This window comes from Macadamia integrifolia, chromosome 1, assembly GCF_013358625.1.
Source record: "Macadamia integrifolia cultivar HAES 741 chromosome 1, SCU_Mint_v3, whole genome shotgun sequence".
NCBI lineage: Eukaryota > Viridiplantae > Streptophyta > Magnoliopsida > Proteales > Proteaceae > Macadamia > Macadamia integrifolia.
Window position 1 is genome coordinate 23,627,891 of NC_056557.1, and position 54,832 is coordinate 23,682,722.

General features: G+C 39.0%; 2 protein-coding genes and 2 pseudogenes across 2 annotated transcripts in view; 1 reads left to right on the top strand and 3 right to left on the bottom strand.

Annotated features, from left to right (window-relative positions):
* Positions 1–1,633: 1,633 nt before the first annotated feature.
* LOC122082389 (long chain acyl-CoA synthetase 6, peroxisomal-like) lies at positions 1,634–31,366 on the top strand. Its single transcript, XM_042649922.1, has 24 exons — positions 1,634–2,008; positions 3,442–3,502; positions 3,582–3,659; positions 3,926–3,997; positions 4,079–4,160; positions 4,368–4,473; positions 4,568–4,644; positions 7,890–7,934; positions 8,011–8,097; positions 8,873–8,962; positions 9,087–9,166; positions 9,281–9,374; positions 9,901–9,989; positions 10,089–10,177; positions 10,803–10,932; positions 11,096–11,214; positions 15,500–15,623; positions 15,715–15,801; positions 25,283–25,386; positions 25,518–25,603; positions 30,326–30,412; positions 30,526–30,612; positions 30,706–30,861; positions 31,124–31,366. Exons 1-23 carry the CDS (start codon positions 1,894–1,896, stop codon positions 30,802–30,804), a joined length of 2,088 nt encoding a protein of 695 aa, XP_042505856.1. The 5' UTR covers positions 1,634–1,893; the 3' UTR covers positions 30,805–30,861; positions 31,124–31,366.
* Positions 31,367–41,787: 10,421 nt separating this feature from the next.
* LOC122072126 lies at positions 41,788–44,069 on the bottom strand (annotated as a pseudogene).
* A 3,144-nt stretch (positions 44,070–47,213) lies between these two features.
* On the bottom strand, positions 47,214–50,092 carry LOC122072134 (annotated as a pseudogene).
* A 3,365-nt stretch (positions 50,093–53,457) lies between these two features.
* The window catches only part of LOC122076883 (desiccation-related protein PCC13-62-like), a 3,189-nt gene continuing 1,814 nt past the window's right edge, over positions 53,458–54,832 (bottom strand). Inside the window, exon 3 of the mRNA XM_042642495.1 lies at positions 53,458–54,200. Within this exon, the coding sequence (XP_042498429.1) occupies positions 53,802–54,200 (399 nt within the window). The 3' untranslated portion in view covers positions 53,458–53,801. The remainder of the gene's footprint in view (positions 54,201–54,832) is intronic.

Here is a 54,832-nt window from a genome sequence, read left to right on the forward strand (position 1 = left end):
TTGGACCGAACTGGATTATATATGGTTACAATTCAGAACTAAAGAAAAGAACCAAGTTGGGACTTGATTACTTTTCTATTTCAGCATAAGAACCAATGGTTAGAACCAAAACCAAAGCAAATTTGGGTAACAATTTATTATAGTATATTAATATAATATAATACTAATATATTATAGTAAATTAATACATTTAACATAATATATTATAATTTCAGTTTTAGATTTTATAATACTATTATATTATAGTAGATATAGTATATATATATATATATATTACAAATTGAGTACAGGAATTGAGGTGGGATTTGGTTCGATTCTGGATCACATTTCGAATACTTAGTTTGACCGATTTACATCCTTGTAGACCAGAACCATGTACAAGGGATTAAGATGGAACAGATAGAGGTTCAAACGCAAGACATTTTGTTTCTTACATACCTATAATTGACACTTGACAGCGCCCATTGAGCCAAAAGAAAAGCCTTTCAATGTATGAGATTGTTTTGTCAACCTTATCCTCAATACCACTTGCTTACATAATCCTTTCATTTTTTATTTTCTCATATCGACTTTATTTACTACAAGACTTTTTCAAGAATTCTTGTGAATGGTGACGCACAAGATCGCCTGTGGGGACAAAAGTCCGATCGAAATAACCATATAACCATCCCTATTTGACAGGCTACACAGGTTGGTCCCACACTATTTCTTTAGTGTAGAAAGACTATCCACGTGGAATTCTTTAATGGTTTTTCCTATTACTGTACGAAATTTTATCCATATTTTAAGGTTTGGCGCACAAATTGTGTTCGTACTTCATACATGATTATCGCTTTAACTTTCAAATGGGGGAGAGAGAATGGATGTGTAATACCATTTCTACCCTTATACTGTTTGAAAAGTCTAAAATACCAGCCATGTATATCATGTATCATGGATTGATATTGATATCTGGGAATGGAAATTCTACCAGTCTAGCGTAGTGAATGCCCAATATATGGCTCGGCCTGAAAATACCTAACTGTGGTGGGGTAATTGAGTGTTTTCGCACCCAATTCTATATAAGCAAAAAAAAATGGTTTCTATCTTACTAATGAGAGAACACGTAAATTGCCATCGATAAGGAAAGACGCAGTGGTCATGTACTTATGGTATGCTTCTTGTGTCTAGTTGCAAGGGTGTACTTCGGGATAGAGAATTCATTCGTTTATATATATATATATATATTTATATGAAAAAGGTTCTCATCACCTATGGTGATCTAAGAATATCTTCCTTCACAATGTAAGAAAAAGTTACCATATATTGTTGGGTAAGCCTAGACACATGAAGGGGTGGCTCCTGACGGTGAAAGATGCCTATGCCGTAGTTCCAAAAAAAAAAAAAAAGCTTTCACCCATGGAGGATTCTTGGTTCACCGTGGGTGAAGGAACTGCATCCTAATTTTATCATTGCCAAATTTGACAAGGGAAGGTAAAGATTATGGAGGTATGGAAACCTCAGAATTGAAAAGGCAAACAAGAAACTTATGACTTCTTCTCGTGTTTTTGTTTTTTTTTTGGGTTTTTAATTTGGTAAGAGATACATCTTCTTCTTGTTTCGGTAAACAAAACAAGCAACAATGACGTCTCTGTGATTCAACTTCTCATAACAAAACAATACCCCATCATCTTTATCTATACCACTCCTCTGTTTCTCCGTTTTTATGAAATATCAAAGCTTATCTTATCACGCAACCGTCATTGGGAAGCGTTCCCATTATCATTCCTTTATTTATTTTCTTTGTTCTTCTTTTTTTCAGATTTAGAGTTTCTGGACTCCAAATACCAATCTCCCTCACAGTCTCTGTTCTACCCAGATAAACAATTCGAAGCACTTCTTCGTGAATATTCCATGGATTCAACGGCTCAACGTCGCCTGAAAGCAATTCAGGATCACCTTCAATCCACGTCTGGGCAATCAGAGTCGCAGTTATCTCGGAACGCCACCGCCGGGGAGTTCGGCCTTGGTATATCTCCCAGACACGAACTATACAATCTCTCTCTCTCTCTCTCTCTCTCTCTCTCTCTGTTTGTGTGTGCTGTTATTTGATTTTCACTTGCATTATTGTTGTCAAAGTTCCATCCAAGCGGAATCATTTCTCTTTCTCCTTTTTTTTAGATGTCCCTTTGTGGGTTGGGGAGGGAATGCGTGAAAATCAATAGGATGGAAAGAAACAAGTTCTGTTGTAGTTGTAGATATTGGGTCTCCATTGAAAGTGGGAAAGCTAAAATCTATAATTTAGTGGTTTTGTTGTTATCATCGTTTTCTGACTTTTGAATCTTGACTGTTATTCTGGCGCTACTCAATGACACTAAGGCAACTATGTTCTTTTTTCCTCTCCACTACACTGTGCTTCCCTTTTTGGTTCGCTGACTGGAGCTCTTAATATGGTTGGCGTCTTACGCCCCTTGTTGGGTCCAAACGTGTGAACCGATCTGGATTTTGTTGAGAATTACCTGTTCAAAACTATGTATATACTTGAGAATTTGAAGGGTAACTGATCATCTGTGATGCTAATATTGTTTCTGGTGTCGAGAAGGCTCCTGTGTTTGTTTCGGTCTTCTAGCTTGCTTATCCAGTCATCATATTTGTTTGTGGCATTAGCCAAAGGATAAATCAGTTCTAAAGAATTTCCCCTGGGCGCCTATCTGTATGCAGCTAATAGAAAAAAAAAAGGGTGTGCATGTGGCTTCCGCCACTGTGGGGTCTGGGAAAGGTCATAATGCATTGCAGCTAATATAGCTGTTTAAATTTTTCTACCACACCAATTATGCTTGTTGATATTTTATTAAGTATCAATTTGGTGAAGTAATATAGCTGACAACACAACAAAGATGAGCTGAAGATTGTAGGGGCAAAGTAATAGGAAGCGATCTTCCTCTGTTTTTCACTCCTGTTTCAACTCCTTCCAAGGATCTTATCTTATCACGCGCTTGAGAAACTTAGAGAGTAGTAAGTTGCTCCCAGACTTCTTAGCAATGATCTCATGTTATTGCCATGATGGTTGACTGTGTTGATATTTTCATATCATCATATAACAGTCACTTATAGATTGCCAGTCGGCCACCAGTTTGTGGTAGAATAATGCCACATCTTAATTCTTCTTTGTACTCTTCTATAGAAAAAGTCACTAAACATCTATCGATTGTCTTTAATTTCTTCGAGCTATTGGAACCGCAAACACGTAATGCAGTGGGGTGTGGTTCAGTAGAGAAGCTTAACAGTACACCCACTTTTGGGTTTAAGGTTCTGTACACTTTAACTAAGAATCTCTTGTCTTCCTGACTACTTGATATGGTCAAATCCTATAAGTTTTTGTTTTATTTTACTTTTTTTTTGAGTTTGGAATTTAGATCTAATTGCTGAGTTATAACATGATATACTGGTTATTTTGAGCAGCGCAGGGGTACAGTGTGGTTCTTCCTGAAAAATTGCAATCAGGAAAGTGGAATGTATACAGGTAGGGTTGGTTCCTTCCTGGCTCCTCTTTGAAATAATAAAGACATGACTGTTGGTTAAGTACCATATGTGCATGGCAGGTCGGCACGCTCTCCATTTAAGCTTGTGAGTCGATTTGATGATCGTCCTGAAGTTGGAACTTTGCACGATAACTTTGAGTGAGAATTTCTTGTATTATTCTCCATTAATTCATTTACTCCTGTTGTTCATTTCTGGGTTCCATACTGCTATTATTGTAATGTATATGATAATTATTCGGGTGCCGTATGTTTGGTGGTATCTAATTAATTATCTATGTAAGTAGGCGTATTTTTATGCATGAATTGCTTATTGCATCTAAACTTTTCTTAGAGATATATGCAACCTAGTACTTCATTTTCTGTTTTATCTGAATGACAGAATTTTATTTAAATTATTAATTTAGGTATGCAGTTGAGAATTTCCGAGATCGCAAGTATTTGGGTACCCGAATCCGGGTGGATGGAACAGTTGGAGAGTAAGTAGTTTCTCAAAACTGATCTTGCAGTGTTCCATTGAAGTTTTCTTACCAAGTTGTGTTCATTCTCCACACCTGAAGGTACAAATGGATGACATTTGGAGAAGCAGGTACTGCTCGGTCAGCAATAGGTTCTGGTCTAATATATCATGGGATACCTAAGGTGAGTTATTTTTCATCTCTGCTCCTTTGAATATTACTTTGAAAATTTTCTTACCTGTGAACTTTAACATGCTTATGGCCATGCCTAACCATACATCTAAAACCAAAAGTTGTGCTTATTTTTTTTTCCCTCCCTTAAGTCTTCGTCTTTCTTTTTGCTGGGGTATTCTTTGTTTTTTGTGCATTAACCTTTTTCCCTCCCAAACAGGGATCATGCATTGGACTATACTTTATAAACAGACCAGAGTGGCTTATTGTTGATCATGCTTGCTCAGCATATTCATACATCTCAGTTCCTTTATATGATACCCTAGGTATGTTCTTAGCTGTTTGAAATACTTGTAAGGATCTTATCCTATGTTGGCCAAGCCAGTGAACATTACAATTAGTGTTTTGTTGTTTCTGCAGGTCCAGATGCTGTTAAATTTATTGCAAATCATGCTCTTATACAAGCTATTTTTTGCGTCCCACAGACATTGAACATTGTGAGTTCTGAACTTGGGTCTTTCAAATTCACATTTTAAAGACTAGAGAGATGATCGGCACGATGATTACTTTTGAACTGTTATTTTTACCCGAAAACATAGTCTCTTAGGAGTTGACTTAAATTTGGATATTCAAAACTAAGCATGAGTATTAGTGCAGAGTAGACATCAAACTCATGTGCATGTAGTGACTTTTTCGGTAAAGTTAACATCATAATAATATATATTCCATAACATTAATTATGATGAGGTTCACTGGGTGAAATTCTGTTGTAGAATTATATCATACTGGAGGCTGGAACTTCTCTACACAGCAGTGTAAACTATGTGATGGGATACTTCATTTTACTGACTCAGATTTTGGAGAGTTATCTTTGTTTATTGGTACCTACTCTATGGGGGTTTTTTTTTTTTTTGGGGGGGGGGGGGAAAGATGAGGACCAGGAGGCTCAAAACCCAACACCTCCTGGTAGGATGGGCTTTACTGCACCACTTTTAACCAACTGCACTAGGCAGTTGTGGTTGTTTAATTTTTTTGTTGGTGATAACTGGCAACGGATTAAGGTTGTAGAGTGGGTTAGTTTGAGAAAGAGGGATTAACCGAGAAAGGATTTATATGACTAGCTGTGTGTAACATTGATCACATTGTAAGGAAAAGGGATTATGCTAGTCTTGGAGCCCAGCAACCAATAATAGGATTCGTAACAGCTAAAGACAGTTGCCGATAAATAATCAGAAAACCAGATCTGGTCTTCACCTGTTCTTGAACCTCCATCAACCTGACCAACTTTTTCTCCTTTGGGCTTTGACCTGCCATCAAAATCCAAGAACCCATCCACCCCATGAAGATAACCAGATTTTACTCGTTTCTGACTTTATCTTAATTCTTAACTTCTGTTTCTGAATTCCTGACTGCTTGTCTCCATCATTCCTCTTTTTATTGATAACAGAAATTTCATCAAAAATATAAGAGGAAATATCACTCCCCTCCCCTGTACTATGGCGAAATATCATGTTTCCCCTAGACCTTTTAAAAAATATCACTCCCCTCCCCCTAGTCTGAAAGATTCTATCTTCCTTCCCTCTCCATGAGAAATGACTGTTAAATCATGAAATTTGAATACTAATTTTAATATTTATGAAGTAAAAATTGAGGAAGGGGGTGTTCAGAACCTGATTCCTCACTCTCAACTCATCTTCTTCTTCTTCTTCAAGGTTGAAAACCTAGACTCTATTTCTTTCTGCGCAGCAATCGATTGGAACCCTAGACTTGCGCTGAAGCTCTGCCTGCTTGAATCCTGCTGAAGCCCTCTCAGTTTGGGAAATATTACAAGAGCTTTGCACAGTTTGGGTTCTAAAGATATTCAGACCCAGTTCTTGTTGGAGGATTGTACCTGGGAAGGAGCTCCGCTTTGGATTCCGATGAAGTGTGAACGAGTATCGACGGATTTTTGATTATTTATCAGGATGATAGCTATAGCGCTGGATGTGTTCCCTTTGTGTTCGATCGATGTTTATAGGGAAGTTCGAGAATTAGTCAAATTAGTCGCCAATCAAGCTTTCAAGGCAAAATTTTATGTCGAACAGATGATGAACGGGCAGCGAAAGGTGTTCTTGCCATTTTAGATCAGTTCGAGAGCAAGGTCATTCCTAGTTGAATCGATGTTAGACGGGTTCTTGAAGACCTTGAGATTCGAAGCTGGAACCAATGTAATAAGGAGATCAAGTTCTTGGACGAAGAGATTGATTCGGAAAGCTCCAAGGGGCAGGAGAGGGAGGTTGTGCTGCTGTGCAGTCTAATGGGTTTCATGTGTTTCAGTCGAGTTGTCATGTTCGATGTTGTGGATTGTAGAAGTACTAATCGTTCGGATTTCAGATGCAATGGGGAGGTGCTCAGTTGCCTGAATCTGGAGGATTTGATGCCCAATCTCTTTCGAGCTCATGGCCGATCCAGTGACCACATCTACAGGTCATACTTATGATCGATCTTCAATCCTTAAATGGCTCAAATCTGGAAACTTCACCTGTCCTAAAACAGGGGAGAATCTAACGACCACCAAACTGATCCCTAATTCAACTCTCCTGAAGCTTATCCAGAAGATCTGTTCCAATAATGGAATTCCAATTGCTGAACTTGGCAGTTGGAGTCGTGACATAACAAGAACAGTTCTTGCCGGCAGTAATGCAGCTGCAGAAGCCATGAATCAGCTCGCCAACTATCCTTGTAGTCGGAACAAGGGAAGAGAAGAGCAAAGCCGCTTATGAGATCCGTTTGCTCTCAAAATTCAGTATTTTCAAAAGGGCTTGCTTCGCAGAAGCCAATACGATCCGTCCTCTACTGGTTTTGCTTTCTTCCAGTGACCCATCAATCCAAGAGAATGCAATCGCAGCTTGATTGAATATATCCAAGTATTCCAAGTGCAAAACAGAGATTGTCAAGAATGGTGGGTTTGATTCTGGATGTTCTAAGCAGGGGATTGAAGATGGATTGTCACCAAATCGCAGCTGCTACTCTGTTTTATCTTTCTTCAGTGGAAGAGTACAAGATCTTGATAGGAGAAATACCAGAGGCGATCCCCTCCTTGGTGAACCTGATTAGGGAGGGGAATCCAAGAGGGAAAAAGAATGTTGTGGTTTTGATTTTTGGGCTTCTTCTCTACACGGGGAGCCATGGAATGGTGATTGAAGCAGGGATAGTCCCATCGCTGGTTGATCATAGTCCCATCGCTGTTGATCTTCTCATATCTGCTGAAAGAGAAGATCTTGTTACTGATTCTCTAGCAGTTCTAGCAAGGTTAGCCGAGAAACCCAATAGGACGATTGTGATCCTGGGGAACTAATTTTATAAAGGGTAAAATCGGTATTCAACATATGCGGGGTAGTTTGGGTATTAAGAAATTTAATTTCATAATTCAACAGTCATTTCTCACGGAGAGGGACAGAAGATAGAATCATTCAGTTTAGGGGGAGGGGAGTGATATTTCCTCAAAATATAAAAGGGGACTCTAAGAACTCTCTTTTCTGATGATAAGACTGGGGAAGAAGCTCAAATAACAAATGATTCCTATTTTTTGAGAATCTATAAAACCACTCATTTATCGTTCTAACTTTTCTGATTGTTTTAATTTTTGTCTTTCTACTAGATTTCTCACTTCTCATTTCTCTAACTACCACATCTGTATTTCGTTTGTAACTCTAAACTTGTTCTCTGGGCATTTCTCACTTTTATGTCATGTAATTTGCAGTTGCTGAGCTTCTTGTCTGAGATTCCATCAGTATGTCTGATAGTGGTATGGATGTATACCTGACGATCCTCTCGCTGAACCCTTGAACGATATAAGTACTAGTTTTGTCTCTATAACGCAGGTAGTTGGAGGAATAGATGGGAACATGCCATCGCTTCCCTCAACAACTGGAGTTGAAGTTATATCGTATTCAAAACTACTTACGCAGGTAATTGTATAGTCATGGATTTCAGCAACACCTTTGAGAAAATGGATTAAATATACAAAGAGTAGGAACTAGATTCTGTCTTTTGTAGCTTAATTGTCGTAGGGATATTATTATGTATTTATGTGGTTATTGGATTTGTGACAAGTATTGATTTTCAACTTCCATGCCTATCTATATAATTGTTCTATATGAATCTCAGTATCTGAATCACTTATGCTCTGTCTGGTTACAAGTAAGGTAAAATGAAAGGAAGTAGAAATTGATTTAAAATGCAAAACAGGAGCTTTTTAAATCACTGTTGTGCTTAAAATCTTTCCAAGTATGGCAATTGGACTTCTCAAAGATTCCTTAACCCTGCCATATTTTCATATTCAAATCCAAGTAATTGGTTTGGAAAGTATTCACCCCAAAGCAAAAGAAAATTTGTTTGGAAAGTGAAGTAAAGTTTAATTAGTTGCATGGTCATTGTTTGTAATGATTAGGAAAATTTCCATTTTCGTTCTCTTCATTTTAATTTACTTGCAATTTGAAGAAGACATTTTTTTTTTTTTTTTAAATATTTTAATTTAATGCTCGCTTAGCAATTAACCTTCAGTCTTTTCCTTAAGGCCTGCCTCAAGGGTAAGCCTTGCAGACCATTTAAAACAACTTGTCTCACGACATTTCTTTCCAGACAATGTTACTGCAAGTAACAATATGTGCATGTTGGGGAAGTTTTATAGCTCCTGCATACTTGTCTAATTGTTATACCATCAAACAAATGGTTGCATTTCAGGGCCGCAGTAATCTTCAGCCTTTTTCTCGTCCAAAACCTGAGGATATTGCAACCATCTGCTATACGAGTGGAACAACTGGGACACCAAAGGTATCATTTGTTAAGGTTTTTATTTTTTATTTTAATTTTTCTATGATTGACTTGCAAAAAAGTTGATTTTCCATTTCTAGCATGGCTTCAACTTTATTAAATATGGCTTTGTTGCTTTATGAAGGGGGCTATGTTAAGTCATGGGAATTTCATAGCAAATGTTGCTGGTGCCATTCTTGGTATCGAATTCAACACTACAGACGTGTGAGTTTTGTTTAATTTTCTCTATTTTGTAGTGTGCGACCATTGTCCCATTACATGCTAGCTATTTATTCCCTGTTGTGTGGCCTTTTCTAAAGTTGTCCATTGTTTTAACAGTTACATCTCCTATCTTCCTTTGGCACACATTTTTGAGCGAGCTAACCAAGTTATGATTGTATACTGTGGAGTTGCTGTTGGTTTTTACCAAGGGGTATGTGAATCCTCTGGGTACCATTTCTTCGATAGTAATGATCTACCTTTTGATGGTGCTATATGCATATTTCCCATTGTTGCTTTTAGAGAGGAGCATTCAGTTTTTCAAGTGTTTTGTATATCTAAGTTCTAGTGATAGTACCTCAACATACACTGGTAGATAGAACTTAGAAGATATTGGAACAACTGTCTTTTTTTGGGGTGATACTCTTTGGTTCATTGAGGCACACAAATTGTAACATATCAGAATCCCCCGCCCCCACCTCCCCCACACCCCCCCCCCCCCCCAAAAAAAAAATCCACTTGGTTGATGTACAATTGAATTGCTAGTTCAATCAAGTAAGTGAATGGCAGCATGTCTCTAGAATTCTTGCTCAATCCTTTCATTGATCCATACCAGCTTTATGTAATATATTTGCCTTTGGAATCCCAATGCTTTGCAATTGTTAACATTTCTTCGCCCATTCCCCCATTTATTACTGGATATTTACCTTGCATGCTGAATATTGGTTTTTCATTTGTAGGATAATTTGAAACTCATAGATGATATGGCGGCTCTGAGACCGACAGTTTTCTGTAGCGTTCCTCGACTGTACAACAGAATTTATTCTGGGTAACTCTTCACTACTATAATGAATTTTTCATGTTTTCGAATATGTCCATTCAGTTCTCATTCAGTCAAGGAGATAAGTCACTAGCTTTATTTTTGCAGCATTATAAATGCTGTGAAGGCTTCCGGTTCTCTAAGAGAAAGGCTATTTAATGCTGCTTACAATTCCAAGAAGCAAGCGATAGCAAGTGGTACATGAATCAATAGCTGGGATCTCTTCTAAATTAATTCATTTTTTTTGGGGGGGTCTCCTGAGAGGATTTTCTTTACTTATAATAAAAAATTGTCTTTTCTTTAGTTAAAGTTTTTAAACTGTAAACATCTCAGAGACGTTTTCCTACAGATAGCAGTTAGAACTAATTCTTCTTATATTCCTTTTCCTTGCTTCAATTGGTGCCTGATTGCTGCCTTTCATATGGAGCATGAACAACTAGGCCTTTAGGTTAGAGACTTTGTTTTTATGAATTTTTCATATAACATTGTTAATGAATAATTGTTTTTCCCATTTCATCCTTTTTATTGGGTTCTGATTTGTCACTTTTTTATGTAGGATTAGTAGGGAATACAAATATTTCCTGCTCAGCTTTTTCATTGAATTCTCTTTCTTGAAAGTTGAAACACACAATTTCATTGCTTCCTTTTGCTTGATTGTATATATGCTTTGTTCTGTATCTTATCCATCAATGAGATTGGAGTACTTTTGAGTGTATTGCATCAGGGTGGGTGGATAGGTTGATAGATGACTGATTTTTGTGATGTCTGTTGATGTGTATTGGGTGTCTATTCATTTTATTCCTTTATGTGTCATTGTTTCAGGAAGGATTCCATCACCCATATGGGACAGATTGGTATTCAATAAAATAAAGGTGAAATTAGGAGGACGAGTCCGGCTTCTCGTTTCTGGTGCCTCACCATTGTCCCCTGATGTCATGGACTTTTTGAGGGTGTAAGTTCTATTTTTCCCCTCATGCTTAAGATGTGCTTGTTTATATCTTTATTTATTTATTTATTTTTAATTTTAATTTTATTTTATATTTTATCTTTTATACTTGGTCTAGTCATTCATTTGATTACAAATTTACAACGAGTGCATGAATTTTTTTAAACAGATGCTTTGGCTGTCGAGTATCTGAAGGATATGGGATGACTGAGAGTTCTTGTACTATATCTTTTATGGAGGAGGGTGACATCTTATCTGGTCATGTTGGCGCACCTAACCCAGCTTGTGGTAAGCATTTTTTATTGTCTAGTGAGAACGAAAATTGATAACCTAGTGGTGGAGAATCCTGAGGGAAGAAGGGGAAATCAGAGTAGAGAGGGGGAAAAAGGAGAATCACACACTTCACTAGTGCACAAACTCAACATATTCATTCAATAATCAAAATCACTCTAAGTCTTCAATCGATTACAACCAATATATAGGAAAATAGGAATATGAAATTAGAAACTCAACCGAATTGGAAACTAGCCTAAACTAGGAAACAACTATAAAAAAGGAAACCAAAGCAAGGAAATAAATCCTACTCCTACGTTCAAGCTTGGAAAATAAAAGCATGAAATAAAATACTAAGTAAACTACTAATTTTATTTCCAACCCTTGTTGGACCAAAACCCCGGGCTGGACCGGTTCTTCGTGGCTCTTGGTTCCAAAGCCAGTCATGTTGGTCCAACCGGGTAAGGGCAGCCGTATCTGCATCAACTCTCCTCCTCTGAAAAGAACTCGACTCCGTCGAGTTAGGGAAAGGACCGAGGAGACCGTCTGAAGGAATACGCTGAATGAGAAACGATCCCACCATCTTCTTGAGCTTAATTTCAGGGAGATCTTTGGCAAGATGAAACTTCATAGTCTTGTTGGCATGCTTGAAGGCATAGGTATTAGCATAGCCACAATGATGTACCTTCTTATCAAACCACCAAGGTCGACCAAGAAGGATATGGCACACCTTCAGAGGGAGGACATCACATTGGACTGTATCCTTAAATCCACCAATAGAATATGTGACCAAGCACTTATCTGTGATTTTGAGATTAGTGTTGTTCACCCAAGCAACCTTGTAAGGATTAGGATGTGGTTCTATATTCAATCCCAGCTTATGAACAACGTCTTCAAAGACAACATTAGTGCAACTGCCTCCATCAATGACCAAGGTTAGCAACTGGTCATTGCACTTGACACGAGTCTGAAAAATACTACTGCGGCGTCAATCTTCATTTTCAGTGGCCTTCTGAATGGTCAACACATGACGAATGACATAAAAAGGATGTTGGTCTTCGTCACTAAGAGTGTCATTGACTTCACCTGTTGCATGCTCTTCTCTTAAATCAATTGTGTCAGAACCAAGTTGCTCTTCGGGAATATATGGTATAAGAGAATCTTTATCAATAAAAACAACCAAACGGCTGGGACATTGGGCACTGATATGTCCAAATCCATGGCATGAGTAGCACCGAACTGTAAATTTTGAAGAATCAGAAGGTTTATCTGAACCACGCCGAGGGGATGAGTATGAGCGAGTAGACCGTGAAGATGACATTTCAGAAACATGTCGAGGTGGAGAAAACGGCTGACTAGGTCGTGAAGAGGCCATAGATGTAGCACTAGCCTGTGGTTTGCTAGATGACCTCTCTTGGGTAGGAGACTGTTGCAGAACGGAACTAGTACCTCGAGAAAAAGTATCTACAAAATTTCTCCGGTTGTATGGGCATTTCAGACTTTCCTCAACCTGATATGATACTTGTACAGCATCTTCCATGATAGGTAATCGACTAGATGCAAGGGCAGTACTAAGTTGAGGGTGCAAACCATTGCGAAATTGTGCCACTAATACTTCTTCATCCCACTCAAAGTCAGAATGAGAGGCCAAATAATAAAATCTAGCAACATACTCTTCAACGGTCAAATTCTCTTGTTTCAACTGTGCAAACCTGAGATGCATGCGTTGCTTGTAATCAGAAGGCAAGAATCGCCGATTCATGACTTCATACATTTCAGCCCAAGTAGTGACCAAACCAATGCCTCGGGTTCGGTTCTGTTGTTGTTGCTGCTTGATCCACCAAACTCGGGCCGTGCCTTTCAGTTTGGCCTCTGCAAATAGGATCTTTCGAGCCTCAGTCAACCCGTACCATCTAAAGAATGTGTCTAAGCTGTTAATCCAGTCAAGGTACAATTCTGGATTATTGTCTCCATAAAAATCAAGGACATCCAATTTTGCTGCTCTTTCTGCTCTATCATCATGTCTACCAGTCCCATATGGTGGTGGTGGTGTATGATGTGGTGGTGGTGGTAGTGTTACTGACGGATCTTGTGGAGTGATATTGGAAGAATCCCTAGATTGAATGAGACTCTTTCCTTTATCTGCTACCACCAAACGATCAATAGAAACTTGCATAGATTCCACCATTGTTTTTAGGGACGTGACCATGTTAGTGAGAGCATCAAATTTTGTATCAATTTCTCCTTTATAAGAATTCAGCTGTTGAACAACTTCACTATTGGCTATCATGGTGATGATTAACAAAATAGCACTCAAAGAATAATGGTAGAATAGTAAATAACTGGAGGCTTAAAGGGCAGGGGCAGAATAGTAAATAACTTCTTTTTGGGGCAAAATTGTATTTTTTTTTTTGGAAGTTCAAATTAAACCGCAAAAGGGTGTGTCACGTCATGTGTGGGGCAGGGGTTTAATTGGAAATAAAAAAAATATGGGACAAAAAGGGGAATAATGGAGAAAGGGAGGGGTATTCTAGGAAATAGACAGATAATAAGAAAAAAAAAAGAATAAAATGGAAATCATGGGTTGAGGGTTTCACCGTAAACCTCCAATGGAGCTCTCTCCTTGGAGATGAAACCAGCAACGATGGTTATCAGCAGGTTTCTCTAGCAATAGACGATCGAAGCAACAACGGAACTTTTGGAGGAGGCGTGAATTGTGATGGAGTTTTAGGGAGATCGACTTGGAGATGAGATGCAACAGAAGGTCGTCGATCAAGGAAGGGTTTCGAACCAGAAACCAGGTACAGTTCTACCTCTCTCCTTGCTTCATCTTCTTCTGATTCTGTTCCGTCTTCTTCTCATCTTCTCTCTTTTTTTTTTTTTAGCTTCTCTCTTCTCTTCTCTTCTGCTTCTACTTCTTCTTCTTCTTCTTTTCTTCTCTGCTTCTTTTCTTCTGTTCTTCTTCTGTATTCTTTCTTCTGTTCTTCTTCTGGCTTCTATCTCTCTCTCTTCTAGACTTTCCTTCTTCTTCGTCGACTTCTTTTTTTTTCTTTTGCTGCTGTCGGACCCTAGAAAAGGGACTAGACCACGAAAGTTAGAAGGAAGAGGGGGAGGGGCGGTGAAAACCGAGGGGTCGATTCTGTCCAATAGAATCGATTTTTTTTTTTGGTTCTCAGTCTCTGTTGGAACAGAACAGAGAATGGGAATGGAGAAAAGAGAGATGGAAGGAAGAAAGGGGATGGAGATCCTTCGGCTCTGATACCAAGTTGGTGGAGAATCCTGAGGGAAGAAGGGGAAAAAGGAGAATCACACACTTCACTAGTGCACAAACTCAACATATTCATTCAATAATCAAAATCACTCTAAGTCTTCAATCGATTACAACTAATATATAGGAAAATAGGAATATGAAATTAGAAACTCAACCGAATTGGAAACTAGCCTAAACTAGGAAACAACTATAAAAAAGGAAACCAAAGCAAGGAAATAATTCCTACTCCTACGTTCAAGTTTGGAAAATAAAAACATGAAATAAAATACTAAGTAAACTATTAATTTTATTTCCAACCCTTGTTGGACCAAAACCCCGGGCTAGACCGGTTCTTCGTGGCTCTTGACTTCCAAAGCCGGTCATGCTGGTCTAACCAGGTAAGGGCAGCCGTATCTGCATCACCTAGTGAAACAATAAAATCGGAACATTGAGGAATTAGCTTATAATGATTTTACTTGACGTTTAGTTCTCATAGATGCACAAACTTGGCTTGTTTTAGGAACTTCATGATTATCCAAAAATGGATTTGTCACCATAGCTTGGGCGTATAGCAATAATTGGCTAAGAAATTTTTAGTATGCTAATAATGTGCTTAGCCAATATGAGACAGCAGCACTGGGCTGTGGACATTTGACCATATGCATGGGGAGAGTGGATAGAATCTTCTTTTTTCAAATTTTAGAATAGTATTTTGTTAAGAAGTAATTAGGTAGAGCTGTAACATGTTTGATTGACATGGAAACTGAGCCTATACTATGTGCTGTGTCCCTTCTAGTAGTCCAAGGTATAACCTGACCCAGGTGATGTAGATGACTAGAACATGAGAATCCTTTCATCCTGTATCATTATGAAGTAGGGATCTTAAAAAGTTTGAGATATGTGGATAGTCAATGGAATGCATAAGAGTTTTGCTGAAAATTGAACTAAGAATCTGGGTTTTTCAGTTTCTGATAACTAAAATTTTCTGCTCTGCCATTGTTTTCTCTTACTCTGTTGATGCTTTTCTTCTTTGTTTTTCACTTCTTTCAGAAGTAAAGCTCGTAGATGTTCCAGAGATGAACTATACTTCTGAGGATCAGCCCTATCCTCGCGGTGAGATCTGTATCAGGGGTCCCATTGTTTTCCAAGGATACTATAAAGACGAAGTGCAGACGTATTCTCTTTACACTGCAAATTCTTATTATTGCTATAATTTTTTTAAATTAACAACTGGATGTACCTAACGATTCCGTCATATTGGACAGGAAAGAAATAATTGATGAGGATTATTGGCTGCATACTGGAGATATAGGGTTGTGGTTACCTGGGGGGCGCCTGAAGATCATTGATAGGTGAGATCAGGAAACTTTCTTGTGATAATCATTGTAACTTGTAAGGTTATAAGATGAATTGGAATTTACAGGCTTGTCATATTAGGTTAGTAAATGACCATTTGACAAGCAATAATGAAAATTTCAGCCCCCATGTCTTTGGCTCGTCTATGGTTGCATTGCAAACCAAAAGGTGGCGTGCGTGCTACATTGTTAAAGTACATGAGGAGCATAACTAGCATAGAGAACATGTATGTGTAAGTATTTATGAGGACCATCTTGGTTTTGAGGCCTCAGAACCAGTAAACGGGTCCAGGGTCCATGCAACTCCATTGTTTAATTGGTCATTACTCTCTCTATACAACTTGGAGTCGAGATATCTTGGTCCCATTGGAAAGGCAACTGGCAAAGCTTTCAATGACATTAAATCATGAAGAACAATTTTTGATCTTCCAAAAATAACCTCAAAGGCAAGTGGCATAAATATCTCAATTTTTGGAAATGTTACTTCCAAATTCCAAATTCAAGCCAAGGTCAGTAATGAAGATTCATTACATCAATTTAGTTTGTGGGGATGCTTGTAGATAAATCTTAAATAAGTTCAATAACAACACCTTTCAGATCTCAATCTTCAATTAGAAATCCCAGAAGTCTGCTGCTTGTTCAAAGTTCAAACCCATTGATCTGTTGTGCTACTACACCTATTTGAACTGCATCAATCCACTTTTCTTGCATCTCGATCTGCCCCGTAGATCTCTGCAGTTCTATTTTCTATCATACATCAGGCTATCTTAGCTGCTAATATTGTTTGATCTTTAAACTATTAAAACCAGGTCTCCTTCGTGATTTCTTTTTTCCCACAACTGGACCACTATTTAACTGAAGTAAAGAAGGGTGTACCCAGTGCACAAGGCTCCCGCCGCTGCGGGGTCTAGGGAGGGTCATAATGTACAGACTTACTCCCGCTTTGCAAAGAGGCCACAACTTAAAATATTTGTTAAAAGAAACTTAAAAACTAAGTGAAATCTGATTTTTTTTTTTGGGGGGGTGAATAATGAATTATATTATGAAGGGGTAAAGGATGCAAGAACTCCCCAAGAAAGGCAGGGGAGAAGAAGAGAAATAATACAAAGCAAAGTCGAGGGAAACTGGGAAGGTACAAAGAAATGGGGAGCTCCTAGGAATCAACAAGATGCCTGTTCCTTGGGGATTCAATGCATCGGGAGGAGTCCACAAATAACTTGCTTCTATTGTCCAAGGAAATGGTGTTCCAAGTCAGCTGGAAGGATTCAGAGCTAGAGGTCCATCTCTTGAGGTTACACTCCATCCAAATATAGCAAATGATAGTGCCAAAGGCGAGCTTACCCACTATCTCACAGCTGGAGTTTCAGGAAAAGGTCATATCCACCCAATTCCATTCTCAATCAAAGGGCAGGATTCCTCTCCTCTAAGGCCGGCATTTGGTGAGAAGCCCCTTCCAAACAGAGAAGGGGCAAGTGAAGAAGAGGTGCTCCACATTTTCATGGGAATTCTAGTAGAGGCAGCAAATGGAGGAGGCTAGAATCTGCCCATGAATGAGGAAAGATTGCATAGAAAGGGATTGGGTAAGGGCCCACCAGACAGTGGCTGTGATGGGGAATGTGCGTCTTGAACCAAACAATTTGCACCAAAAAATGATGGGCCCAACCACGGATGAGGTCCCAAGCGAACTTGGAACAGAACTGGCCTGAGGAGGAAGCAGTCCAAACAACAAGATCGCCACTCCCTCTGGGTCTTTCTATTGATGGCCAACAGAGGGTCCCAGATGTCCAACAAGAGGGAGGCAAGAAAAGGAAAAGGGACCCAACTGTCAAAGCAAGGAATGTCTGAGACCATGGCCAGCGTGTCATAGCCAGAACTATTTCTAGATTTGTCACCAATGGAGTGGATGAGAATCCGATGGCGGTGCCAGTGGTCTAACCAAAGGCAAGTGTCATTTCCATCATTAGTAAGGCATTTAATGACCCAAAGGCAATTTGAATTTCAAGATCTTTCTCCAAACCCCAAGAAGCATCTGAAGAGGAGGGGGCAATCCAAATGGAGTCATTATGGAGATGCCTAGAATCAACCCAATCAACTGAAGAATGCTTGATGGTAGATTGGGGGAACCCAAAAATACCCAACCAATAGATGTAGGAGGACTTGAGCACTGATCTGATCAATTCAAGCCGACCAACATATGATAGTAGCTTGGCATTCCAAAATTGGAACATCTTGCACATAAGATCTAGGATTGGGAGCGATGGTAAGAGGACAGCTTGGTTGGGCTTATTAACTAAAGCAAATTACAAAATAAACTTGAGTCAAATTAAATAAAATCCAACCCACGAAAATAGTAGAGGAAAATGATTTGCACAAAGTAAGTTTTATGTGATGTAGCTCTTCATTCATTTTCTGGTTATTTTGAGGTTCCCATCACAAATCAAGCATGAGTGACCTTTTGTGCCAGTAGGATTTAAAGATCTACAATGTGTTGGTGTAGAATGGGTTCCTACCCTTTGTCTTAGAATAAAGGATCTTAGGTCCCCTTGATGCTTCCACGTCATGATGATTTCAGTCCATGGATGCAAAGATTACTGCCAGTGAAAACGGTTAGTTTTTGGGTCCTATCTGCCCATTATAGATTACTGTTGTAGGAAATAGTTATTTTGGGTTTGACACTTTTTTTATACTTGGAGGGCTGTCATACACAAAGACTTTTGGGGTGTCAGTCTGTCAGTCATGTGAAGTGTCTTGTTTTTCTAATTCTTAGGTTTGCCATGGTAAGTTATGAATCTATGAAGTTGACATCACACATGGTAGGACTTCTAGAAACTCTTAGCTTTGAGGAAGAGAAGAAAAATGTATTGAAAGAGGCTTCCAAGGGAAACTTGTATTGGGAGTGACTTATTAATTATGTGTCATCAATCTCATGGGACTCAAGGTAGGAGTTTCTTTGGTCCTTCCCAGATGTAGTAACTTTAAGTCTTTGCCATGAGAGATAAAAGGGCTTTAAGCATATTACCCTCTGCCTTCTTACGGGGTAGCATGGCAAGCCAAGGAGAAATGATCATATAGTTTTATCTACTAAAGAGATCAAAAGGGGCTGTAAATTTTTTCTGGAAAAATTACGCCACCCTCCCCTGGACTTTGCTCGAATTAAATCTTTACACCCATTGTAATGCAGGAGTAGATTACAAGTAACTAACTCCGCAGTTTATAACCCCAAACAATACAAATAGGAGTAAGAAACAAAGAAATAATACCATCAAATAAATCCCCAAGGATACAATACCCATATAGGAGCAAAACCAGCCCAAAACCTAACCCGATAGGAGAAAGAAAGACCTGTTATAGAGCTAGAGAGAGAGAGAGAGAGAGGTGCGGCCAGGGTTGTAGGAGTCCGATTGAGTTGCACTCTTGGACGTAGATAGTCCCTAGGGAGGGTACAAAAACCCCCAAAGTTGAGAGGATTCTAACGGCTGGTTGTGAAGTTACAAGCTTTCTTGATTTTCTGACCTAGGAGAAAAAATTGAGAAGAACCTTCAAGAACAGCAGCTAAATGCTTCCAACAGTGACTAGGTAAGGATCGTGGGACCCTTATGAGGCCTGGCCCTGATTGAAGACCTGGCTGAACAGAGTACAGAAGAGAGAGAGAGGAGATCGATCTCTCTCCTATTCCCACTAGGATTGCTGATCGGTTATGATTTCTGGAGACTTTTATCAAAATCTAAACTATACCTCTTGAATGTTACAGCAAATAAAAAAGAAGAATAAAACAGATAGGGGGTTGAGAAGGGTGAAAGAGAATAAAGGAAGTGGCTATCTCAGCCTGGGCTTCTCACCCACAGCTATCTCAGCTGCTCTAAGCATTTAGTTGCAAACTTTCTTTCATAAATGCAAATTTGTCCAATAATGAATACTCCTACTACAACTAGGAGCTAGTTTCCCAATAGGACTAGACACTCCTACTGCAACTAGGTATTCAAAATAGGACTAGGACTTGACTTTATGACTCCAATATGGAGTAGGACTAACTAACTAATAGTCCATATAGGACTTTACAGCCAACTAATGGCCTAATAGGCATTTATTGAATTAAATAGCAACTAATTAAACTAATGAATAAAATTCCGTTTTTCTACCTTTTACCCATATTTTAGGCCTATTAAAGTGGCCCATTTCAAAGAAAACCCATGGGATCAAAGGCCCAACACATACATAACACAATCCAAGGCTTATTTGCAATAAAATAAGCCCAAGTGACTTATCTACATCACATTGTTTCAGAAATTACACACCCCCTCCCTTGCATCTAACAATGGTAGTCTACAGTTCGTTTTAAAACAAAAAAGACCATTTTAACCTTTAAGTTCACTTGAGGATAATGGGATGGATGATCTTCAATGAGTGTATTGAGGATATTGGGATGGATGATCTTCGATGGTCTGGCTCTAAGTTAACTTGGCATAACCGCCGTAGTGGACATGATAGGGTGGCTTGTAAGCTTGACCGTCTCCTTATCAATGAGACTTGGCTTACCTCCTTCCCTGAATCCCATACTAGCTTTGACCTCCCTGGCATCTCTGATCACTCTCCCATTTCCCTCTTTGTTCAGGCCCACATCTCCTTTGGTCCCAAGCCTTTCAAGTACTTTGACATGTGGTCCCATCATGAGGGATTCCTTCCCTTGGTTAGAGACACCCCATTCCCACCCATGTCTCTTCCTCTCCTCTCATTGCTTTTGTAAAAAAGCTAAAGAATGTCAAAGCGGCCTTAAATTCTGGAACTCGGATACTTTTGGCAATATCTCTGATCAGATCTCTTCCTACCAAGCAAAACTTGACCTCATCTAGTCTAGGCTCCAGCTTGATCCTCTCAACTCCTCCCTAGCTGAGAAAGAAAAGATGGCTGCCCTTGATCTTTCTTCTCGCTTTGCCCAGGAAGAATCCTTTCTCCGTTAGAAATCTAGGATTAAATGGCTTGAGCTTGGAGACTCCAACTCGGCTTACTTCCACTGCTGTCTCAAAGCCCGCATCAATGCCAATTCCATTCTCAAGCTCATCTCCTGTTCTGGCACTGAGCTTCTCTCCCCCTCGGATATCAAAGCTGAAGCGGTCTCGTATTTTAATGACCTCTTCAACCCCCACCCCATCCCTTCATCGCCCCTCCCCCCAACATCCTTAACAAATTCATTCCTGATCACCTCATCCCATCCCTTCAAGCCATCCCCTCGGATGATAAGATCCTCTCCGTTGTCCTCCACCATAAAGTTAACAAAGCTCCTGGTCCAGATGGCTTCAACATGGGATTCTTTTCCACCTGCTAGCATATCATTCGGGATGATCTCATCTTTGCCATCCGTAGCTTCTTCCTCAACCCCTCCCAAATCTCTGGCATCAACCACTCCTTCCTCTGCCTCATTCCCAAGAAGGATGATGCCCAATACATGTCTAATTTCAGACCCATCTCCCTCTGCAATCTTCTCTACAAATTCATTGCTAAGATCCTCGCCAATAGGATCCAAAAGGTTATTGATTCCCTTGTTAGTCCAAACCAATCTGCCTTCATTGCTGGTAGAAGCATCTCTGACAACATCATCCTTTGCCAAGAGATAGTCAGAGGCTTCAACCGCAAATCCTACTCCCCCTCTTCCCTCATGAAGATTGACATCCACATGGAGTTCGATTCTATCCATTGGGATTTCATCTTCAATGTCCTCCAAATGTCCTTCCCGTCGTCCTTTGTTCATTGCGTTCGCTCTTGTATTTCCACCCACCGCTTCTCTGTCCTCACCAATGGTAGTCTGGCGGGCTATTTCTCCTCCGCGGTGGGCATTTGGAAGGGATGCCCCCTCTCTCCTTTCCTCTTTTTCTTGGCTCTCGAAGTCCTCTCCTACTCGATCCAATCCTCCACTGACCAGCACCTTATCTCCCCCATCCCCAAATGTAGAGCGCTTTTGCTAACCCACTTGACTTTTGCTGATGATCTCATGATCTTCTTTAAAACTGATCCCGCCTTTATCACCAACATTATGACCTCCTTTCACCTTTTTGAGTCCCCTCTCTGGCCTAAAAATCAACTTCCTCAAATCCAACCTCATTCTCTCGAGTGTCTTTGATGCGCGCCAAGCTCAGCTTTTGGCCATCTTTGGTTTCTCTCTGGGATCCCTCCCTGTCTGATACCTTGGCCTCCCCCTCATTTCCTCTCGTCTCTCCTCTCACCATTGCTCCCCCAGCATTGATTCCATTAGGAAAAGGCTTCACCCACCCCTGGAAGGTAAGTTGCTTTCCTATAGTGGTCGCCTCGTCCTTATTCAATCAGTCCTCCAATTCCTTTACCTTTATTGGTCGGGTATCTTCCTTCTCCCTACTTCCACTTGCAAGGCCATTGACTCCCTCCTCTGTGCCTTCCTTTGGAAAGGATCTGAAGCCACCAGATTCCTCCACCCCATGAGCTGGTCTAAAGCTTTCTGTCCCAAAGTTGAAGGTGGCCTAGGTCTCCGTAAAATTAAGGACGTTAATTCCACTGCTATCCTCAAGCTCATCTGGAAGATTGTTTCCAAGCAGCACAACATTTGGGTCTCATGGATTTACTGTCCCTCTTAAAAATGAATCCATTTGGAGTGTCACCCCTTCTCCTGATGCTTCTTGGAGCTGGCATGGTATCCTCAAGTCCAGGCCCCTGGCACTTTCTGCCACTTCTTGCACTATTGGTAACGGCTCCTACTTCGCTCTGGTTTGACCCCTAGCACCCTTCTGGCATCCTGATGCCCTTGGTCTCCCCTAGGATCATCTCTTCCTCTGGTTCTATTCACTCTGCTACGGTGGCCTCCATCCTTTCGCACAATGGCTGGTCCCCCCTCCTCTCCCTTCCCCCTTGGCGGACCTTTGGTCCTCCCTCCCTCCCTCCCTCCCTGCCACAGAGGATTTCAATATACAGTTAATTGGACGCCCTCCTTATTCTCTTCCGCCTCTGCTTGGAACTTCATTCACTCCAAAGACCCTCTTATTCCCTGGAGGAACATCATCTGATTTAAAGGGCACATCCCTTGCCATAGTTTCACCGCCTGGCGAGCCCTTTCCTACTGCCTCCCTACGTAGACCTTCCTCAATCACCGCCACATCTAGGTTCCCACCTCCTGTTGTTTGTGCTGGAATGGTACGGAAGATGTTGACCATCTTTTATTCTCTTGCCTTTTTTCTTCCTTCATTTGGAAAAAGATTCTCTGCACATGTTGGCCTTCCCCCGTCCCATTCTCCCCCTCCCTCGGGAATGGATCTGGATTGACATGATCTTTAGTGCCTCCACCATTTGCGACACAATTGGAAAGCTTGCCTTTTGCACCACCATCAATCATCTTTGGATGGAACGTAACCTTCGTAGATGGACCCCAATTCCCGTTCCTTCGAAGGGATTTAGAAAGCCATCTATTTTGATGTTACTTCCAGACTCAGATCTCAGTGTATTGGCCCGGTTCGTGACACCCCAAGGAACATACTCATTGTTGTCTCTTGGGGCCTCCCTGCCACTACCATCCCCCCGCCCCCCCACAATTGATGTTCCCCTTGGCTAGGTTGTCTAGGGCTTAGCCCTTCCGGGCCCTTTGGGTTTGTTCCTTTTGGTCCTTCCCCCCCCCTTTTTCCCTTGTATATTCTTTTCCCTCTTGGTAATGAACTATTTATTCATCCAAAAAAAAAAAAGAACTTCGTTTTTTGTGAAAAAATTAGGGATCTGTGCCAGAGCCTACAACTGCACCAATCTCAACCACATCAACCTCTCAAAAACTTATTCTTTGGAAAATTTCCTGTCAACGTCGATAAGCTCTCTTGTATCCAATTTCTCAACCTCGGTTCCAACAATTTCAGCAACAATATTCTGCTGGCGACCGGGCTGTTATCGGAGTTGCAGTCTGTGTTGCTCAGTTATAACCTCTTCAATGGCCTTTTTCTCTCTCTCACATTATCAGAATCGTTGGAACCCATTTCATAGATCCGATAATTTATAGTTTCTGTTTCTTCTGTGCTCTTGCTGCTAGAGAAAAGCTTGTTTTGATCTTGTTTCAGTCTCTCATTGTGGTTATGGTGATCAATTTCTGGTTTCTTTTCTGTTGAAGCATCATTGATCATCTCGAAGCTGATCTGGGTTTAATTTGGATCCCATGTTCATCAAGCTTTTCTAAGCTAAGAGCTTTGACAAGTCCAAGGCCCAAGGGAGACCCCAAAAGATTTTTATTTATATATTTTTTTTATTTGCTCAGTTCTTTAAGAATTTTCTAGTCTGTAACATCTGATTTCAGTTCACATGAAATTAACTCAAATCTGTTTGAGTTTTGCGAGCAAGAAACTCGAGAAATAATGTAGAATTAGTGTCCTTCACTGATGAATTAGAGCTTCCGCACTGGAGCTCTCTCTCTCTTGCTTAAATGGTAGATGAAATCTAGGGTTTTGGGACAATTTGAGAGCAGAGTTGGTGATCGTTTGTCGCTCAATGTGTGTGTCACTTTGTTTGAAGTTATCGTACAGATGTGAAAAAAGGGTTGATAGGGACTGTTTGGTGGGTTTTCAATGGAGGTATTTTATCATGTTGATTGGTTTAAGGAAAACCAGAAGGGTAAAGTAAACGAGATCTGATCTGAAGAAAGTTTAGATGTGATGGTTTTAATCAATAAGGCAATGAGAAAAGAAAACAAATACAGGGCAGAGAGAGAAAGAGAAACACATACGAGAAGAGCTTAAACCCACTCAATCAGCTCTGTGTGTTGAGCTTTGAAGAAAATCTCAACCTCCAGTGAAATCCCCAACCTCTCTGGCCTCGTCAATCTCAAGTCACTCTTCCTCAATGAAAACTGATTCTCTGGTTTTTTCCCGAGCTCCATAATAGGTCTTCACCATGTAAAAGCCATTGTCTAGTCTGGAAACATCTCTGGTGAGATTGCGTCGTTATTTGTCAAACTCCGAGCAACTTTACTTTCTTTACTTACAAGACAATCAATTCACCGGAACAGATCTCGGATTGGGGATGTTTGGGTTGAAGATGAACAGAAGGGTATAGAGGTAAAATCACCCTATAGTAAGGGTATTTTGGGTATTAAATGGTTTAGTTTTAGATTAAATCATCATCTAACAGATTCAATCTAACGGGCACTAATGGACTGGGTCTTCTTGTTAGAATCTTCAAAACGTAGGGGAGGGGGTGTAATTGCTGAAACAATGGGTGTAAAAATGTCATTCGAGCAAAGTCTAGGGGAGGGAGTAATTTTCCCTCTCTTTTTTTGATTTGATTTGATATATATATATATATATATTTTTGTCTTGCTTTGTTTCAACATTTACAGGCCTCATAAAGTATGGTGGCCTTTTCATAAAATTTTAAATTAATTGAAGGAATGATATTTTCCATTTATTTAATAAATTCCTATAGCATAAACCATTTTGAGAATGTTCCAACATTATACTGAAGAGATCTTCTGGAATTGTGACAGGAAAAAGAATATTTTTAAGTTGGCTCAAGGTGAGTATATAGCACCAGAGAAGATTGAGAACGTATATGCCAAGTGCAAATTTGTTGCCCAGTGTTTTGTATATGGTAAGGAATTTGAATCCAACACCCCCCAACCCCCCACTCCACCAAACCACAAAAAAAAGGGTAAAAGGAAAGGGTCTCCTTCATTGGCTATCAGTGACCTTGCTGACTCGCTGATGGTTTCTTGGTGATAGGTGATAGTTTGAACTCCTCCTTAGTAGCGATTATTTCAGTGGAGCCAGATATTTTGAAGGCTTGGGCTACTTCTGCTAACATAAAGGTGGTACTATTACTTGGTTACTTCGATTTGATTATATGCTTATAATTTTTGTATTGATTTGGATACAAGTTTCATTGCATGACGAGGGAAGGAAGTGTAGTGTTTAGTGAAGCCAATAGACAGGCTTTTCCCCCATCTCTTTTTACTGACAAGTTAAAGCAGTGAAGGTACATGCTATAGTAAGCAGTTATATTGGTTTTTTTGCAATTAGCGATCTTCTGAATTGTATTATTGAGCATTATACCAATGTACAAAGCATGAACTAATACAACAAATAAGCTTTCTCCCAACTAATTAGGACTGCGAAGAGAATCCTATGCCAACATTTGACTCATTTTCCATGGCTGCTATTAAGTCAGCATTGGTCATTCTTCTCACCTCATCACCGAGCTCATCTTCAGGCTTATGCTTGTCATTTTAACCCATCCTAAAAGCACCATGTCACTCTTTCTAGGTGGTGCATTTCTTGGTCTTTGTAACACATTCTGAACCATCTCAAATGAATTTCCTTCTCCTTGTCGGTAATTCTGTTTTAATTTATTTTTGGGTGCATGATTTAAATGATATTATTTTGATATGGAGTTATTCATCTGTTTCTTGTAGGCAGGTTGGGTTTCTTGCCTAAGGCAACCCAGTCTTCTCTATTAGAAGCCAGCTATTGGCTTTTACTTGAAATGAAAATGAAAAATTTCTTTGCAACTTGTTTCTTTTTCCGGATGAGATTGTAACATTTTATGGTGAGACTCCATTAAGCCCATTGGGTGGTCAATCTCCATCCAAAGGTTTGGTATATGTTTCTTTGTTTCCTTACCTTTTCCTATATGAGATACTTGATAACAGCTCTACCAAGTTATATACTCGCTTTCCTTTTTGTGTTGCCCTGCATGAAGGTTGAGGTAGTTAGGAAGACCAATTACTTCTAATTTCATAAAGAATGTGACGTAAGGAGGATGCCTAGACAACTAGGTTTCCTACAAGGGGTCAATCCACTAGAAGAAGGAATACTCAATAGGTCTTGAATTGGGTTGGGTTCAAAATTGCTCATCAAAGTACAGATTTAACATGCAAGATAATAGACTAATTAACAGGGCAGCAACGGTCAATAATAATCTAAGCATGAAAAACACTTAAACTACCCAAGCGTCAAATGGGAATATGGGGAAGGGAACGTGGCAGCAAATAGTGTTAGGTTTAGCACAAATCAATCAAGACACTAAGCATAATAAGCAACCCACGCAGTTCTCTAAAATCAGCCAACTAATAAGGTAAAACAGCAGGGATTTTTTTTTAGGATAACAGTAAATAGATGGCTTGAAAAAACCAAGAATAATTTCAGGTTTCAATGGGGGAGATAATGAGGATAATAGGTAGTCAATGGATGTGGAACAGAGGGGGTTTTACTTACCTTCTTGCTGTCCTAAATCTGAGGAGAAAAGAAGCCAAGGTCCTCCAAAATAAAGAGATGCAGTCCACCTTATTTGACGAAGGGAAAGATTCAGCTTGATGATATAATGCTCTGCAGCAGTCCAGCTTGTCGATGTGGAACTCAGCAGCAACCCAGTTGGGTTCTATTCGATGGAGGTGATTCCAGTTACTGTGAATAGTGACTGCAACAGTGCAGCAGCAATAGAGAGACACAGAAACAGCAAAGAGAGAGAGATGAAAGTCGAGAAAGTGAGGGAGAAAATTCGAGAAAGAGAGAGGGAGGCGAGAATGAGAAATGAGAGAGAGATGGGAAACCGTGAGAGGGAGAGACATGAGCTGTTCTTCTTTCAATAATTTTCATTAACTAACTAAAAGATGGCCAATGGCCTTACACATATAAAGAATAAAATTACCAAAAATAAAGAGTTATTTAGAAATTCAATCACTGAAATAATAAACTACCTAATAGACCAATAGAAAGAAATACCTAGTTTCCTAATTATTCAAAACAGTTAAGTAATACTATGAATTAAAGTAAAGTACTAAATAAAATAGAATCTGGTGGGGTCCATAGGGATCTACTGATTGGGAGGAAAGGGGGGTCGAACCCAGCGCTGGGAAGGCTGGTTCGACTCCCTCTCTTTCCTTCTTTCTTCTTCTTTCTTCTAGCTTTCCTCCAGCCAAATGGAATGCATATGTGGCTGGGTCTTGCGCCTACGCCGCTGGTATACGTGGATGTCCCCATCAGAATGTCCCTGGATAGGGCAGAATAACGGAACTGGCAACTGACCTCATATATGTGGAGTTTAGCTGGAGATGTTTATTTATTTTCAAATAGTAGCTTATGTTTTCTGATTGTAATTGTTAATGCATACATTGATGTTGCCCTTCCCTAACCGTTTGAGTTTTTAGGTGAAACAGTAGAGAACATGGTATTAGAGCAGGGAGGTCGAGTGTTTGACCCTTGGGAAGTGCAAAAATCGGGTAAGGGCCAAAATTTCTTCTCACTCAGTGCCGCGCGAAGAAATGCCATGTGAGCTCCATGTGCAAGGACCATGGGATCTTGGCCTGCACGTTCAAGGGAGTGTTAATGTATACATTGACGCTGCTCTTCCCTAGCAGTTAGAGGTTTTAGGTTAAATGGTAGCGAACAGTAATACATCATTGAACTTCAGGAAATAAATGGATAATCGAGAATCTGGATTCCTATCTGTTTATTTGGATCTTTATCCAGATTATCAGATATGCTTTCGGATACCTTTAGGTATCTGTTTATTAATCAAATATTAATTTGGATATTGATGTATTCTCGCCAGAATGATATGCTCCAAGTATGATTAATGTTTCAGATAACTATGTAATGATCTAGATAATTTTTTTTTGTATTGTAGATTCTGTATTAATTTATACTCCATAAGATAGAAATATTTATGTGTTATTGTAGGTTATTTCTATAATTCCACTAAAGCTCAAAGAATAATTTATTTGACATAAGAACAACTATGTTGTATGGAGCTGAATGTTGGGAGATAAAGAAACAACAAAAAGGGCATACCCCCACTTTGCGAAGGGCCTGTTTCCTGACTCGAACCCATGACTCCTAGGTCGCAATGGAGCAACCTTACCGTTGTGCAGAGGTCAACCCTCTATTGGGAGATAAAGAAACAAAACATGCACAAAACAAGTGTAGCTGAAAGGAGGATGTTGAGGTGGATGAGTGGCAAACTAGAAAAGATAAAATAAGAAATAAACACATTGGAGGTAACTTTAACAGTCACTTCAATAGGTGATAGGTTAAGAGGGAGTCGTTTGAAGTGGTTTAGGTATGTAAAACGAAAACCATTTGAGTGCACCTTTACGGAGTGACATGGTGCAGATAAGAGGAATTTAAAATAAAATAAAACAAAACAAAACAAAGGATAGGCCAATAATCATGTTTGGAGAAGTATTGGATAAAATATGGATGCCTTTGGGTGTTCTGGGAATAATCCCACATCAACTATGGGTCCTTGGATGACTTCATATACCCGTTGGGCCTCCTACCTAGTAGCTTAAGCTTTGGGTTGGGTGCTTAAATAGGGTGAACAACTAATATGATCTAGATATTCGAATAGCAAAAGAGGAATCTTGTAGCTGGACCCCATTTAGTTGGAGAAAGGCTTTGTTGTGTTGAGTATTCTTAGTATTTATAGACTGATGAAATTGGGAGTCAATGGAACTTGAATTGAGATAGTATCCAAATCCTTGGATGATCTGATTTTGCATTCTGAGATGAAATATCCATTGGATATTGAATCAAATTCTGATCGTAGATATGCGAAAGGTGTTCAACATATGTTTTGTGTTGTGTCTTTTCTCCATAACTAGAAACTGGAATGAGTGTGAAGGAGGTTAACACAACCAGCTTCTGAAAGTTCTTGGTAAAAGATTCCATTCTTCTTTTTGAGTGGAAATTTATATTGTTCGACTTATCTAACGAGGAAAACATTTGATATTTTTATTATATTGATAGAGTTTGATATTCAAGGACAAATTAAAGAAAAAATGTAATTCCAATTATACAATTATCTTATTTACAAATTAAAGAAAAAAATGAATTCCAATTATGCAATTATCTTATTTGGCATTCCATCTTCTGAAATTTTGGTGGTTTACTACCTTTGTGGCACATATTTTATACTTCGCTAGTCCTTTTTGGAAAAAGCATATAATGTGAAACAATTATTTTCTACCATTGTAAAAGCAGTACTTAAGTTACTTCCGTGCATATTATCTTATCCAACAAAATTAGCATATATATACTGTGGTTGGGTGACCATGGGAGTAGTAGCAAGGAAAGACATGCATATAGCCAACCCCATTTAGGTGAGTTTTTACCATTTTTTACATCTTTTTTTCTTTTGCTGCCTTTTATTCGGATCCATGTAGCCGACCCAATTTAGTTGGGATAAGGCTGAGTTGTATTGTGTGGCTGAGTGACCTTATTAACTGACATGTTACATAACTTGATATTTGGAGTAACTCTATGGACACAAGTATAATGGTATTCGTTGGACCCCAAACACTGCACTCTATAAACGTTTGATGATGACTAATGTATGTTTTGAGTTGCACAGCAAATAAGATGACAGTAATAACAAATAAGTATCTCACATTCATTTGAATTCTGGTGCTTAAATAGGCATAAGCATCTGCCCATGTGTTTTGAATGGAAACTCCTTAATTTGGATTTACTTGTACCAAAGATTATGATCTGGTTATCCATTTTATGGCTGACAAATGGATGCTTGTGTGCAGTATGATGATTTGGGACAGCTGTGCAATGATCCAAGAGCAAGAGCAGCTGTCCTTGCTGACTTGGATGCTCTAGGGAGGGAAGCTCAGGTAACCTCTTTCATCTAATACTCCCTCTGCCTGCCGCTTCCCTCTTTACAGTTGCTTGTACACATTCCAAATTTTGCCCTTGTAACATCTTCCCTTCTTTCTCCACTGTGCAGTTGAGAGGTTTTGAATTTGTAAAATCAGTCACTTTAGCGCCAGAACCATTCTCCGTGGAGAATGGTCTTCTCACTCCAACATTGAAGGTAGCATCTTGATTCTCCTTGGGATATAGAATTGACGACTAGCTAATTAGAATGAAGTGCTAATTGTGCTGTGTTCTTTGTTTTATCTTCCAGATAAAGAGACCTCAAGCGAAGGCTTACTTTGCCAAAGCAATATCTGACATGTATGCCGAGCTTTCTGCATCCGACCCTACACCTACGAAAATATTGTAAACTGAAGATTGTCGTGAATGGTGGAATAAAGAATAAAAGTCGAGCTTTCCAGTACAGGTATTCTAAACACATCCCATAGTTAATGAAAATCACGACAGGTGATGAAAAACGGGGGAAAACAAAAGAAAATCAAACTTTCTATAGCTGACTACTCTTGTTGAAGTGCATTACCTGATAAGTTTCAAAATAATGTGGAGGGGGAAGTAGGTGGTAGCTAATAGTGTTAGTGCCATTCAAGATTTAAAATCTTTTTGTCGAAATAAGTTTGATTGTTCATGTTATTATATGTTCTGAGCAAGTAAAACTAATATGAATGCAGGTTAAGGAAGAAACTCGGCCACAACTATGAAGGCAACTCAGGCCTCTTCTTATGCTGCATGACAAGTCAATGGGGGCAATCTGAACTGTTGAACAGGAGGAGGACACACTGTATAGGTTGAGTGTCGAAATTCGTGTTTTAACTCAATTGGATAGCCCACCATGTTTTTCAGAATTTCCATCATTTTTAACATTATTATAGAACATCCAATAATTTATGGTTTCTAATTACTTGATTTTGACATGCAATGGTTCACTTGGACCCAAAGTTGACACATGACATGAGCAGTGATGGGTGAATCTTATACTTCAGTGAGATTTGGGTTCATCTTGTGGTTAATTGTCATTTGGACCAGTTATGCAAGTGGGACCTTGGCGCAATGGTAAGGTTGCTCCATTGCTCCAGGTAAGACTGCGTACATTATGACCCTCCTCAGACCTTGCAGTTGGGGGAGCTTTGTTCACTGGTATACCCTTAACGCAGGGTGGGGGATATCTTCTAGATCAGCTATATGTTTTTTTGGCTCGACTGCATATACTGATTGGTTACCAAGGGGAACTTAGGTCACCAAAGAATATCACATAAAAGGGAAAATTGCCTAGAACTACTTACACAAGAAAATAAATTACAAAACAAGGTTGGTTCTTTGTTTGAAACCTACTTTTCTTGTAATCCTACTTGTTTTGTGGTTATTGTTTTAATCTAACAGATCTAGAAAATTGCCCCTAAAATAAAAGGGCTCCAGGGGCAGTTATGAATAAAGCAAATGCCCTTAGGTGTTTCTCAGCTCATTATGTTGGGGGGATGACCTAGAATAGGATAAGCTACCTAATCACGTGGCCCTTGTGTTGGCAGATTAGCCAATGGAAAATGCGCCAAGGCGTCCTACCAGTTTACCAAAGCATGTGAGTCAAGTGAGGGTAAATTGATTGTTTCATTTAAGTAGATTTTATTTTTTTATATTTTTTATCCTTTGGCTATTTTTCTTGGATTTGCAATCAAGGGCTGTGATTTAAGAATTAAAACACAATGAATTTTTATTACGAAACGTGATTACTTTTGTCAAGAATCACAAGAGTATTATTGTGCTATCCAAACGCAGTTCTGAAATTTTTAAAATTGAGTTTGAATTCAACCGAAAAATTGGTCAGAATTAGAACCTGAACTAAATTTTACTAAAGAGAAAATGGTTTTTGAGCTGTGCTATGGCCATCTCTCTCTCTCTTTCCTCTTTACATAAAAACATTAAATAACCTCATTGCCCTCTCATCTATGAAATCATTCTGTCATCTCATTGGTGAGTTCTTCTATGCCACTTGTTCAGAGAACCCTCTTCCACTTATTAGGATTAAGACTGTGTTTGGTATATAATATAGGTCAATAATGCATTCCTAAAAATCATGACCAACATAGCCTTAATTTTTAAAAAATTCATTGTAAGATTTCAAAAACTTTCAAATTATAATTGTATCGTTCATTCTTTTTAATCACAGTTCGGAATTGAGATTTTGGGGGTGGGGTTGCGTAGGATCCACAAAATGTTGAGATTGAGAGACAATTATACATTAAAGGTCAAGAAAACAATGTATGCTTGCACAGCCACTGTGCCAATGCAGGCCAATGGGAGGCCGTGCAGAGGCATCTGGGCAAGGGGCCATGAGGTCTTTTCATGTCCTCTTTGTCTAGGCATAGAAGCTGTATTTGATATGATTTCTTAAAATGCATTATCGAGTTAGAATGCATATTTCAGTTCATAACTAAAACGCAGCCTAAGAGGTGAGCGTAGCAGCAACTAGTTGAGGATTTAAGTGGGTTAAAAATGAGATTTTAAAACTCTTGAGGTAGCAAAGTAGTACCTTTCATTTCTTAGTGACTAGGGGATTGGTGGACTGTTGGGAACTTGGGATCCTAATTCTCAGCCGCATAATTTGGGGCCATTGAAAATATAGGGATGGTCCATGCCTTTTGGGGGGTGGCACCCCTTGGGGAGTGGGGTTAGATGAAGAACCCATCGTGAAGCTTCTCATGGCTTTCCTATAAAACTGAGAATCTAACAAATGAGAACTACAAACAGTTGGCACTCAGTCACCTAACCCTCTCTCCCTCTCCTTCTGCATGGGTCATTCAGTTTCAACTCCAGGTGGGTGTGGGGCTCTCTCTTTCTCTCTCTAAAATAAATGCAAATTAGGTCAAAGGCATCTACTTAGGCTGGTGTTTATCTCGAGATAATAAAGACCCCATGGAGAGAGACAAGACAGACAGACTAGGCATGGAGAGGCCTATATAGTAGTAAGGCATTGCACATGCATTACTAATGGGACTACGTGGGTCGCAGGTTGTTTGGTTATTTTTTTTTTTTTAATTGAAAGAAAATTTTCTGGTCACGTTTCTTGGTCAGCCCATCCAAGATAAAATAAGAAAAAAATAGATACTTCAATTGAGCTGCCTACTTGGAGGCTAACTGTCGTTTCCACGGGTTGAAATCGTCTGTAATTTCGATCTCGTATAATTTCGTAAAATACCCCTTTTAGAGGGTGACACGTGTATTGATATCAATACAATGATCCAGATCTGATACAACTAATAAAACCTTAAGTTATTTAAATCAGATCTAGACCATTGCATTGGTATCAATACACGTGTCACCCCCTAAAGTGGGTATTTCACAAAATTGTACGAGATCGGAATTGTAGACGATTTGTTGTTTTATGGTTGTCCTTGTTGGCAACTCGGCCACGTGGCGGTGATGACGTGGCCAGTTTGGGTGACGTGGATGAAAATGATGACATGGCAGTGTCCAATATCACCGATGAGATAACAGAGCAGCTTGGTATGCATGGAGTGATTTAATACATCATTAATAGGTGGTGCGGGTTTCTGGGTCAAAACTGGCGGTGCGGGTTTCTGGGTCAAAACTGGCAAAATTGACCTATTTACGATCGAGGGCATTTTCGGCAATGAGAATGACATTTTTGGAAGATCAGTTCTTCATGAAAAAGATAGATTGTAATTTTCCTAGTCCAGTGCATTTGATTTCGTCACATTCCGATACCGTATGAAGAAGTTACGGCATTTATGGCAGTCGAGGGCAGTTTCGGCATTGAAGATGATTTTTTTAAAGGAAGCGTTCTACATGTAACAATACGACAAAAATACAATCTTTCCAACGGTTCTGATTTCATCGCATTCCGATTGCGTATGAGAAAGATACGTCATTGGAAATGTGTAGGGGCATTTTGGTCTTTTTACATGGATGATTCAGATGATTGAGTCTTCTGAAAAGTCGTAGAGCATCCAGTTAAGATTCCAACGCACTTCGTTTCATCTCGATCGGATATCGTATGAAAAAGTTATAAGCGTTTCCGTAAAGTCGGTTCGAAAATCCAAACCGAAAATCCATCAGTTGCTCTCGGTGTTGGGTGGGTTTTTCGGAATTTATTTTTGAAATTCGAAGGGCTTTTGTGTAATTTAAAGATTTTGAAGGTCTGAGTAGCAAGGGGTCTTTAAGCACTGAAACATATGGAGACAGGGGCTTGATTGTAATAAAGAGGAGTAAAGGGAAGTGAAATGGACGGCCAAGATTCGACCACGTAGGCTTGATGCCCATCCAAAGGCTGCTGAGATTTTGGTGTGATATGGACGAGATAGATGCTTGCGCGTGGGATTTGACTGGTTAGATGCATAATTCTTGATGCACTGGCGCTACACTATATCAAGGTATGTTATTGTGTTTCGCGCGTGTATAGAAGGTATAAAAATGATTCCGATCTTAATGATCTCATGAAATCTGATTAAAGCCATAATGGAAGATTCGGATCCAACGGTCAATATGCATTTTCACTTTTGTGAGTGGGAGACAAGCTCCCTTAAAATCCGGAAAAGCAACCAATCATAGATCGACAATACTTCTGACGATGTCAGCGCCTACGTCATGATGACGTCATCGAGATTCAAATTTAACGGTTTGGATCGGTTGTCCGTTGGTTTAATCGGACGGCTTGGATTATAAGATCTCTTATATGAGATCTACGGTCAGATTTCGCCCCTGTTGCGCGCGCCGCCGGTGTAGCCTACGCCACCCGTACGAAGATTCTATTTCGGGCTATCTCATTGCTCCAACTTCAAAACGTCATATCTCCCTCATTTTAAGTCGGATTTGAGTGATTCAAGTTGGAGATTCTTCATCTCTCCGAGCTCTACACATCTGAAGGAAGAAATCAGGCAGAGAGATTGCTGAGGTGGTCGGAAAAACGAGTTGAAGCTCGTGGAAGGCTAAATGTTTGAATGAAACACTTCCATCCTCTTGCACTTCATCCATAGCCACCATTAGAGGCTTAGGAAGCTGCTGGAAACCAAGGTAGCAAGTCCTATTGGTTGTTGCCAAGAGAAAAGAAAAGAAAATAGAAGAGAAGAGAAGAAGAGGGAAATAGAGAAGAAGTTTTTTCCTCTCTTTGTGTGTGTGTGAATGTGAATGTGAATGCCATTGTTACTCCATGAAAGTAAAGACAAGGAGAAAAGAAAGAAGAAGAAGAAGAACCTAGAATTTGGTTCTTGTGAGTTGCTTCAAGAAACCCAAGTGCCAACCGGGGTTGAAGCATTGGCGGCACCGAGACAACGTGATTGTGATCCGCATCAAGTGGAGATCGACATTATTGCATCTCCGACGGTTACTCCTTGCCAAGGTAACCTCACTTTTGCCAAATTTCCATTATTATAAATCATTGTAGGCAAGATGTTTGATAAAATGCCTAAGTGATAGTTGTAGTCTATTTGGGAGAAATTTGCATGTATGAGTGCTTCACTATAGGGCATTGTTATAAGCCCAACTTTATTTTATTCGTGTTCAGTGGGTGCTGGACACAGGGGCTATGTGTTCCTTGGTAGGTACAACTACCTAAACCTATTTGCCGTGGGTGCGGCCTCTCAGATCATTCTGAGAAAACTAGGGTGAAGATCTAGCCATTGTATGTCATTGGTGGAAACTGGGAATGTGTTCCCTTGGCTGTGGGTGCAGTCATAATTAGTATTGAGTAAATGCTGAGCCCGACAGTGGGCATTACTCCGTGCATGTAGGCAACTGGCCGAAGCACGTATTTCTTGTGTTGTGGATGTGTATGTTCGTATTTGTATTGTGGATTGGAGTGCTTGGCTGCAGAATGAGTGTGTACATCTGGTAGACCTGACCACTTGGTGGTGCAGTGTGGATGTGCATACGACTGTGTATGTATGTGACAATGATTACCGTGTGAGGTTTATGGGACAGCTCTGGGCAGCAATACAGATTATGTGAGTAAGTTTCATGCAACAGTAAGAATGGTCAGTAGTATACATAGTAGCTCTGGGCAGCATCAATAGACTATGCTATTGAAGTGCAAATAGTGATTGCCACATCAGGGGTACAGTTGGAAAGTGAAAAAATATTTGGCACACTGATTCACCCCCCCTCTCAGTGTCAATCGGGACCCAACAAGACTTTTGATTGTGTATTCATTGGATATGCAAAACATAGTATTGCATACCATTATATGGTTCTTAAAACCATAGATGAAGTATGTGAAAAAAACAATATAGTGAAATCCAAGGATGTTGAATTTTTTGAAAATATATTTCCTTTTAAGATAAGCTTATTAGAAAATAAGGAACATAGTGATGATTTAAGCTTAGGAGAGAATGTGTCAAAAGAATCTAATCCTATACCTAGTGAAAATGATGCAAGTCAATTAAGGAGGAGTAAGAGACAAAAGAAGTCTACTTATTCATAAGATGATTGGCTAGTCTATGTTGTAAACAAGGACCCTTTTACATATAAAAAGGCTATAACATCTCAAGCTGTAGTATTCTGGAAGGAAGTTATAAAAAATGAAATAGATTCCATATTGTCCAATCATACTTGGGAATTAGTTTACTTGCCCTTAGGGTCTAAAGTGTTAAAAACTAAGTGAATATTTCGAAAGAAATTAAAACCGGATGAATCACTTGATAAGTTTAAGGCTGGACTTGTAGTTAAGGGCTTTAGGCAAAAGAAAAATACGGATTACTTTGATGCTTTTACTCCAGTAGCTAGAATCACTACTATAAGAGTTATAATTGCAGTTGCTTCCATTTATAAATTGGTGATCCACCAAATGGATGTGAAAATAGCTTTCTTAAATAGAGACTTAGAAGGAGAAATATATATCAAGCAACCAGAAGATTATAAAGTTCTTGGAAAAGAAAATAAAATGTGTAAGCTTGTTAAGTCATTGTATGGACTAAAACAAGCACCAAAGCAATGACATGAAAAACTTGATATGGTGTTACTATCAAGTAGATTTGTTGTGAATGATGCCGAAAGATATTTATACAGTAAATTCCATCTCGGTAAAAGTGTTTTCATCTTACTTTATGTGGATGATATGTTAATTATGAGTACAACTTTGGACATAATGAATCAAACTAAAAGACTGCTTATGTATAATTTTGATTCAAAAGATATGGGTGTGATTGATGTAATTCTTGGAATCAAGATCATCAGAAAAAGAAGAAAGATAATTTTATCTCAGGCACATTATGTTGAGAACATGCTTAAAAAGTATAGTTATTCTGACTCACCTATTATTAAGACACCTTTACAGATGTGATGCCATTTACAAAAGTATTTGGGTGAACTTGTAAATCAAAAGAAATATTCACAAATCATAGGCTATGTTTCATATTTGATGAACTGTACTAGGTCTGATATTGCATTAGCAGTTAGAAAACTGAGTCAACAAACTCACAATCCAAACAAAGAGCATTGGCATGCCCTTGACAAGCTAATAAGATATTTAAAGGGTACAATAAATTATGGACTTCACTACAGTGGAAATTCTACTGTTTTAGAAGGTTATTGTGATGCTAATTGGATATCAGACACAAATGAATTCTTAACAACTAGTAAATATGTGTTCACACTAGGAGATGGAGCAGTTTCATGAAAATCAGTAAAACAATCCTGTGGTGCAGGATCCACCATGGAAGCGGAATTCATCGCTTTAGAATAAGTCAGAATTGAAGCTGAATGACTCAGAAGTTTAATGATAGATATTCAATTGTGGCCTAAACCAGTGCCCTTCCATCACTTTATTGTGAGAGCCAGGCAACAATAGCTAAAGCAAAGAGCAAGGTATACAATGAAAAAATGAGACATACTCGTCTAAGACATAACCTTGTAAGGTAATACATAAATGAAAGAATTATAGCTATAGATTTTGTGAAATCATAAAGCTACTTAGTCGATATGTTTACAAAGCCAATGCCTACAAAGGTTATTCATGATTCATCTAAAGGAATGAGCTTAAAGCCTATGTCATAGGTCATGTGATGGACACCCAACCTATATGAAGAGGTAATATCCTGAATTAGGTTCAAAGGGTACAAACAAAGTCACTGAATGACCTATCTAGTACTACTAATTAAAGTGTTCATTCTGGTTAGATGGGAAAGTAGTATCACCACAAAGAAAAGCAGATGAATTATAAACTATTAATCAAGCGGGATCTCCCAAAATGTAGGTGTGTGTTAATTGTGGTGCACACTATGTGTTGACCTAAGTGGGTGTAGGAGGTGAGGCCGTCTACCGATGAGAACTTTAAAGATGAATTCTCTAAACACCCATGAGACCAAGATAAGGGACAAAGTCGACTTTTATTAAAAAGAAAAAAAATGCTCATTTCATGAAAAAGGGAATACCAAACGTCGAATGGTAGGATATGGATAATGAACTAGCTAGCTACGACGAAGAGGAAAGGTTCAAAAAGTTTGACTTCACCCGTACTCTGTAGTATAGTTCATCAGACTTAGTGTAGGTTCAAGTCCTGAAGACACCTGCAACGATGTGTCCTACTATGTTTAATATACTCAGTGTTATGTCTGTGTTACTGACATTTTTTGAAATTTGTGAGGAAATTGTTGGATTTTATATTATACAATATAAAATATTACTTTAGTAAAGTTAAAGTTTCAAATAATGTTCAAAACCATTTCCCCCCTTTTTACTTTTTGAATATTGTTTGTACATTAGTAAGGACAAGTAGAGAGCTAAAAGTAATTTTTCTTAATTTTATTTAGTCCCACATCGAAAGTGGATGAAAGGTGTGAGGGGTTTATATGTGAGAATGTTTCTTAAGGGTGCAAGCCCTTGAGAGAGGCACTCTCCCTTGTCATGTGTGTGTGGGGGTTCCTAGGGTGCTTTTGAATGGTGAATGCGGGTGCGCTGAGCCAAGTCAGACCGTGGCCATGGTCGGGGCGTTAGTTCTATACACACATTGGTATTATGACATATACCTGTATATAAAACATACACCCATTAGTATTATACATACACATCTACATGTAAAGATATACCCTTTAGCATTGAACATGTATCTGTACGTACAAACACCTTCTCCTTAATAAAGAGTAGAAGTCCAAAAATGAAATTACATTTTGTAAGCGTGTTTTGGAAACCTCTCTGTGAAAAAAGTGCTCTCTGCCAGTATCCTTTTCTGAGTGTTCTTAAGACAAATAGTGACTGTTTTACCAAAAACCTCTCTGTTTACAACCATTTCGTATACAATATACATTGAGTATTACCTTTGGTTTTTCCTATTGCAATCACTTATTGGAGTTGTACCTTAAGAGATTGGGGAGTTGTTTTATCTTGAAGGTAAGGACGTTGGTCAACCCGGTTGCATACAAGTACTGGGCGTTCAAATACCTTAAAGAGAATATTCTTATACAACTCAACTCTACACTTTTGAAGGACTTCTGTTTACAATTCTGCATATTCATATTGACTTGTAAGTGATACTCTCCTTCTTCATTTAATAATATTTAATTGAGGAATTTGTCAAAGTCTTATACCTATTGCCATATTCTGTTTCTTACAACTAGCGTGGTTGGCTTTCTTTCTTTTATAGAAATTTTAGTTCCAATCTATTTCTATGAACCACTAAGTATAAGACTTAGACCAAGTTTTCCAAAAGCTGTTAATGGGTGCTTTAATTGCATACATAGTGTATCATGAGGGTTTTTAGGGAAAAGTACTTAAACCCCACAAAGGTTTGGGAATCCTAAGATGGAGTGGTGAACTTCACTACTTGGTGATGGAAAATTGTCCATAAGACTTTATTTTTTGCATTTTTTTTTTTTAATATAGGATTTATCCACCCATCTAGGGTCATGGGATCGATCTCAATCAGCACTAATTTGATCTGGTTTCATATCAATTGGGATTGGATTGGCTTGGATAGATTTACCCTTTTTTTAACTAAAATTTTAGACCATTTTACCCTTATACCTTACCAATTTATTGATCTGATCCGATTTTAAAACCATGCCTACAAGGGACCTTCCCACTTGATATCACACCGTCCATGGGCGTGGGATCCACCATTGGAGTGCGAGACCCACACCCATGGACGGTATGAGATATACTCCTGGCATAGGTCCCCATTTGAGGAGGGTGTCTCGACTCCATTGTTACTCTATTTACACTAATGTATGAAGTCAATAATATCCTCCTCATTGTTCCCCATACCCATCCCAAGACACCCAAACTTTCTGGTAAACTGGCTTTGGGTTCTTGGAAACGAAAACTCGGAAATTGTCAGAGCTTTTTCTATGACGTATTAGATTTTTGGATGAAGTAAATTAGGGGAGTAAGTTTGGCCCTGACGGCCCGAATCTGCTATAGCCCGCCCTGAGCCCGAACTTGGTTTGGGTTAAGATTTCTGACACTGAGGGCAGATTAGGGTTGAAAAACATTGTTGCGTTGGGCTTGGGTTGAGGCCTAGGCCCAGCCCAGCTCGACCCAACCCAACCCTGATTTTAACCATGATTTGTGTAATATAATTTAGGGTTATCATCTCATCCTTTTATTTTGAATAATAGAATTTTGGTCATTTATTCTTATGGCTAGGTTGTGTCCTGAACATCTATTATTGTGTTGCACTTCATAATTTTAATTGTATATTGATCATTTGATTTATTGGTGCTTCTTTTATTTATTTATTTTTTTAATGTATAGGACACATGGCAAAAATAGGGTCAATCAATGTGAGCCCGACCTTAGCAAAAATTAGGTCAAACCGGCCAAATTAGGGTCAGTTAGGGCTGGGTTGGGTTGGCATGAACCGGTGGGTTGGCTCTAGGCATGAACCCAACAGGATTGGGTTGGGCCTGAGTTAAATTTTGGGGACTTAGGGTTGAGTTAAGATTTTAAGAAACCCGACCCAACCCAACCCTATTTCACCCCTAAAGTAAATTGTGAAGAAACTCTACACTATTTATTGGGTTGAGGGGTATTTTGAAAATTAAATAAAATATCATAAAATTAGGGTTTCTCAAGTCCATGTATGGCATTAGGCGGTTCTGCCTAGCCTAGGCGATTCCACCTGGGCTATATGTAGCTCCAGGAGGCTAGGTTGAGTTGGGTTGGAAAGCTCGGTTTTAGTCGGGTTTTTATTTTTGGGAGGCACTCAAGCTCATCAGGGTGTCTGATTTTTGTGTGTCATATATCGATGGAATCTTTTTTTCAATAACATGGGAATCAAGCTCATTCTTAACTCGGAAGTTTGCGAAAAACATAGAACAAAGTGAAAATAACATATTCTAACGGGGGACCCAATTTTTTTCACACCAACATTGAACTCCACGAATCATCGCACAACAGGGTAGGTTAGGGGTAGTCGGGGCACTTTCCTGAAAAGTAAATCCTCCCTAAGAGAGAGAACAATCAGGTGAGGGACAAAATTAGGTGTCTACAAGTGTCAAGTGGTAAATACATCCCTTCAAATAAAATAAAGACTGGAACTTACAAATCTTGTCACCTCCACAACCTGCAATGGGATCTCTTGAATCCTTGTTTCCATGTTATTATAAGTAGTGTTTCTTTCTGTATTACTCCTACATACCACCATTAATAATTTATTGGTATGCATCACTCAATCTAGAGGGTAATGAAAACTAAGGAGGAGGTTTAAGAAGTTGCATTGCAATCTTTCCATTGCCACCACTGGGGTAAAAGCCTCCGGGAATGGTCTCGTTGCCAGTGGCGTAGACGATGCTCAAGATCTCATTGGGAGTTCTTGGGTAAGAGAGAGAATAAAAGTTTGCAGCTAAGACATTACTGGTTGTACTATTCTCAGCACCCACAAAAGTTGGAATAAAGAGGCCTTCATCCTTGAAGCCACCTTTACCCAGTTTGTTCCTAAGCTTGTAACGTTCCACCACTTCATTGGCCCTCTCGTATAAGTAAGTTCTTATCACTGCGTCTTGGCCTGATTCCAACCCTAGCAGACCTGCCAAAAGCTGCAATTCTCAACAAATTTAATTAAAATGGATCGAACCCATCACCCAAAATCTCCATTTTTAGTGCTTTTTTATCATAAATTAATCACTACTTACTGCCTTTGTTCTGTTTCCATTGATGAGTGGATTGGTTCCAACATAACCAGTAAGACCCACATAAGGAACTATATAGGAAGTTATCATGAAATTAAGGCTGTTACTGTATGGATCGAAGGGAAGGTCTAGTTGGTATCCAAATGCCTCATCGAATAACTTGGCGACGTTAGAAGTACTCAGATTCAACAATGGCCTTGGAAACCCACCAACTGTTGATTCTATAGCCCTGATGATAGAATATTAATAGTCAAATAAATTAACAAGAAAAATCATATTGATCTAATGAATCAAATGTGAAAACCACTTTCACTGTTCACTGAGCTAGAGTCTAGATCATCTCCCCATGTGGTGACCTCCTCACATGGGATTCTACCATTTATGTGGAATCCTAATACCCTTTAGATGATGGGATCCCATATGGGTAGCAGGGTAGGGTAACTCATGGGGAGAGTCTGTTCTGGACTGTTGACTGATTACCTGAGATGGCCAACTTCTTGGTAGGCAAACTCTGATAATGCCCAAAGTGAGATTATCAAGGTTGGCTTTCATGGCACCAATGGGAGGTGGGCCGTCCATGGCTAACTGTGGAGCGATCTCATCAAGTCCGTGTCCCAGAGCTGCCCACAAGAACAACTCTGCTTCAAGGAACTCAAGATTCAGAGGGAATTGCATCAGGTCCACGTCATCTGGAAAAATCCGAATTGCCTCAGAGCTACCACAGCAACGGGAGTAAGTTGGCTAAGATGATCATGAACAAAACTAAGAGCTGGGTCTTGCAGTACATTGAAGCCATTGCCATTGCTGCTCCTAAGTTCAAATTATACACAGAGAGAGATAGAATTCAGTTATATTTATACTGGATTCGAAATTTCGAATACATATAATCTTAGTAGGGTACATATGAAGTAGTAGCTTGTCATGCATCAATCAATTCATCAAAGCTGTAACAACTGATTTCTAATTTGGTTAACTATTACTACTGTGTCAACTCAAACTTGGAGCAAGCTTTCATTTCTTCACTCTACCTTGAATTTTACTCCTTTTAAGAATAAAGATGGACACCCAACAAAACTAATACAAATTTGGGATACGTTTGAACTCATCAGATTGGGACATCACACATGATGTGGTAACCCAGATAGGTTACAGAACATGTGGATTTCAGGTGGATTCGGACAATGTTAATGGCAATGTTTCACAAGTAACCTTTCGCACCAAAAACACTCCAATTCAATTTAATTGTTTAATTAAAGCTGCTGTGTCTTTGAAAAGATTTAAGCACTCACCAGCCCTTATGCTCCGAACATAGCTTGAAATCATCAACCCCATGAAGCTAATTAAATCTTTCTCAGGCTTAATGTTATATAATGGTCCTGCAACATCAACATGGCCACACTTAGAATACCCAGAAACTATCGGGCATTCCATCAAACATTTACTGTGCACTCTCAATATCACTGGAGGCAAAACATACCAATATTATGGTATTCCAATTAACTGCATTATTCTTAGGGATTTCGTCGAACAGCGCGGTCGCCATATCCCTACATTTTGAGTACACATAGATCAGTTGAATTACGGAGAAATTTATCCAAGTCAAGCCCATTGATACGCTCAAATTAGCCACCCAGTAAGACAAAGGCACGTGACATCCCAGGTAGGAACATGTGGCACCCAGCCGAGGTGCGTCCACCACGAGCAGGACTCCGAGAGCAGAAGGAGGGGGCACGGGAAGGACTCTAACCACGTAAGGAGGAGGGGATACCCAAATAGGGAATATTCCCTACGGAGGTAGGAAGATGTATCCTGGTAGAACTGGGAAATGGGGTAATCCTATAAGAGGAAACCCTAAAAGACAGAAGAGGTAAGTTGATACGCTCACACCGTTACTCCAGTGAAAAAACTGTTCTGCCGGTCTCTAACTTGGGCGTCGGAGGACTAATCCTGGAGATACCTCCGGGCCCCTGTCTTCTGTGCTTGTGCAGGATCAGCGCTCAACCTCATATAGATTTTCGACAGTAACACCCATTTTTTGGGAGCTTCCCATAGAGCATAATAGTAAATTATTCCTTCTTGACCTTTGGGATCATGGTTTTATGTTACATAACCAAAGGAAGACCGTGTGAGGTGGTCGTGTTGTAGTGGATTAGTGGGGTAGTAGTTATTTTAGTAGATTATTTAGTAATTGTTTTTATTATAATATGAGTAATTATCGGTATAATCGTATAAGTAGTAGGAGTAGTTGTAATCCAATTGGAGAAGTGGAGAGAGAAATTATGTAATGGCGATTAAGCATATTTATTAGTATTTTGGAATGAAAGAAATAAGTTGAAAATCCCAATTATTTCTCTTATGAGGAAAGAGGCCGGCTCCCTCCTTATGAGCCAAAATCTATTCTTCCTAATTAGTTAAAATATTTTATTTTCTTTATTTTCTCTCTCTTGTCTCCATATCCTAAATTCTCTCCATCTTAATCCTTTCATGCACATAAAATTATAGTCCATGGTATTGAAACGGGTATTGATCATCCTCAAAATCATTACAATATCAAAATGGATCAGTATCAGATTACACGTATCGAATATAAATACTCCTGCTTTCTTTGGAGAATAATTATTATTTTTTTTCCCCTTAATCCGTTTCATTCAATTGATACAGTATTGATCAGGTCTGGGGAACTTAGAAGCATGGTTGGGATCCCTTGTGATGTCATCAGACAATAAATCTTGAATGGCTTCTTTGGCTGAAACCTCCCCTAAGCCCGGTAAGGCCTGGATTGGGTTTTTCAAAGGGTGGGCTGGGATTGGGATTTCTAGACCCGGGTTAGGGTCGGGTTCGGCCTGTGCTGAGTTGGGTTGAAATAATGATGGATAATTTTAAGGTTGTGTTATTAATTAATCAAAGCACCCCTACTGAAACACTCTTTTAATGGTATAGGCGAAAGCTTTCTTCACACTAACAAAGGTTATTTCGGCTCTTCAATGCGACTTCAAGAACAGTGTCAAGATATTTTGGACATGTATCAAAGGAACTCAGATCCTCTTTTGGACAATGATTCCTGTAATAATCTTATATCATTCATTAAGTGTGGGTCTCCACCCCCACACCCCTTGGATAATGTGAAATTGTTGCAGGAGGTCATGGTCCAGAAGAGGATCTGACATCTATTAAAGATGATACATTGTTGGCATCCCAACTGTGACAAACTTTTTCTATATTATTTTTTGGCAATTACAATATTATATCATACGAGGTCAGCTCATTTAGGTTTTGCTTGGGACAAAAATGGAAAAGAAAAAAATTGGAATTGGATTGATGGATCCAAATTCCGGCTATTTTGGAATGACTGATTGTAGGATTATTTTTTTTTAGACTGGAGCATTAGGTTTCAGATTTGACAAGCAGATTCTAGGGTTTTTGGAATCAAAAGGGATTGATTCGATATCCAATTCTGAATTTAAGTACTTCTTGGGCATGTTTAAAATGGTTTAAATTTTGAACAAAATGGTAAAAGTATAGTCAAATATTTAAAAAAAAAAAAAAAGAACTATAGAAGTTCAAAATTTAAATGTGAGGAAGATGATTATTTAGAAAAGTTCTTTTGTAGAAAGAAAAGACGTAGAAGAAATCATTACACAAAAATTAAAATGGACGCCAATGATAAATCCAGTGGCACCTCCTCTCTCTCTCTCTCTCTCTCTCTCTCTCTCTCTCTCTCTCTCTCTTCATATAAAATGATCTCGATGTCTTTTCATATACGATGTCATTCCGTTTCACATCAGTATGCTCCTCTATGCTGCTTACTCAGAGAATCATCTCTTTGGTCAATTTACAACCTCCAAAATTAAATGGCCATATATGAGCAATGGCTAGCTTATATCTCTTGGTGGCTATTTGTTAGTGTTTATGGAGTTTTGAATTGATTGCCTAATCTCACAAAATATATGGACATCCATACAATTATATAAACCACACAATATTCTTTGGCATCAAAACTCATAAAATAGGGGGAATGGAAAATATAAATTAGGGGCGGGGGAGAAGTTTTCAAGTTACATGGCACCTGTGCTCATACATTGAAAGGGCAAAATGTCCGTCCTGCCCCCTATGAAATGAAAATTTTCACCCTTGTTGGATACCCACATGCGCATGCTCTCATTAGCCCCCATCCTGGTGCAAGGCCTCGCAACTTGGCAACAATCATCACCTATGAAAAGTATTTCTTTAATAGTAGATATGTCCTGATGAGGTTCACATATTCTGTGAGGTTAGAATATTTTGATTTTTGACTTACTAGTGCTAGAGTATGGATCATCTACCCACCATGAGGTTAGGTGATGACACATGTCCTTCTGTTTTCATAAATGTCCGTTTATGCATTCTTAATGGCACAAGTTGGAAAATATCATCATCACGTAACTCAATACGTGCATCAATCATACTCTACGGGTAGGTGACCTAAGTTCGCAAAACCCTAGCAATGCATGCAACACATGGTAGCTTCAATGGATTTCTTACATAATTTAGATGAAAATAAAAAACTGAAACTTACAAAACTTTTCTTTTTCTTTTTTATTACTAAGGAGGAACTCCTTAAACCTGCGCAGTTTTATGATTCAGGCTCAAGGGTAAACCTCAATCAAACCCTTTACAAATCTTATATATCATCACCCCCACAACCAATGGATCTGTATAATCCTTCTATCCATATAATATTGGGCGAGTTATGCACCACTCGATCTAGAGAGAGTGGTGGTAACTAAAGGGGCGTTTAAGAAGTTCCCTTGCAATCTTTCCATTGGCACCTTTGGGGTAAAATCCTCCGGGAATGTGTTCATCGCCGGTAGTGTAGAGGATCCTCAAGACCTCATTGGGAGTTCTTGGGTAAGAGAGAGAGTCATAGTTTGCAGATAAGACATTAGTGGTAGTACGATTCTCAGCACCCAACTCAGGTGGAACAATGAGACCTTCATCCTTGAGTCCACACTTACCCAGTTCATTCCTCAGCTTTGAGACCTTATTTGTGAACTCCTCCACTGTATAATTGCACGGTTCCACCACTTCCTTCACCCTCTCATATAAGTATGTTCTTACCACAGCATCTTGACCTGATTCCACCCCTAGCAGACCTGCCAACAGCTGCAATTCTCAACAAAAAAATAATAATTAATTAACATGGATCAAAACCCATTACCCAAATCTTAAACTTCTAGGCTGCATTAGGAGTCATCCAAGAAAATATTTTTGGTGTTTTTTCATTTTACGGGAATGAGAAAACAGAATCTTCTGCTTGGTGTTCATGGTTCTTTTTTTTTTTTTTAACGAACTAGGTAAAGTAAGAAATCAGAAACATGATAACTATGGGTGAAAGTTTGGCCCTGACAACCTGAACCCGCCCTGAGTCCAAACAGGGCTTGGGCCAAGCTTTTTGACCCTGAGGGCGGCTTAGGGTTGGGTTGGGCTCAGGTTGTGGCCTTAGCCCGGCCCAACTCGGCCCGAATTTTAATCTTGAATTTTTTTATTAGAATTTAGGGCTCCTATTGGTATTTCATTTTTTCATAATTTTTTAATGTATGAGATATGAATGGAAAAAATAGGTCAATCAAGGTTAATCCAAACATTGCAGAAACCAAGGTCAACCCAATCCAACCCAGCCCTGACAAGGTCAATTAGGATGGATTGGGTTGGTATGAACCCGGTAGGATTGGGCCTGAACATGAACTCGACAAGGGTTGGGCCTATGTTGAATTTAGAAGACCTAGTGGTGGGTTAGCGTTTTAAGAAACTCGGCCCTATTTCACTCCTAATGATAACCATGTTACAACATTTGAGTTTCGTTCTAAAATAGAATTTGAACACAAAAAAGAAAAATTCTGATTTCGACCTCTTTCTAGTGTTTTTCTTATAGGTCAATGAAGAAAGTACCAATATTTGATCCCTGTTTCCCAAAGTACATATTATGAAGATTGTGACAATTGAGGCAGCCAAGGGTATCTAATAGTGCTCTTCGATGAAAATTAATCACTACTTACTGCCTTTGCTTTGTATCCATTGAGGAATGGATTGGTTCCAACGTAACCAGTAAGACCCACATAAGGAATTATATAGACAGCCAACATGAAACTGATGCTGTTACGGTATGGATCAAAGGGAGGAATTAATGAGTATCCAAATGCCTCATCAAATATCTTGGCGAAGTTATGTGCACTCAGATCCAACAATGGCCTTGGGAATCCACCAACTGTTGTTTCAATAGCCCTGATGATGCATATTCAAACAAATTAATAAGCAAAATTAAATCACTGTTAATCTAATGAATCAAATGTGAAAAGTGTTGGGATCTTTGGACTTGGATAATCACCCACTTCTAAGGATGGACAAAGCCCTCGGGGAAGATCTAAGATCGACCTTAGTGCCCGATGTGAAGATTAACTTTTAAGGATGAGTTCTACTCAAATCCTAACAAAAAGCACCTTTAATGTAAGCCTACGTTTGGTAGTCATTCTGTTCCAGAAACAATGTTTCTCATTAAAACTAGAATTTTTCGTTTTTATGTTAAAATTCTGTTTAGAAACGAAGCTCAAATATTGGAAAATGGTAACCATGTTCCAACCTATCTTGTTAGGTTTGTTTTTTTTTTTTTTTTACTTAGTTCTTTAAAAAAAAAATGGAAAAAAAAAACATGACACCAAACGAAAGATTTCGTTTTCTTATTTCCATAGAAGAAAAAAAAAAGCCAGAAATGTTTTTTTCAAATGACTATCAAAGACAACCTAACATTTTGTTTCAAAAACGACGTTTAGTGTCAAAAACAGAATTTTCAGTTCCTGTGTCAAAATGCCATTTTAAAACAAAAAAATAAAATTTTGTTTGGTAAACCTATTTTAGGAACAATTATCCTAGTTGTTCTCTTTTTTGTATTTCTTTTTTTTTTTTTTTTTTTTTTTTTTTTTGGTATTTGGAACTAAACTGAAATGACAGAATAAAGTTTCGTTGTTCCATCATTTTGTATTTTTAATGTTTTTTTCTTTTCTTTTTCGTTTCGAAAAAAACTGAAAAACACCAAATTGACATCAAAGCTTTATTTTGTTTCTTTTTTTTTCCCTATAAAAAGAAAACGTCAGAAACATTTTTCTGGGTAACTACCAAACGCGGCCTAAGTGCAACTAATCACTTAGGGAGAGAGAGAGAGAGAGAGAGACCTGACATGGCCAACTTCTTGGAAGCCAAACTCTTCGATAATGCTAAAGGTGAGATTATCAAGGTTGGCTTTCCTGACACCAATGGGAGGTGGGCCACCCAGGGCATACTTGGGAGCGATCTTATCAAGCCCATAACCCAGTGTTGCCCACAAGTAGAACTCTGTTTCAAGGAACTCAAGATTTAAGGGGAATTGCATCAGGTCCACATCTTCTGGATAAGAACCGCATGGGCCGGATAATACGGTCCACATAGAGGGTTCGAATGAGATTGATCAGAGTTACCATAGCAACACAAGAGTAAGTTGGCTAAGATGATTAACAACACTGCAGAGAGCTTGGAGTTGCAGAACTTAGAAGCCATTGTTATTGGAATAATCAGGAGAGAGAGAGAGAGAGAGAGAGAGAGAAGAGAGTTTCAGATATATTTATAATGGATAAGTAGTGGTTATCATGCATTAATCAATTCATCAATGCCGTAACTACCGATTTCAAAAGTTATTAAACTTTTACTCATCTTTTCAAGATTTCTTTTCTTTTCTTTTGCTGATATCCAAACACAGCCTTTAAAAGAACACTAGATAAATTACAGGACATATGGATTTCTTTGATAGCTTGATTTTCTTGTGTTGGTTCAAATATTCTACTAGGTTAGATCTCCGTTTTAAATCCTTAGCATGATAGTCTATATACTAGTTCTAGATTATATGGATCATCTACTCGTGAAGATGGTTAAGGTGATGACATATGTCCTTTTGTTTTTATCAAGTCCTTTCATGCATTCTTAATGGTTAGAGGGAGACAATGTCATCACCTAACTCTACTTGCATTGTACACTACGGGTAGGTGACCCGAGTTCACAAAACCCGCGCAATACAAGGAGGGATATATCCACCCAATAAAAAAATATTTACATCAATGGCTTGAAAATGGGCAATTTGATTAGCCAATAGACCTTGACAAATGATTGAGGCTATTAAGATAAGGATCGAAAGGAGGGTTCAGTGGGTATCCAAGTGCATGATCGAATATCTTGGCAAAGTTATGGGCACTCAGATCCGACAATGGCCTTGGGATCCCACCAAAAGTAGATTCAATGGCCCTGATGAATAATATTCAAACAAATTAATAAATAAGAAAAATCATGTCAATCTAAAGAATCAAATATGAAAACTATTTGGGTCCACGTAAAAGTAATAATGCTTACATCAGACATGTATAGCATATAGATACTTGGACACCCTTAAGTTGTACCCAAGTAGGGGTGTTAACCGGTTAGACCGGTCTGGTTTTGATCGGAATTAATCGGGCTTAAAGACTTTCAAAGGCTCTACCGTATCTGTCGATTTAATTAATCGGGTTTAGTTATTAAGGGCATGGTACGCTTTATATTCGGTCAGTCGGCCTCGGGCTATAATTGGGCTACCTTAATCGAGCTTTAGTCGGGCCTTAACCGGGCTACTGATATTTTTTAATGTTAAACGGACCCTCTTTAAAATGTGCTTTTATATTCCAGCCCATTCATGTAAGCCAAAAAAAATAACAATAAATCAATAAACGATACCAAATATAACCATTATTTAAAATGTGAATATGTCTTTACTTTTTAGTTTTTACTCTTTAATTTGGAGGGTAAAATAGGTATTCTACAATCATTAAAGGGTCGGGTTAGGCCGGTGCATAATAGGCCAATCTCGGTCGTGTGTTATTCGGTCAGTCTCGATCGGAAGCCCAATGGTCCAAGTAGCAAAACTGAGACCGATCGTTTGTAAATGGATCGGGCTCAAGCCCGACATATTTAATAAATGGTTTGAGCCAAACCGATCTATAAACAGTCAATCCCTATCGATTTAATCGGATAGGACCAAGAATTGACACCCATATACCCAAGTACCTAACAAAAACCAACTTCACAATAAGGGTTCACTGACCTGAGGTGGCCGACTTCTTGGAAGGCAAAGTCTGTAATAATGGCCAAAGTGAGATTATCAAGGTTGGGTTTCTTGGCACCAATGGGAGGTGGGCCTCCTAGGGCCAACTTCGGGTCAATCTTATCAAGGCTTTGTCCCAGTGCTGCCCACAAGAAAAACTCAGCTTCAAGGAACTCACCCTAGTTAAACTTTGAGTCTTCTTTCTTCTTCTCTATCTTTATCTATCCTTCTCTTCTTTATGATTAAACATTTAACCCCCCCACCCCCCAAAAAAAAGTTTATATACTTCATTTCTTCACTATCTTGAGCTTTATGTCTTTTAAAAATCAAGGACTCACAATAATTCTAATACAAATTTAGTAAACATTTGATATCATCAGACAGAGACATCACATAAGCAGAGCCTCAGTGTAGCCCATTCGAAAAAACCATGAGAATCCATATTAGAGAAAATTTACCTTCTTCACATGGGATCTCACTGAGTATCAAAAGATATCGATCTAGGTCATGAGTCATCAAATTCATGATCACATAACCATCAAATTTTGTTCCAGTATATGACTTGTGGATTTCAATTGGATTCAGATACGTTAATGGCATTAATGTTTCACACGTAACCTTGACCACTGATAGAACACTTGAATGGAGACAACTAAACAGTTGAATCTTCTTTGATTAGGTTGAAATTAGGTCTAAAATTTTGGGATTAGTCTCAACCGAAATCGATATTAGTTGGGATCAGATTAAATCAAACAAACTTACCCTTATATCTTCTCAGCGGATTGGTATTGGATCAGTCAAGATCAGAGATAGATCTCAGTCAATACTGTTCCAATCCGGGTGATCCTGACTAATTGGATCCAATTTTAAAACTATGGATCCTATTCTGAATATAAGAACTTCTTGGGCATGTTTAAAATGGTTTAAATTTTGAAAAAAATGGTAAAAGTATAGTCAAATATTTCAAAAATAAAATAAAATAAAATAACGATAGAAGTTTAAAATTTAAATGTGAGGAAAATGATTATTTAGAAAAGTTCTTTTGTAGAAAGAAAAGGCGTAGAAGAAACCATTACACAAAAATTAAAATGGACGCCAATAATAAATCCGGTAGCACCTCTCTATCTCTCTCTCTTCATATAAAATGACCTCGATGTCTTTTCATATACGATATCATTGTGTTTCACGTCGGTATACTCCTCTATGTTGCTTACTTAGAGAATCATCTCTTTGGTTAATTTACAACCTCCAAAATTAAATGGCCATATAAGAGCAATGGCAAACTTTTATCTCTTGGTGGCTATTTGTTAGTGTTAATGGAGTTTTGAATAGATTGCCTAATCTCACAAAATATATGGAAATCCATTCAATTAAATACACCACACAAGAATCTTTCGCATCAAAACTCATAAAATAGAGGGAATGGTAAATATAAATTTGGGGCGGGGAGAAGTTTTCAAGTTACATGGCACCTAGGCTCATACATTGAAAGGGCAAAATGTCCATCCTGCCCCCTATGAAATGAAAATTTTCACCCTTGTTGGATGCCCACATGCGCATGCTCTCATTAGCCCCCATCCTGGTGCAAGGCCTCGTAACTTGGCAACAACCACCTATGAAAAGTATTTCTTTAATAGTTGATGTGTCCTGATGAGGTTCACATATTCTGTTAGGTTAGAATATTTTGATTTTTGACTTACTAGTGCTAGAGTATGGATCATCTACCCGCCATGAGGTTTGGTGATGACACGTCCTTCTGTTTTCATAAATGTCCATTTATGCATTCTTAAAGGCACAATTTGGAAAATATCATCATCACGTAACTCAACACGCGCATCAACCATACTCTACAGGTAGGTGACCTAAGTTCACAAAACCCTAGCAATGCATGCAACACATGGTAGCTTCAATGGATTTCTTACATAATTTAGATGAAAATAAAAAATTGAAACTTACAAATCTTTTCTTTTTCTTTTTATTACTAAGGAGGAACTCCTTAAACCTGCATAGTTTTATAATTCAGGCTCAAGGGTAAGCCTCAATCAAACCTTTTACAAATCTCATATATCATCACTCCATAACCAATGGATCTGTATAATCCTTATATCCATATAATATTGGGCGAGTTATGCATCACTCAATCTAGAGAGAGTGGTGGTAACTAAAGGGGCGTTTAAGAAGTTCCCTTGCAATCTTTCCATTGGCACCTTCGGGGTAAAAGCCACCGGGAATGTGTTCATCGCCGGTAGTATAGAGGATCCTCAAGACCTCATTGGGAGTTCTTGGGTAAGAGAGAGAGTCATAGTTTGCAGATAAGACATTAGTGGTAGTACGATTCTCAGCGCCCAACTCAGGTGGAACAATGAGACCTTCATCCTTGAGTCCACACTTACCCAGTTCGTTCCTCAGCATTGAGATCTTATCTGTGAACTCCTCCACTGTATAATTGTACGGTTCCACCACTTCCTTCACCCTCTCATATAAGTATGTTCTTACCACTGCATCTTGACCTGATTCCACCCCTAGCAGACCTGCCAACAGCTGCAATTCTCAACAAAAAATTAATAATTAATTAACATGGATCAAAACCCATTACCCAAATCTTAAACTTCTAGGCTGCATTAGAGTCATCCGAAAAAATATTTCTGGCTTTTTTTTTTTTTTTTACGGGAATAAGAAAACGGAATCATCTGCTTGGTGTTCATGGTTCCATTTTTTTTCATTTTTTTTTTTTTTTTTAACGAACCAGGTAAAGTAAAAAATCTGAATGTTGGAACATGATAACTAGGAGTGAAAGTTTGGCACTGACAACTTGAACCCGCCCTGAGTCCAAACAGGGCTTGGGCCAAGCGTTTTTTACCCTAAGGGTGCCTTAGGGTTGAAAAACCCCAACCCTGGGTTAGGGTTGGGTTGGGCTCGGGTTGTGGCCTCAGCCCGGCCCAACCAGGCCCGAAGTTTAATCTTGAATTTTTATATTAGAATTTAAGGCTCCTATTGATATTTCATTTTTCCATAATTTTTTATTGTATGAGATATGAATGGAAAAAATAGGTCAATCAAGGTTAATCCAAACATTACAAAAACCAAGGTCAACCCAATCCAACCCAGCCCTGACAGGGTCAATTGGGACGGATTGGGTTGGTATGAACCCGGAAGGATTGGGCCTGAACATG

Excerpts from the sequence above, each read along its gene's own strand:
- LOC122082389 (XM_042649922.1), top strand. The coding sequence starts at position 1,894 with ATGGATTCAACGGCTCAACGTCGCCTGAAAGCAATTCAGGATCACCTT. Across the intron at positions 4,474-4,567 it reads TCCTTTATATGATACCCTAG|GTCCAGATGCTGTTAAATTT; the intron begins GTATGTTCTTAG and ends TTGTTTCTGCAG. Across the intron at positions 9,167-9,280 it reads GAATTCAACACTACAGACGT|TTACATCTCCTATCTTCCTT; the intron begins GTGAGTTTTGTT and ends TTGTTTTAACAG.